The sequence below is a fragment of the Pistacia vera genome, unplaced genomic scaffold, assembly GCF_008641045.1.
Source record: "Pistacia vera cultivar Batoury unplaced genomic scaffold, PisVer_v2 Contig52, whole genome shotgun sequence".
Classification (NCBI taxonomy): domain Eukaryota; kingdom Viridiplantae; phylum Streptophyta; class Magnoliopsida; order Sapindales; family Anacardiaceae; genus Pistacia; species Pistacia vera.
Genome location: NW_022196357.1, coordinates 1195361 through 1267419, shown reverse-complemented (window position 1 = coordinate 1267419; position 72059 = coordinate 1195361). Strand labels below are relative to the sequence as shown.

At 39.8% G+C, this 72059-nt stretch overlaps 1 protein-coding gene and 1 pseudogene across 1 annotated transcript; both read right to left on the bottom strand.

The window, feature by feature from the left end:
• Positions 1-20873: 20873 nt before the first annotated feature.
• Positions 20874-24408, bottom strand: LOC116106632. Its single transcript, XM_031392988.1, has 9 exons — positions 24298-24408; positions 24054-24148; positions 23860-23955; positions 23280-23631; positions 22678-23185; positions 21995-22509; positions 21267-21895; positions 21086-21152; positions 20874-20999 (listed from the first exon to the last, which is right to left on the bottom strand). The coding sequence occupies exons 1-9, from the start codon at positions 24406-24408 to the stop codon at positions 20874-20876; spliced, it is 2499 nt and encodes an 832-aa protein (XP_031248848.1).
• An 8154-nt stretch (positions 24409-32562) lies between these two features.
• Positions 32563-49497, bottom strand: LOC116106630 (annotated as a pseudogene).
• Positions 49498-72059: the final 22562 nt, after the last annotated feature.

The window sequence follows — 72059 nt, the reverse complement described above, 5'->3', positions numbered from 1 at the left end:
TTTTATTCTATATCGCGTAAATCATTATTATTGCAATATGTATTGATATATGTCCTTAGAATGGTAGAGCCGTGACGAGGGTATCAAGTGTTTCAAATCTTGATAGTGAGAACCCTATGAGCACATATGGTGGCCATTCTAGAAACGTCCGTAGCCCCAGTATTATTCTGAACTAAGGGCACAGATAATACGGTAAGGCTATCATAGTGTTGAACGACCCTGTCGAAAGGCAGTGACTGATCTCACTTGTCAAGGTTGTTTGGTGACAACCTGGTGCAACACATGGGTGTTTGTTGTAGGCGATTACACCACAGCAAGTTCACTGGACTGACCCACCAGAGGATTCCATATGGATGGTAACCCCAGTGTCTATGGAACAAATCCTCTAACGAATGGTGGTGCATGTGATCTTTAGACTTGAGATCACCGGAGCGCCTTGTGCACCGATTGGTGTAGTTTGACACTAGCCTAACGCAGTTCTTTTCAGAGCTGTCAATACGGTGGTGATTGGCTGTATCAAGGAGTGTATCAAGACTATGGTGGATTAACAGAGGATTCATCACTCCCGGGTACGGGAGAAAGTTATCTCACGACGTAATTCAATATATGGCAATGACACTAAAACTATGGTCATAGTGGGATTCAGCCTTCTGGAAGCTAGTAACTATCTAACTCTTACCCTGAGCCATAGTTGCAGTAGGTCCTTCTAGTTGATGACAAACATGGCCAAAAACACAGTACGTGGGCACCTCTTGGGGGTCCACTCATATTTCACTGTAATCTGAATGGGTTCAGCAGATAACCGACATTGAAATTCAAAATGGCGCTTTAGAGGCTTTGCTGCATCTATCTCAACACATACCCGAGCATAATCTAAACGGGTCCGTTCAGAAGTTGTCTTATCACTCGACAACGGCCGACCCAACATAAAAGAAACCATGTAGAGTCCTTTGTGAGACCACAAAGGATAAGGCAACCCATGCAAACGAGCCCATACTGGAACCTTGGAGATGCGACTTTTATCAAAAGAAAATTGAGCATGCCATTGTTGCAGAACAATAGACTTGCCCCCAAACATCCATGACCCTCTCTCTAGGATTGAATGCACCGCATCCTCATCCTTAAATCTGAAGATGAAAAAACTAGTACCAGTGGACATAACATCTTCCAACCCCGCAGCTTCCCATGCACAGAAAGCAATTAAGCTGGCAGTTGATAATCCATGGATTATACTGTTTTTATTAGACTTTTTAGTCGGATTTTAGATACTTCTTAATTCATTTTGACCTGAATTGCTATTTAATTCCTTGTATTTTATGTTTCCGGCTAGAATGGACATTTTATGAAAATAATGAGCGAAATTGGAGTTTTTGGACTCAGAAATGAGCGGATCTCAGAAGTTGGGAAAGTTCTAAAGCAGAGTAGAGCACTATGAAGCTTGTTTCCATGAGGAGAGCGTCGAAGATTGAAGATTCAAGTAGAGAAGCAAGCAGAGGGAAATTCTGTAAATTCAGAATTCCACATGAAGGTTCGCCACGGTGAAGAGAGTTGCGCACGAGAGTTTTATTTCACTTCGTCGCCGCGGCGAAGTCTGCAAATTCCAAACTGCACAGTTTCATTTTTTAGGCATTTTCTTAGGCTTTTGGACGAGGTATAAAAGAAAAACTTAGTCATTTTTGTAAAGGGTCGTTCGTTTTTAGAGAGGGAGCAGCTATTTTCATTTTCTTAGGTTGATTTTAGGCGAACTTTGATTAAAAATGGTGAAGATTCAAAATTAAAACCAGTGGATTCGTCATTTGGGGAGATCTCTTGTCCTTTCTCTTATTTTCATTATGTAGAACATTAGGTTTTTCGTTTCTTTTGTTTGTGTTGTTGATTTAGCTATGAACTAACCCATTTTGGGTTAGGGTTTTGATGTATTTCGGAATTCCATGGGTTAAGTAATTGATTGTTATTATTTTCATATGATTTTGCTTTGATTGTGTGATTATTCTGAATTTATTGTTTTTATGTGATGAACATGATGAGATTGAGAAATAATTCATATTAAGCTTCTTAGGTAATCACCATTGTAGTATTAAACGCTAGAGATAGATTTAAGAATCAATGAAATCAATCTAGGATTCTTTGTGCTTAATGAGCTTTAAACTATTAGTCTTCATTTTGTTGGGTGCGGAAGTTTAATAGGGAAGAGTAAGGAAATATAGCCTGAGAAGGTATATTTTACACTATAGAGAGCTCGATTTACAATCAATGCATGTGAATATGGAATTAGTATAATCCTTAAGTTTAACCCATAGATTTCGAATGAAGTCAAAACCCTACCCGTTTGTTTGAATTGATTTTATCCTTGTTTTAGTTCTTGCTTTCATAATTTAGTTTCGAATATTCAGAAATTTTGTTTTAGTCTTAAGTTTAATTTTCTCCCTTCAATCCAAACAACTCGATTGCTCCAACTTGAAAACAGTAGAAAAACTTAGTGCTTAGCAACCAATCCTCGTGGGAACGATACTCAATCATCACTCTATTACTTGTGCGACTAGTACACTTGCTACATTTGCATGTTTATGAAATCAAGCATCAGCAGCATGAAATGGCATAGAATACCCCAGGAAATAACCCACAATATAGCGAAGCCATTCAACATCATTGTCATCGATAACAACATCTGGGATATGTAAAATGTCATCATTAATATCAAGGTCCACAGCTTCAAGGGTGAAGTGGGACTCGGCCTCTGTCACTCTAACCTTATCCGCCCAAGAGGAGGACACTTTTGATGTGCTCTTACCCATACTTTTCTTCTCTAAAACTAGCTTAGAGACTGGCTTTTTTTCATGGGGCTCAGAAGACACCCAATTGAGCTTGAAAAGCTGCTTAGACTTTGGCATTTTTAAGCCATTAAAAGATTTCAATGACAAACCTGCAATATCATTAGATTCAAACTCAAGAAAACCAAAGGAAGAGTTTTTGTGATGAAAAACCTTGGCTCCTTAAATTGCCACATTTGAGAAAGCGAATAACAAATACTTGTCATCCATCCATGGCTCCAAATCTCCAATCCATAAAGATTTCCCCAAATTTCCAGAAGTTTGTGGCTGCTGGGAGCTGATGGAGGTAGTGTTTAAAGTTTTGGGTTGGGTTGGGTGCGGCACAGGGTTATTTGGGAGTGAGGGATTTGGTTCCGACATTTTGTCGAACACTTGGTGGTAGGAAAAAAATGTGTGATTTAGCTAAGTTTAAAAGTTCAACTGCTGGGATTTGTGAAAAAATGCCAGGGGTGGAGAGGTTTTGGTATTCGAAAGGGGAAGGTGGTCGGGAGGGCCAAGAAGTGGGAAGGCAGCAGCAGACGCGTGTGCGCGTGTGCTGGGCACGGGCGCACGCATGTGCGCTCTAGGCTTGCGCGCAAGGCCTACAAAGGACTTTTATCAAACCAAATGACACCACGTTCACCAGGAATCTGCAACAATCAAAACCAGCATGAAACCACAAAAAAACTGCAAAAAATCAAACCAAAAACAGGTCCACGAATGGGCAAAGAAACCCAACCAAAACAGCACGTTCTTAGGAAAAAACAGTGAGTTTTTCTGGGAACCAGAGGTCAACAAGGTGTAAACAGCTATAGGGATTGTAGATCCTGCCCAGAAGAGTCAGTCATGGCACTCCATTGCAATTCCCGTTCGACAAACCCATTGCGAAAGCAACTTCAGATCTACAAATTCTGTAAACTTTCACGGCCAAATCCTAGCTAACAAAGAACCTAACATAGGCAGTGATGCAACAAGAAGATAGCCTGTTAAAAACTCTTTCCAACGGTGGGTGGATCGTCTGATTCCGACACCAGACGCTCTCGAAATAAGCTGTCAAAGTTCTGACAGCGAGAATGAACAGATTTACAGATTCCTTGAACTTTCGTGGCCAAATACCAGTGAAAGAAGAAGCGATCACAAGCAATGATTACACAACCAGATATATCATTCAATACTCTTTCCAACGGTGGGTGGATCGTCCGATTTCGACACCGGACGCTCTCGAAACAAGCCAGCAAAGTTCTGGCAGCGAGAACGAATAGACATACAGATTCCATGAACTTTCACAGCCAAATTCCAGTGATCGAAGCCACGAACACAGCAAGTTATGGCACAACCAGATAGCTCATTAAATAATCTTTCCAACGGTGGGTGGATCTTCCGATTCTGACATCAGATGCACCCAAAAGAAGCCGACGAAGTTCCAGCAGTGAGAATGAGTTGAGAGCAAAACACTTAGAAAAAATTCCAGTTTCCCTAAACCCTAAACCCTGAACCTCTAAACCGTGAACCCCTAAACCCTAAACCCTAAACCCTAAACCCTAAATTACTTAGCAGGGTTTGGTGTCAGGGTCTTATTATGACTTGTATCGGTGATGGTAGGGACACCATGTTATGGGGAGATCACTGGCTGTCGCTAACCTTTGTATGACTTACTCCCTTTTAGAACTTTGACTTCCACTAGTTTGCCATGGGATGCTCGGGTTTTAGATATTATTTGAGATGGTTTGTGGGATTTTCCTACAAGCAGTGCAAATCTTCAGCATATCTGGGACTCTATTATAGTGCAGCCTTTAGCGAGTCTTCCTGACCATCTTGTATGGAAGGGCTACCCGTCTAGATGTTTCTCCATTGATTCAGCCTGGAATGTGTTGCGAGACAAATGGGATGTGAACTCAATTCATAATCTCTTGTAGTTTCCAGGGCATATTCCACGCCACTCTTTCATTCTCTTGCTCGCTTCTCTTGGTCGGCTTCACACCATGGATCGGCTCAACTCTCATGGTGTCATTATGTCCTCCTTATGTCTTTTGTGTAGTTCAGCTACAAAGACCCATGACCATTTATTTTTCAGTTGTGACTTCTCAAGTTATGTTTGGTAGGAGGTCACTACTAGGACGCCCACTACATGGCCTACTCTCTCTTGGCTCCCTCTGTTCTAGTGGGCTAGCTTGCATCTTAGACGTAAGGGTGACTTCAGACACCTTCTTTCCTGGTTGGTCCTCTCAGCCACTGTTTATTTCCTATGGTTTGAACGGAATAATCGAGTGTTTCGTCAGCACTATGGCTCTCGCAGAGATACTATCATAACTATTTGTGAACTAGTCCAGGCAAAGATTTTGGGTTTAGCACCTAAGTACGAGATCTCGACCCAGCTCTGTGCGATATGGCATCTTCTTGTTTAGCTTTGCAAAGAGCCTGCGTGCTCTTTTATGTCGGTTTGTGGCTTTGTGATTTATGGCATCTTCTTGTTTTGTTTTGTGGGGAGCGTGCGTGCTCTTTTTATGTGGTTTGTGGCTTTGTGGGTTTTCCCATGTGGTCTAGGGTTTAGGGTTTAGGTTTAGGTTTTAGGGTTTAGAGTTTAGGGTTTAGGGTTTAGAGTTTGGCATTTTGGATTTGGCATTTGGGATTTGGGGTTTAGGGTTTGGGGTTTCGGGTTTGGGGTTTAGGGTTTTGGGGTTAGGGTTTAAAGATTTAAGGTTTAGGGTTTAGGGTATGGGGTTTGGGGTTTAGGGTTTAGGATTTAAGGTTTTTAGGGTTTAGGGTTTAGGGTTTAGGGAGGGTTTAGGATGAAGCATAGAGGCTAAGTGTTTTGTTCTCAACTCGTTCTCGCTACCGAAACTTCGCCGGCCTCTTCCAGGCGCGTCCGGTGTTAGAATCAGATGATCCACCCACTGTTGGAAAGAGTATTGAATGAGCTATTTGGTCGTGCCATCACTGCCTGTGTTCGTTGCTTTGTTAGCTAGGATTTGACTGTGAAAATTCACAGAATCTATAAATCTAGAGTTGCTTTCGTAGTGGGTTTCTCGATCGAGAATTGCAATTGAGTGCCACGATTGACTCTTCTAGGCAGGATCTAAAATCCCCACAGCTGTTCGAACCTTGTTGACCTCTGGTTCCTAGGAATACTCACTGTTTTTTCCTGGGAACGTGCTGTTTTGGTTGGGTTTCTTTGCCCATTCGTGGACCTATTTTTGGTGAGATTTTCTGCAATTTTTTCTGGTTTCTTGCTAGTTTTGATTGTTGCAGATTCCTGGAAAATGTGGTTGCATTTGGTCACGTTTAGGATGCTTTTTTCGTGCACGCAAACTGCTCGATAAAAGTCTTCTACATGCCTTGCGCGCTTGCTCGCTCCCCGGCACCCGGCACACGCACCTGCTGCTGCCTTCCCACTCCTTGGCCCTCCCGACCACCTTCCCCTTTCCAACACCAAAACCTCTTCACCCCTAGCATTTTTTCACAAATCCCCACTGCTGAACTTTTAAACTCACCTAAATCATGTTAGTAAACGGTCCCGTATACGCAGCGGAAACAAAAAAATAATATAACAGGATCGTTTACATGAGCCAAGATCAAGGGTATGATTTTACAATTTATATTAAATAAAATCTGCATAAATATTCAACATGAGTTAAGAGAAACAAACGCACGTTGAAGGCTCCTCCAAATTTGTCGACGAACGTTTTGCTACCGATCCAAGTGTAGGATCGAACCTGCGTAGTCCACACGAAGACAATCTTAAAAGAACCAAAGAGGGATTTGCTAGATCCTCTTTGGCTTCAAGATTAAGAAGAAAACAAAATCAATTGAATGTTTCATGCCAAGATGTTACTCGCCGTGGAGAAGCAAAAGGGCTGCTGTTGTGGATTTTGGTTTTACAAAGAAAAACACCTTTAATTAAAAATCACATACTTTTCCTTTTATATTTAAAAAAACATTTGCCCTAATCCCATACGGAATAGGCTTGGGCTCTAACCCAAACGCCCATGTCGCCAAACACTCCCAATTTGATTTATTTTATTTTCCATCATTATCTCAATTAAAATCAATTAATATATATTAACATTTAACAATAATGATAATATATTTAAATATGTGCGAACACACATTTAAAAGTAATTTCACTTATTTATTTTTCTAACAAATTAAATAAGGCTACGACCTCAGCAAATTTAATTACATTGTGAAATTACCAAAATACCCTTCACCTTAAAAGATGAAAACGCCCTTCTTTCTTCTTGCATCTTAAATGTCTTCTATGTGTGTGACCCTTAAGCTCCTCATCATATCGGCAGTGTATAGTATGCGATTAACACCAATTAATCGCTCACTAATACACAGACCAAGATTGGCCCCTAGCAAGGCATCATGGCCACCCTAGATTCGGATTCAGCAAAGTAGCTACCTGTCAACGATATGGTTACCGGTCAATTCGATCCTTTCATCATACGTTATCTCGACAAGACGAAGGCATAGAAATAGTGTCAACCTTCGGTTACTCTCGATATTATTATTCAGTTTCTGGACCAATGACCCGTATTATAAACTGGATAGAGCAACAACTCAATCCCACTGTGGCCACAGTTTTAGTGTCATTGCCATATACTGAATTGCGCCGTGAGATAACTTTCTCCCGTACCCGGGAGTGATAAATCCTCTGTCAATCCACCATAGTCTTGATACACTCCTTGATGCAGCCAATCACCACCATATTGACAGCTCTGAAAAGAACTGCGTTGGCTAGTGTCAAACTACACCAATCGGTGCACAAGGCGCTCCGGTGATCTCAAGTCTAAGGATCACATGCCACCACTCGTTAGAGGATTTGTTCCATAGACACTGGGGTTACCATCCATATGGAATCCTCTGGTGGGTCAGTCCAGTGAACTTGCTGTGGTGTAATTGTAAACCCCACCGATGCATCCAAGGGTAAAATAGTCTTTTCCTTTTTATGTGTGAAGTTAACTACCATGCACATGCCTAGGGTAAAGTGGTAAAAGAATAATGATATTTTGTTGGCTTGACAAGATAAAGATGATGAAGGATTAAGGAGTAATTATGACAATTTTGAGGGCAAAAGGGAAATAATGTTTAACATTAAATGCAAAAGACAATGTCAAATGAATAATTTTTAGCAAAAAAAAAAAAAAAAAAAAAAGGGGAGGTATAGTGATAAGAGTCGGCTAACATGTTTTCTACCACTTTTCTTTCTCTCTTCAAGTTTCTACAATCTTCCATATTTTCTCACTTCCCATTAAAGTTTCAAGTCTCTTAGTTGCAAATCTCTCAAGTGTCTTAATTTCTCCCTCTATTAAGGATATTAGGAGGTAGTTCAACTCCTTATCTTATATAATATTGTGTATTGCAAGTTATTGAAGTTTCCTTATAATTTATGTTAGGATAAGGGTCAATTGGAGATAAGGAGGAGGAATTTGCAAAGGGTGTGGTTTCTTGACATAAGGTAAGGGACACCTCCCTTTACTTTAATAGGAAATAAGAATTAAGTTTTAGGGTTAGTATTAGGGAACCTTAATCTTGTCACACAATAGCAATTGAGCTTAGTTTGATGCTATAATTGATGGATTTATATGTGAATTGTAAAAACAATGAACTTTGATGACAATCAAGGAATTAGTTGTGACATGAATTTTTTACATAGTACAAGGGAGGTTATTATTGATCATTTAACATGTTTTCACAGGGGAGAATGGTTAGGAAAGGTTAGGAAGTAAGTGGAAGTAGATAGGTAAGGAAAAGCCCTAAAATAGGCATGTTACCCTGGTTGCCCTGTCACAGCCGTGACCTTCTAAGTGATTTTTGGGCATCTTAACGATTGAACTGGGTTGAAACCTAACATAAAAGTTGTAGCCCTGTCTCTAAGCTTTAAAACGAGACCAGGATCATATCAATCCGATGTGTGTAACTCAAGTTATGCCTTTTTGAATCTGACCTTGCAGAATGATTGATTCCAGGTATGGAAATGATGCTTAAAGAGTTTTGAAGTGTATTTGAATGAGCGATCCTTATGATTTTTTAGTGATTGTATGAGCATATTAATTGATGTAATGATACTATGGAGGTTATGTGTAATAGTTATGTATTACCTAATTATGAGCTTGTGTGTGTATATCAAGCCTAAGTATGATATGTTTGATGAATATCTTATGCATCCACAAAATGGCCATGATGAAATGATATGTTCATATATGGAAAGTGTATGTTTTTTTTTGAATAAAGCTGTCAAGCATATTAATGATGAAAAATGGGACTTGATCCCAAGTTTAAGCAAAATACTTCCAAGTATATAGACATGCATTTTTGTGAAGGAAAATGATTTGTAAATGTTATGGAAAATGTTGGCATGTTATGGGGAACCTGAGCTCACTCATGCACATGTCTAGACCGAAAGAAATGAACAGTCCATAGCGTGCATGACCATGGGGACTGTGTTATAAGTTAAGCTTAGCTCATTGCCAAAGGTTCCGTAATCCATGCCTCAGCTTAGTCCGATCGGTAAACAGTAAAGGTTTTCAAAGAAAAATTATTTATACATGCATGACATTGAGGTGCATTATTCATGAACATTAAAGGAAACATTACGTGAATTATATATGCATTATGATATGGATTGAATTGCTATGTTATATTACTTTATGTTATAAATGTTGGTTCATGTACAAGTAAATAAGATGCTCCTAAGTTTAAGAATGTTACATAGGGTTAAATGATCGATACCCTTACTGAGTGATTAGCACTCATCCCCCTAATTTCCATGTTTGCAGGTAATGGTTAAAGCGGTAACGGCGAGTGGCGGTCAAGGAGGCTTGGGGCATGCATGTTTTTGTTCTAGCTAACTTATGATGTTATATAAAGAGTGGTTGTTTTTGAATTTAATGTATATAGTTTAATGGTTATAATCTAAGTTTTATGAAATGGTAAATATATTTTGCTTATAAATGATGGGAGATATTTTATATTTGCTTCCGCTATTAAAACAATTGATGTTGTTGTTTCTTTAAACCATATTTTTCATATATAGTCATGTCTTGATAGGTTGATTAAGAAAGTAATATAAATGCGAGGAGAAGTTTTTATTTATTTATTTCCATATGGGACATGTTTGTAACCAGGATTTACGTTTTAAATTACATAACCTTCCAGGCGTGAATTCTCTAATTTTCCATCCTAATGGAATACTTAGAGGGTACCCGGCTGGAGGGGAGTGTTACAGTAATCGCCTACAACAAACACCCATGTGTTGCACCAGGTCGTCACCAAAAAACCTTGACAAGTGAGATCAGTCACTGCCTTTCGACAAGGTCGTTCAACACTATGATAGCCTTACCGTATTATCTATGCCCTTAGTTCAGAATAATACTGGGGCTACGGACGTTTCTAGAATGGCCACCATATGTGCTCATAGGGTTCTCACTATCAAAATTTGAAACACTTGATACCCTCGTCACGGCTCTACCATTCTAAGGACACATATCAATACATATTGCAATAATAATGATTTACGCGATATAGAATAAAATGCCTTTTATTGATTAATGAACATTATTACAAAGAGTCAATTCTACAATAATTGATTGGCTCTAGGGCATCTACTCTAACAAATCACACATTTTTTTCCTACCACCAAGTGTTCGACAAAATGTCCAAACCAAATCCCTCACTCCTAAATAACACCGTGCCACACCCAACCCAAGCCAAAACTTTAAACACTGCCTCCATCAGCTCCCGATAGCCACAAACTTCTAGAAATTTGGGGAAATCTTTATGGATTGGAGATTTGGAGCCATTGATGGATGACAAGTATTTGTTATCCACTTTCTCAAATTTGGCGATTCAAGGAGCCAAGGTTTTTAATCACAAAAACTCTTACTTTGGTTTTCTGGAGTTTGAATCTAGTGATATTGCAGGTTCGTCATTGCAATCTTTTAATGGCTTAAAAATGCCAAAGTCTAAGCAGTTTTTAAAGCTCAATTGCGCGTTTTTTGAGCCCTGTGAAAAAAAAAGCTAGTCTCTAAGCCAGTTTCAAGGAAGAAAAGTATAGGTAAGAGCACATCAGAAGTGTGCTCCTCTTGGGTGGATAAAGTTAGAGTGACAGAGGTCGGGTCCCACTTCACCCTTGAAGCTGTGGACCTTGATATTAAGGATGGCATTTTACATATCCCGGATGATGTTATTGATGACAATGATGTTGAATGGCTTTGCTGTATTATGGGTTATTTCCCGGGGTATTCTATGCCACTTCTTACTGCCCGCTCAATTGCTTTCCATGCATAGGAAGCTGCAGGGCTGGAAGATGTTATGTCCATTGGTACTGGTTTTTTCATCTTCAGATTTAGGGATGAGGATGCAGTGCATTCAATCCTAGAGAGAGGGCCGTGGATGTTTGAGGGCAAGTATATTGTTCTACAACAATGGCATGCTCAATTTTCTTTTGATAAAATCCGCATCTCCAAAGTTCTAGTATGGGCTCGTTTGCATGGGTTGCCTTATCCTTTGTGGTCGCACAAAGGACTTTGCATGGTTTCTTCTATGTTGGGTCGGCCGTTGTCGAGTGATAAGACAACTTCTAAACAGACCAATTTAGATTATGCTCGGGTATGTGTTGAGATAAATGCTGCAAAGCCTCCAAAGCGCCATTTTGAATTTCAATGAGTAACCCTGCAAGTAATCTCTTGAAAAGAGCAATGAAGGCTATTTACAGAGTAAAGAGAAGGATCCCAACATACCAAAACTCGGCGGGTAATAGAATCCGTCGCATTTGACAAAAACTGCCATGAAGGACAAACTATCGAAACCACCGACTGTAGATGAGACTGCTCAACCTTAGTCTCCAACAAACCAATCAAACCCAAAGAAGAGGTAGAAATCCAATTCCTCACTGCGCGTTGTTTCGAGAAGCCTTTAAGGCCTCTAATATTCCAACTCCCTATCATTAGAATTGGGACAGAAACAAGCTAAAAAATCACTTGAGCCTAAGCCCTTGTTTTCCCTGACCTTTCCCCTTTACTAGGGGTGGCAAGGAAACTGATCCAGATAAGGTAGCATCTGGTATCTGGAGATCATCACTATATAGAACAAGCAAGGCAAACCTCTTGCCATAGTTGTAGTAGGTACCTCTGGTTGGTGACAAACATGGCCAAAAACACAGTACTTAGGCACCTTTTGGGGGTCCACTTATATTCCATTGTAATCTGAATGGGTTCAGTAGATAACCGGTATTATAATTCAAACTAGTGCTTTAGAGGCTTTGCTGCATCTATCTCAACACATACCCGAGCATAATCTAGAAGGGTCTGCTTAGAAGTTGTCTTATCACTCGACAACAGCTGACCCAACATAGAAGAAACCATGCAGAGTCCTTTGTGAGACCACAAAGGATAAGGCAACCCATGCAAACGAGCCCATACCGGAACCTTAGAGATGCGGCTTTTATCAAAAAAAAAAAATTGAGCATCCCATTGTTGCAGAACAATAGACTTGCCCTCAAACATCCACGACCCTCTCTCTAGGATTGAATGCACCGCATCCTCATCCCTAAATCTGAAGATGAAAAAACCAGTACCAGTGGACATAACATCTTCCAACCCTGCAACTTCCCATGCACGGAAAGTAATTGAGCGGGCAGCATGAAATGGCATAAAATACCCCGGGAAATGACCCACAATATAGCAAAGCCATTCAACATCATTGTCATCAATAAGATCATCTAGGATATGTAAAATGTCATCCTTAATATCAAGGTCCACAGCTTCAAGGGTGAAGTGGGACCCGACCTTTGTCACTCTAACCTTATCTGCCTAAGAGGAGGACACTTTTGATGTGCTCTTACCCATACTTTTCTTCTCTAAAATTGGCTTAGAGACTGGCTTTTTTTCATGGGGCTCAGAAGACGCCCAATTAAGCTTGAAAAGCTGCTTAGACTTTGGCATTTTTAAGCCATTAAAAGATTGCAATGACGAACCTGCAATATCATTAGATTCAAACTCAAGAAAACCAAAGGAAGAGTTTTTGTGATGAAAAACCTTGGCTCCTTAGATCGCCACATTTGAGAAAGTGGATAACAAATACTTGACATCCATCCATGGCTCCAAATCTCCAATCCATAAAGATTTCCCAAATTTCTGAAAGTTTGTGGCTGCTGGGAGCTGATGGAGGCAGTGTTTAAAGTTTTGGCTTGGGTTAGGTGCGGCACGGTGTTATTTGGGAGTGAGGGATTTGGTTTGGACATTTTGTCGAACACTTGGTAGAAGGAAAAAAAATGTGTGATTTAAGTGAGTTTAAAAGTTCAAAATAGCGGGGATTTGTTGAAAAATGCCAGGGGTGAAGAGGTTTTGGTGTAGGAAAGGGGAAGGCGGTTAGAAGGGCCAAGGAGTGGGAAGGCAGCAACAGGCGCGTGTGCTGGTATGCTGGGCGCTCGGGCGCGCGCGCAAGGCTTTCGCATAAGGCCTGCTGAGGACTTTTATCAAGCAATTTGCGTGCATGATAAAAGCATCCTAAACCTAACCAAATGTAACCACATTTTCCAGGAATCTGTAACAATCAAAACCAGCATGAAACCACAAAAAAAACTGCAGAAAATCACACAAAAAACAGGTCCACGAATGGGCAAAGAAACCCAACCAAAACATCACGTTCTTGGGAAAAAACAGTGAGTATTTCTGGGAACCATAGGTTAACAAGGTACAACCAGCTATAGGGATTGTAGATCATGCCCAAAAGAGTCAGTCGTGGCACTCCATTGTAATTCCCGATCGAGAAACCCACTGCGAAAGCAACTCCAGATCTGTAGATTCTGTGAACTTTCATGGCCAAGTCCTATTGAACAAAGTAGCAAACATAGGAAATGATGGAACAACTAGATAACTCGTTCAATACTCTTTCCAACGGTGGGTGGATCGTCTGATTTCGAATCCAGACTCGCTTAAAACAAGCCACCGAAGTTCCGACAGCAAGAACTAACAGATCTGTAGATTTCATGAAATTTCACGGCCAAAAACTAGTGAACGAAGCAGCGACCACAGGCAGCGATGGAACGACCAAATAGCCCATTCAATACTCTTTCCAATGGTTGGTGGATCGTCTAATATAGAGACCAGATGCGCTTGAAATAAGCCGACGAAGTTCTAGCGGCTAGAATGAACAAATCTACAGATTCCATGAAATTTCTCGGCCAAATCCCAACAAACGAAGCTGTGAATAACTGCAGTTATGGCACGACCAAATAGCTCGTTCAATACGCTTTCCAATAGTGGGTGGATCATCCGATTTTGACACTGGACGCACCTGGAAGAAGCCAGAGAAGTTCCGACAGCGAGAACGAGTTGAGAGCAAAATACTTAGCTTCTACGCTTCATCCTAAACCTTCCCTCAACCCTAAACCCTAAAAACCCTAAACCCTAAACCCAAAAACCCTAAACCCAAAAACCCTAAACCCCTAAACCCTAAACCCTAAACCCCAAATCCCAAACCCTAAAACCCTGAACCCTAAAACCCTAAACCCTAAAACCGTAAACCCTAAACCTAAACCTTAAACCTAAAACCTAAACCCTAAACCCTAAACCACATAGGAAAACCTATAAAGCCACAAACTGCGTAAAAAGAGTACACAGGCTCCCCACAAAACAAAGCAAGAAGATGCCATAAATCACAAACCCACAAACCGGCATAAAAGAGCACGCAACCTCTTTGCAAAGCTAAACAGGAAGATGCCATATCGCACGGAGCTAGGTCGAGATCTTGTACTTAGGTGCTAAACCCAAAATCTTTGCCTAGACTAGATCATAAATAGTTAAGACAGTATCTCTGTGATAGCTACAATGCTGACGAAACACTCGATTATTCCCTTCAAACCATAGGAAATAAATAGTGGCTGAGAGGACCAACTGGGAAAGAAGGTGTCTGAAGTCACCCTTCCGTCTAAGATGCAAGCTAGCCCACTGGAGCAAAGGGAGCCAACAAAGAGTAGGCCATGGAATGGGCGTCCTAGTAGTGACCTCCCGCCAAACATAACTTGAGAAGTCACAGCTGAAAAACAAATGGTCATGGGTCTCTATAGCTGAACTGCACAAAACAAATACGGAAGACGTGATGACACCATGAGAGCTGAGCTGATCCGATCCATGGTGTGAAGCCGACCAAGAGAAGCAAGCTAGAGAATGAAAGAGTGGCGTGGAATATACCCTGGAAACCACAAGAGATTATGAATCGAATTCACATCTGTTTGTCTCGTAACACATTCTAGGCTGAATCAATAGAGAAACGTCCAGATGGGTGGCCTTTCCACATAAGATGGTCAAGAAGACTCACTGAAGGCTAAACTGTAATGAAGTCCCAAATATGCTGAAGATCTGCACTGCCTAAAGGAAAATCCCACAAACCATCTCGAATAATGTCTGAAACCCAAACATCCCATGGCAAACCAGTGGAAGTCAAAGTTCTAAAAGGGAGCAAGTAACACAAAGGTCTCTACGACAGCCAGTGATCTCGCCATAACATGGTGTCCCTACCATCACCGATACAAGTCACAATAAGACCCCGGCACCAAACCCTGCTAAGTAAGATCTTCCTCCAAGCCTATGAAGCCCTAGACATACCGCGAATATGCCAAAAGGATTGACCGTGGAGGAGAACCAAATGGGCCCAAGAGGACCATATAGAAGACTTATCATTAAGTAGTCTCTACATGTGTTTAAGAATAGCTGCTCTATTCCAATCTTAGATCCTCTTAATCCCTAGCCCACCCTCTCTCAATGGGTAGCAAACAGAAGACCATGCAACCTTAGCACCAGAAGGGGACAAAGAAGTACCCTTCCAAAGAAATGATGCCAAAATACTCTCAATCCGTTAAACTATAGCTACCGATAAAAGAAACATGGATGACCAATATACTTGTATGGAGAAAAGCACTAACTTGATGAGCTGTAGTCAGCCTACATAGGTCAAAGATACTGATGTCCATAGCCTAATCCGAGATAATTCGCTCTAACAGAGGCCTATAATCAGAATGTCAAAGCCAAGTAGAGATCAGAGGAACCCCAAGCCATCTGACCGGTAACTGGCCCAACTGGAAACCCATGATAGACTGTAACCCAATCTGCTCCTCATCTGTAACTCCAGAAAGAAACAACTAGCTTTTCTCTGCATTAGTCACCAACCCAAAAACCTTGGCAAAATAATCCAAAGCCGATTTGATCAGGCTAACAAAGGAAGCATCTGCTCGACAAAACACCATCAAATCATCCGAAAAACACAAATGAGTAATAGCTGGCTACCTACACCTCCAATGATAATGAAAACCAGGGCTTTGAGAGGTTTCCCAAAAGATACCAGCTAACCCCTCCATAGCCAACACAAAAAGGTAAGGAGAAAGAGGGTCACCCAGCCGAACACCCCGAGAAGACCTAAAAAAATCGTGAAGCTTCCGTTCAGGGCAACAAAGAAATACGACATAGAGATACATGTCATGATCCACCTCACCATACGCTCAGGAAACCCCAAAGTACGCAGTCCCAAAAGGATGAAATCCCAACTCACAGTATCAAAAGCTTTCCAAATATCAACTTTAAGGGCACATTGAGGTGAAGTAGCCCCAAGATGATAATTCCACAAAAGCTCTTGAGTCAGCAGAATATTATCAGAAATCCTTCGACCCGGGACAAAAGCCGACTGGGAACTCCCAATAACATCTGAAAGCACTACTTTAAACCGATTCATTATCACCTTAGAAATGCACTTGTATAGCACATTACAACAAGATATCGATCTAAAGTCCGTCATACAACTCGGGCTCTCCACCTTAGGAACCAAAGCAATCTTGGTCGCATTAACACATCTTAGCATCTCATTAGTACCAAAAAAATGTCTCACTACGTCTCTAAACTCTATACTAATAATATCTCATGCCCACTTAAAAAACAAAGAAGTGTATCCATTCGGACCAGGGGCTTTATCATCCGGGATAAAGAATAAAGCAATCCTAATCTCTTCATCAGTGATAGGAGCAGTCAAGGGAGAAATCATATCAGGAGAAATGCGCCCAGAAAAATACTTGGAAGCCTCTGCAATCGGAGGTTGAGTAAGGGCAGCAAGAAGATCCTGAAAAAAACCCACCGCCAAACGCCCCAAACCCTGTCTGTTAGTAATATGGGTACTATTCCTATCAGTCAAACCATGGATGCGGTTCCAAACCTGCCTATGGATCAACGACTTATGAAAGAACTTAGTATTCTGATCCCTTAAGTTTAGCCACTGAACACGAGACCGCTGCTTAAAAAAAGCCTCCTCATCTTGACAAAGACTGAAATACTAGTTAGCAAGGTTCCTCTCCTGAGAGATACACTCAATAGAAATGGGGTCCCGATCCAAATTTTCTTGGGCTATTGCCCGCTGAGTACGGGCCTCAATTACCCTACTGGAGATATGGTTGGAGACCCTAATATGTAAAGATTTGAGCTTCTGTTTCAATAACCCTAATTTTTGTGTAAGACTGAACATAGGATGCCTACAACATGCTCGTCCCAAACTATCTAAACAATATCCATAAAATTTGCATGATTAGCCCAAAAATTTAGAAATTTGAAATGGGATGGTACCTTGCCACGGCGGGGACCAAACCGGACAACCATAGAGCTATGATCTGAGATATCCCGAGGTCGAAACTCTAAAACTGTGGTCAGTCGATCAAGGAACCAAGAAAGAGATGCAAAGACCCAATCGAGTTTCCATAAGATAATCTCATTGCCCTATTGACTGTTATGCCAAGTATACCGAAGCCCAGTAAAAGGAATCCCAATCAACTCAGCATCATGGATACATTGGCCAAAATAATCCATATAACCATACCATGCAGGATCACCACCCACTCTGTCAAAGACTCCCAATATGGCATTAAAATCACCCAACACAAGCCACGGTAGCCCCTCCGAATCAAACTCTACTGACTGATCCCTAAGGAAATCCCACAGATTGCGGCGAGTCCCAGGGTCATTAGAACCATACACAAAAGTAATCCTAAAGGAGAACCCCTCGAAAACATGAGTAACCCTGCAAGTAATCTCTTGAAAAGAGCAATGAAGGCTATTCACAGAGTAAAGAGAAGGATCCCAACATACCAGAACTCGGCAAGCAATAGAATCTGTCGCATTTGACAAAAACTGCCATGAAGGACAAACTGTCAAAACCACGACTGTAGATGAGACTGCTTAACCTTAGTCTCCAACAAACCAATCAAACCCAAAGAAGAGGCAGAAATCCAATTCCTCACTGCATGTTGTTTCGAGAAGCTGTTAAGGCCTCTAATATTCCAAATCACTTTAGCCTAAGCCCCCGCTTTCCCCGACCTTTCCCTTTTACCAAGGGTGGCAAGGAAACTGATCAAGATAAGGTAGCATCTGGTGTTTGGAGATCATCACTATGCAGAACAAGCGAGGCAAACCTGTTGGAGAAAGTAGATTGCCTACTCCCAGAACTCATAAAGGAAACCTAAGTGTTTAGCGTGCAATTTGTGAAACCCATAATGCGGTCCTGCTCATCCTCAATAGGAAAAGGTGAATCATGTTCTAACCCCGATTCAAAGCCAAAAAATTCACCTCTGCTAGCACGAACAGTTTGCTGATACAGGACCAGAGCCAAAGAAGCATCCCCATCTCTAACTGTACTCGAAACTGAAACTCTAGCTGGTGCGAGAACATCCCTCTCCCGCTCCCTCTCGCTAATGGGATCAGTAGTGGCTAGCTGCCTCAAAGGCTTGCAGTCCTCAAATCACATTGTAATAACTTTCCCCGGTGCCTTCTGGAAGCTAGTAACTATCTTACTCTTACCCCGAGCCATAGTTGTAGTAGGTACCTCTGGTTGATGACAAACATGGCCAAAAACACAGCATTTAGGGCACCTCTTGTGGGTCCACTCATATTCCATTGTAATCTGAATGGGTTCAGTAGATAACCAGCATTGAAATTCAAAATGGCACTTTAGAGGCTTTGCTGCATCTATCTCAACACATACCCGAGCATAATCTAAACGGGTCCACTCAGAAGTTGTCTTATCACTCGACAATGGCCAACCCAACATAGAAGAAACCATGCAGAGTCCTTTGTGAGACCACAAAGGATAAGGCAACCCATGCAAATGAGCCAATACCGGAACCTTGGAGATGCGACTTTTATCAAAAAAAAATTGAGCATCCCATTGTTGCAGAACAATAAACTTGCCCCCAAACATCCACGGCCCTCTCTCTAGGATTAAATGCACCGCATCCTTATCCCTAAATCTGAAGATGAAAAAACCAGTACCAGTGGACATAACATCTTCCAACCCCGCAGCTTCCCATGCACGGAAAGCAATTGAGCGGGCAACATGAAATGGCATAGAATACCCCGGGAAATAACCCACAATACAGCGAAGTCATTCAACATCATTGTCATCAATAACATCATCTGGGATATGTAAGATGCCATCCTTAATATCAAGGTCCACAGCTTCAAGTGTGAAGTGGGACCCAACCTCTGTCACTCTAACCTTATCTACCCAAGAGCATTTCCTAACAGTGGTATTAGAGCCTAGGGTACTAAATTTTATAGTTTTTATGTGTATGGTTGATAATATGTATTTGATGATAATATGTTGTCATATTGAATCTGCGTAAGATCTGTATTAAAACATGTTTTAAGAAATTATTAATCGATTAATTTTAATTTGTTGATGATCTGCTGGTTTGGTATAATGGTTGATGGATTTTTGTTGAGATCAATGTGTTTGATTGATTGCAAAATCCGTTTAAAGTGTATATGGTTACTGTATGAAAAGATCCAGAACTACAGATCTGTGTATGCTCGTCGCGGTGATATAACCCATCACCGTAGTGAGCGTTGTTCACGCTCACGCTGGTGATGAAACCAACGCTCCCCGCAGTGATAAAAAGCATCGTCGCGGCGATCGTCTTCTGGACAAGCGCTATACGAAAACAGCGCTCGCCGCGGCGATATAAGCCATCGCCATGGCGACCGTCCTTAGAACAGGCACTGTACCAAATCGAACATTAAGCGTGTATGTCAAGTTGCCAATGCACGCCACAATGAGCGCACTTTCGAGTACATAGGGGCCAGAATGTAAATTTTCAAAACTTTTAGACCAAATTACAGATTTGTAAATTGTCAGGGGGCAAATGTAATTAACCCATAAATTTCAAAAATTGATTGTTTTTTAAATGTATGCTATGTACTTGTTTGTATATTGCATGGTGCCCGGTACATGAGCCTTAGACCTAAGGGTGAATGTTTTAAAATATTTTATTCAGCCAAGTCTTCACCGCGGCGAAGCTATTTCTTCGCCCCGGCGAAAACTTACAGCAGCTACACCGTGGGTTGTAGCACCTCTTCGCGGCGGCGAAGCTTCTTCTTCGCCCCGACGAAGACTGTAACATCAAGATTTTGCCAAGTCTTTACAATTTTCAGGGCAACCACTCAACCAAACCAAACAATTAACAACATACAAACTCAAATGAGGGTAAATCAATAAACATTCAAGTCATTCATCAAGTCTTAACTACGTACCTCAAGTGGGACGTTACATAAACTCCTAAACCCTAACCCCTAAACCCTAAACCCTAACCCCTAACCCCTAAACCCCTAAAACCCTAGACCCTAAACCCCAAAACCCTAAACCCTAAACCCTAAATCCTAACCCCTAAGCCCTAAACATTAACCCTTAAACCCTAAACACTAAACCCTAAACTTTTTTTTAGATAAGGTAAGTATGTATAAAAAACCAAAAATGTACAAATACGAGGGGCATACCCCAAGAGGATGACTGATAACTCTCAGTCAAAAACCCGTGGGAAAACCCGCAAAGTCACGAACAGCATAAAGAGAGCACGCAGGCTCCCCATAAAGCAAGAAGATGCCATAAACAAAGCCACAAACCGGCGTAAAAAAGCACGCAGGCTCACCACAAACACAAAGCCACAAACCGACACAAAAGAGCATGCAGGCTCCCTACAAACACAAAGCCACAAACCGGCACAAAAGAGCACACAAGCTCTTTACAAAGCTAATCAGGAAGATGCCATATCACACGGAGCTGAGTTGAGATCTCGTACTTAGGTGCCAGACCCAAAATCTTAGCCCGAACTAGATCACAAATAGCTAGGACAATATCTCTGCAAGAGCTACAATGCTGACGAAACACACGATTATTCCGTTCAAACCATAGAAAATAAACTGTGGCTGAAAGGACCAACAGGGAAAGAAGGTGGTAGTGACCTCCCGCCAAACATAACTAGAAAAGTCACAGCTGAAAAACAAATGGTCATGGGTCTCTGTAGCTGATCTGTACAGAACACACCAGGAGGACGTAATGACACCATGAGAGCTGAGCCGGTCCATGGTGTGAAGCCGACCAAGAGAAGCGAGCCAGAGAATGAAAGAGTGACTTGCAATATGCCCGAGAAACAACAAGAGATGATGAATTGAGTTCGCATCCCGTTTGTCTCGTAACACATTCCAGGCTAAATCAATAGAGAAACGTCCAGATGGATGGCCCTTCCACACAAGATGGTCAGGATGACTCGCTGAAGGCTGCATTGTAATAGAGTCCCAGATATGTTGAAGGTCTGTATTGCCCAAAGGAAAGTCCCACAAACCATCCCGAATAATGTCTGAAACCCGAGCATCCCACGGCAAACCAGTGGAAGTCAAGGTTCTAAAAGGGAGCAAGTCACACAGAGGACCCTGCGGAAGCCAGTGATCTCGCCATAACATGATGTCCCTACCATCTCTAATACAAGTCACAATAAGACCCCGGCACCAAACCCTGCTAAGTAAAATCTTCCTCCAAGCCCATGAAGCCCTAGAAGTAACTCGGATATGCCAAAAGGACCGACCATAGAGGAGAACCAAACGGGCCCAAGAAGACCATATAAAAGATCTATCAGTAAGTAGCCTCCAAACGTGTTTAAGAATAGCCGCCCTATTCCAATCTTGGATCCTTTTAATCCCCAGGCCACCCTTCGTCAATGGATAGCAAACAGAAGACCATGCAACCTTAGCACCAGAAGGGGACAAAGAAGTACCCTTCCAAAGAAACTAGGCCAAAATACTCTCAATCCGTCTAATTGTACCTGCCGGCAAAAGAAACATGGAGGACCAATAAACCTATATGGAGAAACGTACCGGCTTTATCAACTGTAGTTGGCCTGCATAAGTCAAAGATGCCAACGTCCATAGCCTAATCCGAGAGAGAATTCGCTCCAACAGAGGCCTACAATCAGAATGTCGAAGGCGGGTACAGATTAGAGGAACCCCTAGATATCTTACCGGTAACTGGCCCAACTGGAAACCCATGATAGACTTTAACCCAATCTGCTCCTCATCTGTAACTCCAGAAAGAAACAACTGGCTCTTCTCTGCATTAGTCACTAATCCAGAAACCTTAGCAAAATAATCCAAGGCCGATTTGATCAAGCTAACAGAGGAACCATCTACTCTACAAAACACCATCAAATCATCCGCAAAACACAAATGAGTAATAGCTGTCTGCCTACATCTCCAATGATAATGAAAACCAGGGCTGTGAGAGGTTTCCCGAAAAATACCAGCTAACCCCTCCATAGCCAACACAAAAAGGTAAGGAGAAAGAAGGTCCCCCTGCCGCACACCCCGGGAGGACTTAAAAAAACTATGAAGCTCTACGTTCAAGGCAACAAAGAAATACGGTGTATAGATACATGTCATGATCCACCTCACCGTATGCTCAGAAAAACCAATAGTATGCAATCCCAAAAGGATGAAATCCCAACTCACAGTATCAAAAGCTTTCCGAATATCAACTTTAAAGGCACATTGAGGTGAAGTACCCCCAAGATGATAATTCCGCAAAAGCTTCTGAGTCAGCAGAATATAATCAGAAATTCTTCGACCCGAGACAAAAGCTGACTGGGAAACCCCAATAATATCTGGAAGCACTACTTTAAACCGATTCACAATCACCTTAGAAATGCACTTGCAAAGTACATTACAACAAGATATTGGCCTAAAGTCCGTCATACGACTCGGGCTCTCCACCTTAGGAACCAAAGCAATCCTGGTGGCATTAACACATCTTGGCATTTCATTAGTAGCAAAAAAATGTCTCACCGCATCTCTGAAATCTTTACCAATAATATCCCATGCCCGCTTAAAAAACAAAGATATGAATCCATTCGAGCCCGAGGCTTTATCATCCGGGATAGAGAATAAAGCAATCCTAATCTGATCATCAGTGATAGGAGCAGTCAATGGAGAAATCATATCAGGAGAAATGCGGCCAGAAAAATACCTGGAAGCCTCTGCAATCTGAGGTTGACTAGGGGCAACAAGAAGATCCTGAAAAAAAACCCACTGCCAAACGCCCTAAACCCTAACTGTCAACAATATGAGTACCATTCTCATCAGTCAAACCATGGATGCGGTTTCGAACCTGCCTATGGATCAGCATCTTATGAAAGAACTTAGTATTCTGATCCCCTAAGTGCAGCCACTGAACAAGAGACCGCTGCTTAAAGAAAGTCTCCTCATCTCGACAAAGACTGAAATACTGGTTGGCAAGGTTCCTCTCCTCAGAGATATACTTAGTAGAAAACGGGTCCCGATCCAAATTTCCTTGAGCTGTTGCCCACTTAGCCCGAGCCTCAATTACCTTGCTGGAGATATAACTGGAAACCTTAATATGTAAAGCTTTGAGCTTCCGTTTTACCAACCCTAATTTTTGCGTAAGACGGAACATAGGATTGCCTACAATAGGCTCGTCCCAAATTGCCTGAACAATATCCCTAAAATTTGCATGATTAGCCCAAAAATTTAGAAATTTAAAAGGGGATGGTACCTTGCTACGGCGGGGACCAAACCGGATAACAATAGAGCTATGATCTGAAACATCCTGAGGTCGAACCTCTGAAACTGTGTTTGGTCGATCAAGGAGCCAAGAAAGTGATGCAAAGACCCAATCAAGCTTCCGTAAAATAATCCCATCGCCCTATTGACCGTTATACCAAGTATACCGAAGCCCAGTAAAAGGAATCCCAATCAACTCAGCATCATGGATACATTGGCCAAAATCATCCATATAACCATACCACGCATGATCACCACCCACTCTGTTAGAGGCTCCCAGATGGCATTAAAATCACCCAACACAAGCCACGGGAGCCCCTCTGAACCAAACACTGTCGATTAATCCCTAAGGAAATCCCACAGATTGCGGCAATTCCCAGGGTCATTAGAACCATGCACAAAAGTAATCCCAAATGAGAACCTCTTAGAAACATGAGTAACCCTGAAAGTAATCTCCTGAAGAGAGCAATGAAGACTATGCATAGAGTAAAGAGAAGAGTCCCAACATACTAGAACACGGCAAGCAATAGAATCTGTCGCATTGACAAAAACTGCCACGAAAAACAAATAGACGAGGCCATCGACTGTAAATGAGATTGCTCAACCTTAGTCTCCAAGAAACCAATCAAACCCAAAGAAGCGTCAAAAATCCAATTCCGCACAGCGCGTTGTTTCGAGAAGCCATCAAGGCCTCTAATATTCCAACTCCCTATCATTGGAATTGGGATAGAAACAAGCTAGGAAATCACTTGAGCCGACACCCCTGCTTTCCCCGACCTATCCCCTTTACCAAGGATGGCAAGGAAACTGATTCAGATAAGGTGGCATCTGGTGTCTAGAGATCGTCATTATGCAGAACAAGCGAGGCAAACCTGTTGGAAGAGGTAGATTTCCTACTCCCAGAACTCATAAAGGACTGAGTGTTTTCTGTGCAATTTGTAAATCCCATAATACAATCCTGCTCATCCTCAATAGGAAAAGGGGAATCAGGTTTTGATCCCAATTCAGAGCTAGAAAATTCACCTCTATTAGCACGAACAGTCTGCTGATATGGGACCAGAGCCAAAGAAGCATCCCCAACTCTAACTGTACTCGGAACTGAAACTGGAGATGGCACTAAAACATCCCTCTCCGTCCCCCGCTCCCTCTCCCTAATGGGATCAATAGTGGCTGGCTGCCTCAAAGGCTCGCAGTTCTCAGATTGCACTGGTTTCCCTAGTGCCTTCTGGAAACTAGTAACTATCTTATTCTTACCCTGAGCTATAGCCGCAGTAGGTACCTCTAGTTGGTGACAAACATGACCAAAAACACAGCACTTAGGGTACCTCTTGGGGGTCCACTCATATTCCACTGCAATCTGAATAGGTTCCGCAGATAATCGGCACTGAAATTCAAAATGACGTCTCAGAGGCTTTGCTGCATCTAGCTCAACACATACCCGAGCATAATCCAAACGGGTCCGCTCTGATGTTGTCTTATCACTAGACAACGGTCGACCCAACATAGAGGAAACCATGCAGAGTCCTTTGTGGGACCACAAAGGATAAGGCAACCCATGCAAATGAGCCCATACCGGAACCTTAAAGATGCGGCTTTTATCAAAAATAAACTGAGCATGCCATTGTTGCAAAATAATAGACTTACCCCCAAACATCCACGGCCCTCTCTCAAGGATCGAATGCACCGCATCCTCATCCTTAAATCTGAACATGTAGAAACTAGTGCCTGTGGACATAACATCTTCCAACCCCGTAGCTTCCCATGCACGGAAAGCAATTGAGCGAACAATATGAAAAGGCATAGAGTACCCCGAGAAATAACCCACAATGCAGGGAAGCCATTCAACATCATTGTCATCAATGACATCATCCTGTATAAGTAAGATGTCATCCTTAATATCAAGGTCCACAGCTTCAAGGGTGAAATAGGACCCGACCTCTGTCACTCTAACCTTATCCGCCCAAGAGGAGGACACTCCTGAGGTGCTCTTACCCATACTTTTCTTCTCTACAACTGGCTTAGGGACTGGCCTTTGTACACGAGCCCCAGAAGACACCCAATTAAGCTTGAAAAGCTTCGTGGACTTCAGCATTTTTAAGCCATGAAAAGATTGTAATGTCATACCTGCAATATCATTAGATTCAAACTCAAGAAAACCAAAGGAAGAGTTTTTGTGATGAAAAACCTTGGCTCCTTGAATCGCCACCTTTAAGAAAACGGATAACAAATACTTGTCATCCATGCATGGCTCTAAATCACCAATCCATAAAGATTTCCCCGAATTCCCGAAAGCTTCCTAAACCCTAAACCCTAAACTCTAAACTTTTTTTTTGGATAAGGTAAGTATGTATAAAAGACCAAAAATGTACAAATACGAGGGGCATACCCCAAGAGGATGACTGATAATTCTCAGTCAAGAACCCGTGGGAAAACCCACAAAGTCACGAACAGCATAAAGAGAGCACGCAGGCTCCCCACAAAGCAAGAAGATGCACAAATAACAAAGCCAAAAACCGGCATAAAAGAGCACGCAGGCTCACCAAAAACGCAAAGCCACAAACCAGCACAAAAAAGCACGCAAGCTCCTTACAAAGCTAATCAGGAAGATGCCATATCACACGGAGCTAAGTTGAGATCTCGTACTTAGGTTCTAGACCTAAAATCTTGGCCCAAACTAGATCACAAATACCTAAACCCTAAACCCTAAACTTTTTTTTTGGATAAGGTAAGTGTAACGCCCCACTTGAGGTACGTAGTTAAATTATAGTTAAATTACTTGAATGTTTATTGATTTATTCTCAATTGAGCTTGTATATTGATAATATTGGTTGGTTGGCCCTTAGTTGAATTTTGTTGAAGTTATTTTGAGAAAAATGTGAAGAAAATCCCTTAAACTTGCATTAAGGGTAAAATGGTCTTTTCACTCAAAATTAGTTGAAATTGTGGGTATTGAAAAGAGATAAAATTTCATGGAGAATGCATAAAAATGAGGGCATTATGGTAATTGACTAAGGGACATAGTTGGAATTTTAGCAAATTGCAAGGGCAAAATGGGAAAGTGTGGTTATAATTAAAGTATTAAGGTTTGAAACCCTTATTTTCGTTCATTCCACCCCCCACACTCCTCCTCCTTTTTTCTCTCAAATTTTCATTCACTTCTCCAAGGAATTTGAGGGCTTTTGAGTAGATTTTCATAGGGTTTTGATTCAAGAACAAAGTAAGGATTCAAGCTCTTTATCTATGATTTATTTGTGTAAAGGTTAGTCTTTTAAGTTTATGATTAGGGTTAAGAGAAGATTGAATCCAACAAGAGTAGAGAGCTTAGGAGAGACACTCAAGCACAAGGTAAGTAAATCCAACCAAGTTGAGATTTGAGAAATCTTTTGAGCAGAGATTTAGTAAGATTTATATATGCATGAGTATGTTATGCTTGCTGAGAAATTGAGTTGAGATAGAATTTATTCTAGTGTTGTTGGATATACTTTAATTTGAGAAGTGTTTGATGTGTGAAGAGAGATTGAAATTGAGTTGAAGTTGGAGGAGTTTTGTATGAATATTTTTGGGAGTGTTTTCCTTGGCAGGAATTATGACTATATGAGGGAGTTTTCCCCATTTTGGATGGTTAAGAGAAGAGTAGATTTATAGAAAGTAGAGCTTGGTATGCACATGAGTTGTTTGATAAAATGCCTAAGTGAAAACTGGTTACCAAACTGCCCTGTCATAGTCGTGACTTTCTAAGTGATTTTTGGGCATCTTACGAATTTAACGGGTTTAGACCAAAACATAAAAGTTGTAGCCCTGTCTCTAGCTTTTAAAAAGAGACCAAAACCATAGCAATCCGAGGTGTATAACTCAAGTTATGGCTTCTTGAGTGTGACCTGCATAGAATGACTATTTTGATGTAATATGGTATTTGGCATTTCATAAGTGCATTAAGGAGCATGAACCATCCATATGCATTAATTGTGCATTGAGAAGTAGCTTGAAAAAGAGTAGAGAATGTTGAGTATGAGCTACATTATGAGTAATAGCTTGAGTAGAGTGGAAAACTTTGTAAAAAATACTCTAGAGTATAGCTTGAGAAAGAGTAGGGAACTTTGTGAATGAACTACTCTAAAAGTAAAGAGAAAAACAAAAGAAGAGAATAGAGTAGGTTGTGCGATGGGGAACCCGTGAGTAATGAGTAAAATCACGAGAGTGGGTGCTTTGTTCCCCAGCCATGTCTCCGTAAGATGGGGCCGTGACCGTCACGAGAGTGGGTGCTTTGTGATCCCCAGCCTGCCCCCGTAAAAGGGGCCGTGACATTCGAGAGTAGAGAGAAAGAATATACACTCACATGGCCAAGGGTTCCGATCCATGCATACCAAGTCCGATCGGTAAAGAAATGAGTAAAAGTCACGTAGAGTGGTAGCGCCCAACCGTCCTCCGGTCAGATGAGGCCGTGACATTCAAATGAGTAAGAATGAGAAAACAGAGCAAAATGAGAAAATAAAGAAAGACAATGAGTAGGGTTACGAAGAGTGGATGAGTACCCAGTCGTGCCTCCATAAGATGAGATCGTGACCTACAACAGAAAGTTAACAGAAAAGAGTTATGAGAAGAGAGACGAAAGAGAATCAGTAGAAGTCACATACAGCAGGACAAGTCTCGGCCGTGCCTCCGGTAAGATGGGGCTGTCATTCAAAGGGCGAGTTAGTAAAATGAATTATAAGAAATGAGAATGAGATAATAAAGAGAATGAGAAAGAATGGAAAGCTTGAGAAAGCTTGAGAAGAATGAGATAGAAAAAGAGAGAGTATGAGAAGAATAGAAGTTTGAGTTAGTAAGATAGAGAGTAGAAGAAAGAAACATCAGTTCTTTTGCATTAATTGCATGTACTCTCATACATGCATGCACCATGAGTTTCTTCCATTGTAGTGAGAGTATAATGAGAATAAGAGAGAGAACCATGATTTTCCTTCATGGTGAATATGAGAGAAATAGAGAGAACCATGAGTTTCCTTCATGGTGAGTAAGAATAAGAAAAGGAGAAAAGAGAATGAGAACAGAGAGAAAGAAAGAATAAAAAGAGTAGAACAAGTTGAAGGAGAAAAAGAAATGGAACAGAGAAAGAAAGATAAAAAGAGTAGAACAGAGTTAAAGGAGAATAAAAGTATTAGCAAGAAGAGAAAAACAGTGAGAATTAGAAATAAAGAACTGTAGACCAAGGAAAGAACCAAAGAGTGAGTTGTGGGGATAGGTAGTAGAGGATTTACTTACTGAGCATTGTTGTGCTCACCCCACGTTCTTCCTTGTTTTGCAAGAATTAGGAGCAGCGGTCGGATGGACGTCGAGAAGCAGAGGTATTGGCACTACTGTCCACCGTTATGATATTTTGTATTAAGGAGAAAGTTTTTTAATACATAGTATTTTGTATATGTAAAATATTATATTTTATGAGTAAGAAAAGTTCGACCCCACTATCTTCCATACGCTATGTATATCTATAATTTGCATAGTACATTATATGAATAGTAGTAGAAAGCAGGTGTTACAGTAAGTATGTATAAAAGACCAAAAATGTACAAATACGAGGGGCATACCCCAAGAGGATGACTAATAACTCCATAAGAACCCGTGGGAAAACCCACAAAGTCATGAACAGCATAAGAGAGCACACGGCTCCCCACAAGCAAGAAGATGCCATAAATATCAAAGACACAACCGCATAAAGAGCACGCAGCTCACCACAAACCAAAGCCACAAACCGGCACAAAGAGCACGCAGGCTCCTTACAAACTAATCAGGAAGATGCCATATCACACAGAGTTGAGTCAAGATCTCATACTTAGTGCTAGACCCAAAATCTTAGCCCGAACTAGATCACAAATAGCTAAGACAATATCTCTGCGAGAGCTAGTGCTGACGAAACACGCGATTATTCCGTTCAAACCTAGGAAATAAACTGTGGCTGAAAGGACCAACCGAAGAAGGTGGCTGAAGTCACCTTTTCGTCAAAGATCAAGCTAGCCCATTGGAGCAGAGGGAGCCAGGAGAGAGTAGGCCATGTAGAGACGTCCTGGTAGTGCCCTCCCGCCAAACATAACAGAAAAGTCACAGCTGAAAAACAAATGGTCATAGGTCTCTGTAGCTGATCTGCACAAAACACACTGAGGACGTAATGACACCATGAGAGCTGAGCCGGTCCATGGTGTGAAGCCGACCAAGAGAAGAGCGAGCCAGAGAATGAAAGAGTGACGTGGAATATGCCCGGGAAACCACAGGAGATGATGAATCGAGTTCACATCTCGTTTGTCTCGCAACACATTCCAGGCTGAATCAATAGAGAACCGTCCAGATGGATGGCCCTTCCACACAATATGGTCAGGATGACTCGCTGAAGGTTGCACTGTAATAGAGTCCCAGATATGCTGAAGGTCTGAACTGCCCGAAGGAAAGTCCCACAAACCATCCCGAATAATGTCTGAAACCCGAGCATCCCATGGCAAACCAGTGGAAGTCAAGGTTCTAAAAGGGAGCAAGTCACACAGAGAACCCTGCGGAAGCCAGTGATCTCGCCATAACATGGTGTCCCTACCATCTCCAATACAAGTCACAATAAGACCCCGGCACCAAACCCTGCTAAGAAAAATCTTCCTCCAAGCCCATGAAGCCCCAGAAGTAACTCGGATATGCCAAAAGGACCGACCACGGAGGAGAACCAAACGGGCCCAAGAAGACCATATAGAAGATCTATCAATAAGTAGTCTCCAAACGTGTTTAAGAATAGCCGCCCTATTCCAATCTTGGATCCTCTTAATCTCCAGGCCGCCCTCCGTCAATAGATAGCAAACAGAAGACCATGCAACCTTAGCACCAGAAGGGGACAAAGAAGTACCCTTCCAAAGAAACGAGGCCAAAATACTCTCAATCCGTCTAACTGCAGCTGCCAGCAAAAGAAACATGGAGGACCAATAAACCTGTATGGAGAAAAGTATCGACTTTATCAACTGTAGTCGGCCTACATAGGTCAAAGATGCCTAATCCGAGAGAGAATTCGCTCCAACAGAGGCCTACAATCAGAATGTCAAAGGCGGGTAGAGATTAGAGAAACCCCTAGATATCTTACCAGTAACTGGCCCAATTGGAAACCCATGATAGACTGTGACCCAATCTGCTCCTCATCTGTAACTCCAAAAAGAAACAATTGGCTCTTCTCTGCATTAGTCACTAATCCAAAAACCTTAGCAAAATAACTCAAGGCCGATTTGATCAAGCTAACAGAGGAAGCATCTACTCTACAAAACACCATCAAATCATCCGCAAAACAAAAATGAGTAATAGCTGCCCGCCTACATCTCCAATGATAATGAAAACCAGGGCTATGAGAGGTTTCCCAAAAAATACCAGCTAACCCCTCCATAGCTAACACAAAAAGGTAAGGAGAAAGAAGGTCCCCCTGCCGAACACCTCGGGAGGACCTAAAAAAATCGTGAAGCTCTCCATTCAGGGCAACAGAGAAATACAGTGTATAGATACATGTCATGATCCACCTCACCATACGCTCAAGAAACCACACAGTACACAATCCCAAAACGATGAAATCCCAACTCACAGTATCAAAAGTTTTCTGAATATCAACTTTAAGGGCACATCGAGGTGAAGTACCCCCAAGATGATAATTTCGCAAAAGCTCCTGAGTCAGTAGAATATTATTAGAAATCCTTCGACCCGGGACAAAAGCTGACTGGGAAACCCCAATAATATCCAGAAGGACTACTTTAAACTAATTCAGAATCACCTTAGAAATGCACTTGTAAAGTACGTTACAACAAGATATCGGCCTAAAGTCCGTCATACGACTCAGGCTCTCCACCTTAGGAACCAAAGCAATCCTGCTGGCATTAACACATCTTGGCATTTCATTAGTAGCAAAAAAATGTCTCACTGTATCTCTGAAATCTGTACCAATAATATCCCATGCCCGCTTAAAAAACAAAGATGTGAATCCATCTGGGCCCGGGGCTTTATCATCCGGGATAGAGAATAAAGCAATCCTAATCTCATCATCAGTGATAGGAGCAGTCAATGGGGAAATCATATCAGGAGAAATGTGGCTAGAAAAATACCTGGAAGCCTCTGCAATCTGAGGTTGACTAGGGGCAGCAAGAAGATCCTGAAAAAAAACCCACTGCCAAAACCTGAAATGGCTTTTGGTTTTTCACCAAAGCAAGGTTTAAAAAGAAAAGGTCCTCAGTTGGTGGCTAAAATGAAACCCTTAATACAGTGGGGTTTTGTTGCTCATGGTTGTCAAACTCAATTACGGTTGGGAAAGTTTTTGCCTTCCATTTGCTAAAAGTACTTCCGAGTAAACGTGTGATTACTTTTTCTATATCAAACTATCATATTCTAATTGATGCTGCTACTTGCTATAGGGACTTTCCTATGTGCTGAAATGTGATTGCGGAGAGGAATACAAGGTGGAAGTGAATCTTTAATTTTAGAAAAGTATAATAGCAATGAAACTTAGACAACTCAAAAGGCTGAAGAAACAAATTCGTAGTTGACAAGTAATCAAATGCGAAACAAAACTAGGAATTGATCCTTAGAACTTATACTGCGAAGGGATTATATGATAAATGACTTTAGTTGTTAGCTCGGATCTAGTTCAATTGTTTTGAGTAGCATTTTACAATTATGGCATCTTTTGCTTATAGAGTATTTCCGAAATGTTATTTTAGATTGTTTTTAAGATTTTAATAAGGAAATTATGCCATGTATACAAATTTACATTCCACATTATTCTATATTTAGTATTTTGTTGTACTTGTACAATTGAAATATCTCAAAAGTTAAGATATATATTCTTGTATGTATAGTATTTATATCCGTGCTTTTGCATTAACGATGAGAATATAAACACTTAAAGGAAAATATAGTAAAGATCATAATCACTTGATCTCAAGAACCTTCAGAGCTGCAAAGATATTGTGGGCTTCATAATTTCCCTCCACATGGCAATGTTTGGGCTATCTTGTGGAACTGAATCTTCTGTTTTAGAACTCTCTTCACCATGAAGAAGTTTCTCACTGCTAAAGTCCATAGTGCCTCTTACAATTACAGTCTTTTGGAGGCCAGCCAGCAGTTTTTCATAGTCTGTGTCTCCTCTATCTCACACAAACACTACTGTTTTTGAAAGATCAATTCCCCACCTAATTGATAGATACCTGCACAGAACATGGTAGCAACACAAACGTATTAGAGATTTCAATTTTCACTTTACTACAACTGATTGATCTTGGTCTTATTTGATGATTCTGTACAATATTATGATATGCAATGAAAAGAAGTCAAACCTTAGAGCTTGTTTTCTTGATACAAATAGTGGTACCACGTTTAACCTTGATGCTGCATGTGTGTAGACAAGGTTGCATCGGAATCCTCTCATCTGCAGCCTTCGGCAAAGGTCATCTACTACTCTTCGAGTATGCCATTTGTATGTTAAATTCGTCCTTGGTTTTGTTACCAAAAATGCATCTGTCGAGGTATTACCTGCAATTTATATCAGTATTTTTGAACATTGTCATAAAAATCTTACATTGGCTCCTAGTTTTTTACTGCAAGACTAGCATCTGGAACTGCACGCATCCACGTTCTTTGCAATGTCATCAACCTGAGCTCCATGTTCTGCCCTTGCAAGCCTAATCACCATTGATCTCTCATTCTCACTAGGCCATTTGTATTCTATATGGGCTTCGTAGTCCAAATCAGCCACCGTATCTCTCCACAGGTAATATAGTTCACTTCCACTGTTGCATATTATAGCATCAAAATCTTCTATATTTACTGGGCAGCTTTTGATTGCTTCTTGTCTCCTGTAAACTCGAACTGGTTACCAATGTTAAGAATCGTACAGTAATACAACCAATTGCCCTGATACCATGTTAAGAATCTAAATCTGTTCTGATACTATGTTGAAAATCGGAGGAGTAAAACATAAAAATAAGGAACAACAATAACAACATAAAATAGGCACACGATATTTTACGTGGTTCGGCATAACTCGCCTACATCCAGAGATGAGAGAGTTTTTACCATAATAATATGAATACGATACAAGTGTTTCATCACACCATCAACCTAGTACCTTTACTTAGGCAGACATCTCGTTCCTATGGTGTTTAATACCCTTTGATAGTTACTCGATACACGTAGTACCCTTACATCAAAATCCCTTGTATCCTCACATTCTCTCTTTCTTTCCTTTCCTCTCTCATAACCTTGAATTGGTTCTAACTCACTTATTTATAGGTAAAATAAGACATTCTTATTCTACTAGGATTCATATTCCTATTCCTAATAGAACTCTTCTAATTTAAATTATTCTCCTATTTTAACTTAAATAAAGTCCTAAATCAATTCTTTTTTTCTAGTAAAACTCAAAGTAAAAGGAAAACAAATATTCTTCAATTACAAATTCCTAAACTAGAAATTTGCTTAAAACTTAAATTCCTTTTCTTCTTGTTTGCTTTTCTTCTTACTTGCCTTTCCTTCTTGATTGCCTTTTCTTCATGAATTACCAAAAAGTGTTCACATTCCAACACTCCTCCTTGAACCTTTTTGGTAATTCATCTTCTCAGCTTGTTCTTCATTCTCTTACTCCTCTTTTCTTCTACAACTTTAGCCTTCCACCCTTAGTGTTGGCTTTTTCTTCTTCAGCCTACCATCCTTAGTGTTGGCTTCTTCTCTCCAACCCATGTTAGAGTCTCTCCTTTTCTTCCTCAGGTTCATCTTCTCAAGAACCTCCTTCCTGCCCAATGTGAGAATTTTGGAGTTGACCACCCTACCTACCTTCTTCTGCTTCGGGCGCTCGACGTGACACTCTTTCCTACCCAAATTCGATGACACCTTTGTCATCATGGTCATCCTGTCGACCTCTCCCTTGAGGTGCTTGGCATGAGTCGGGACGAGGATAGTTTGGCTTTGATAGGCCCCAAGTTTCACCTCCACCTTTGGTTGGAGTCTCGATGGCTTTCTCTCGTCAATCCTATCGCTGACATTCTTGTAGACCATCACCCTGCAATTTTTGCTTCATCTTCCTTAGGCCTCTTCTCCCGTAGGTCCCTTAAGAAAATAAGCTCTGATACCATGTTAAAATTGGAGGAGTAAAACATAAAAATAAGAAACAACAATAACAACATAAAATAGGCACACGATATTTTACGTGGTTCGGCATAACTCGCCTACATCCACGAATGAGAGGGTTTTCACTATAATAATAAGAATACGATACAAATGTTTCATCACACCATCAACCTAGTACCTTTACTTAGGCAGACATCCTGTTCCTATAGTGTTTAATATCCTTTGATATTTACTCGATACACGTAGTACCCTTGCATCAAAATCTCTTGTATCCTCACATTTTCTCTTTCTTTACTTTCCTCTCTCATAACCTTGAATTGGTTCTAACTCACTTATTTATAGGTAAAATAAAACATTCTTATTCTACTAGGATTCATATTCCTATTCCTAATAGAACTCTTCTAATTTAAATTATTCTCCTATTTTAACTTAAATAAAGTCTTAAACCAATTCTTCTTTTCTAGTAAAACTCAAAGTAAAAGGAAAACAAAAAATAATAAAATTACAAATTCCTAAACTAGAAATTTGCCTAAAACTTAAATTCCTTTTCTTCTTGTTTGCCTTTTCTTCTTACTTGCCTTTCCTTCTTGATTGCCTTTTCTTCTTACTTGCCTTTCCTTCTTGATTGCCTTTTCTTCATCAATTAACAAAAAGTGTTCATATTCCAACAACCAATATGAAGCCTACTTTTGCCAAGCCTATACTTAATCCTGCTGCTTTCATCACATTCTGGATTGCTTTTTGTAACTTCTCTGTGATATTGCCGTTGCTGTCATAGCAATCGACATCTATTACAAATATCATCTGCCTTCTACTAGGAGTGTGAGTGACATTTGGCCCTGCCATTTAAGGAAGCCTTCTGGGTGTTGGTTTTAATGAGTTTTTTCTGTCGTGTTGCTGCATCAAGCTCCCCATTAAGCTTGAAGTCTCCTTCTATGGAGAACTTTAAAGAAAGATCTTCCACATCCTTTAGAGTCACTCATTGGTTCTTCAAGAACTTTCATGATCTCAAGACATGTGGTGGGGTGACGGTTCTTGCACTATTCTACATGTGAGAGGTAGTTACGATAGTGTTCTATCCATGAAAAGTGGTGGATATTCTTGAGTCTATTTTTTAGACAATCAGACCACATGTTTTTGTCAGCACTAGCTTTAGGAGGACATCTGCTATGGCTTTTTGATCATGCAGGTCAATTAGGAGACCATTGTTAAGCACTTGGTAAAACAGAGTCCTCTGTTACTATCAGTCTGAGTCATAAGGTGATACTATCATTAATTCATTAGGTGGCCAAAATTTCCTATCAAAGCTATTTCTGTCATAATTTCATAGTTTGGAGTCTTATACAATGAGGTATTTTTTTTTATTCTGCATAATTTTAGTCTAGGCATGCATTTCTTCCACCACAACTTTTTATGAAGGATGAGAAATTTGGAACCTTCACAATGTCCATAGGTCCCCCGTTCTCTATGGCAACAATAGGAAAACCATAGGCAGCTGCCTGCAAGATATAAGTGAAATATATCAAGATTTTTTTTGATATATTTAGGCTTAAATGTTTATAATGCTTCAGAATTTTTTCTCGTCTATCAAGTGCTCCTTTTATAAGATTCAGAATGTTACTAAGAATTGAAGGATTCAGTCAATACAACATTTTAGAATGGAACATAGAGATACCTCGATGAGTGTGAGACCGAACGGTTCCACAAGAGCTGGATTGATGAAATCTCCCTTCAAGAGACAAAGCCGTCATAGAAGTACTGTTAGCAAATTTATCATTGCAAGGAAGAGGAAAGAGTTAAAGTATGTCAACTTCCAGACATTAATCTAAGCTAATATGTTTTGAAAATATGGAGTTGCATAGATTGATTCGGCAATACAAACATAACGAGCCTAAAGTACGCTGTTGATGAGTGTTTTCTTATATATTTGATCATCATTTCTTAAGTACCAAAGGTAGTTGTAGGTGTCCTTTTGATGCAATGACTAGTAAAATTCTAACCAACCAGGCAACACGGATTTCGTGTTTTTGTAGAGCATTGGATAAAATGATGAACAATTAACCTTTGTTTTCGCAGCGAAACGATAAATTTCAAGAACTTCGGATTGCTTATGATGCTTTGGATAAGCCATATGATCGTACTAGTCGTACTTGTTGATGATCTTTAGAACAGTGGTAAGAACAGCTGAACTGCTATTAGACATCTCTTCAATATCATCTCTAGTTCCTTGTATTAGTGTCGGCAATATTAATCCCTCAGTAAATTAGCTTGAAGTTTACCAATTCTGTCAGAGCCCTATTTATATGATAAGTCATTGAAGTGAAACACAATTTTTACCATGTTGGCTAGCTCTTGGAGGGGCCGGCACTCCCCAGAAGCCTTGAGCAATGTGGTGACATTTGTCTTAGGATCAGGACGAGACAGTGCAAGTATAGTTGGCTTGTGAGGATTTGTGAAAAATCTCATTATCTGCAAAGGAAAATCATATTAAACAAATAAATGGTATTAAAACACATCTACGAATCGGAATCACTTCGATGCATCAAGTTTAGTAATGAAGATTCAAGTTTGAGAAGAGAGAATGATTGACCTTGGACCATATTAGAGGTAGATGCCTTCTGTTATTTCTATCAGAGGTAAGCAATGATTTGAGATTAGCATCACCTTCCAATGAATCTTGTGATCTTACATAGCTGAAGTCCATCCCTGGTGGTATAACCTGATGCAACAAAAGTGATCAGCAAAGGAATTACGAGCAAAGTGCGGATCAAGGTCATTCTCCATACATAAAAAAATTTAGGACATTCTTATGTTAGTTAAGTTGGAGGTTAAACATACCACCATCCTTGTCTGGTGCTAGTCACCACCATTTCAGTAGCATCCAGCCCCATCTCTTTAGCTTCAATCCTCTTCATTATCTTGTGTGTTGCATTTATGTCCTCATGCAGCCTCCCTCGCTCAAGCAATTGTTCAAACTTGTTATGCCCCAATGAGTGCCCTGTCAGCACCATTGGCATGTTCAAGGCGCTAGAGACGTGAGCTACCACCTTTCCTGGATCAGTGTAGTGGCCATGGATCACATGGGGCCATGTTGGCTTTCCTCCATTCACTTGTTCACCTAGAGCCCTTGCCATGTTAACAATGTGGTTTATTGCACCATCAAAAAATTCAGGTATGTGTTGCCAAAGTGACCCTTTTGCCATATACCTATAACACAAACATTAAAGCAATTCTTCCAAAAATATTCAAAGTAAAAGCTTGGATCAGGCCAAGATTATTACTTATTGCGAGCACCACAGGGGATGCGAATGATATAGGCTCCGCAACTGCCACTATCGTCAACAAGGCAAGACAACATCTCAATGGTAAGGCAATTTGCCTTGTCAAGAGATCCACACGATGATCTCCTTTAGTGTTGGCCAAGGCTCTTGCAAGTTCAACGGCATAGGAAAAATGTATCCAAGAATTAGACTAGAAATGTAGCATGACCTTGTACCAGCTCAGTCAGGTTACCGTGCCAGTACAATCTAAATGTTCAAAATTTTAAAAATATAAATAGACATTATGAAAATTAAAGAGATTAATGGTATTACGGTATTACCCAAAAATAATAAATAAAGAAAATGCGAAATTGTGAATAAATACTTGACCACCATTATTAGAATCTCTTCTAACCTTCATATTTTCTTCTCGTACCAACCCAAGCATACTACAAACAAAAAATTAAACATAATATAAATTTCTTAATAGTAATTCTCACCATAAGAAACTCTTTATTAATTCTCTCTATTTTAGGTTGTTGTACAACATAGAGGTAATGTTACTCTCATATGAAACTTTAGATTATGATTGGAAGGCATTCAATATGGCCCAGATGAATAGCAATGTTACTCGAACATATCCCCTTCTCCCAAATTAATGTTATATAAATATTGCTCATTTCTCTTTTAAGTTCAGCACTTAGAAACATTGAGCTTAGATGAGAAATGTGAACATATCTTATCAAGGCAATGTAGAGGTTCTTTTCCCAAAGTAATGTTATATAAATATTGCTCATTTCTCTTTCGCACTTGAGACATCTCTTTGCTGGCCTTTGTGTATCCTCCCAAGCAATCTACAAACATAAATATAATTTGTATGTATATATGATAATCTAATGTTCAATGTTGATAATAAAATGATAGATTTGCAACATTGAAAGATAAACTTATAACGTAGTGATATAATTTTGCAATGTGATTTATTGCCATATGCAAATTATGAATCGGCAAAGTTAGCATAGTATGTAATTTATTTATTTTGGGTTCAATTTATCAATCTGAATCTCAATATTTGGCTGATTGTGATCAAGATTCAAGAGTGAACCTTGTATCTATGGGTCGGTAAGTGGGGAAAGAAGCACTTGTTTATTTGAGCCCATTATTGAATGTGTACTCAGGAATCTTACTTATGGGCATAGTGTACTGAGCTAAAAATTGGTCTAGGTTTTGAGAAAATTTGTTAAAATTGGACTGGACATGCTGGTATCAAAACCCAAGCATGGTTAAGGTGCATGATGTTTTCCATGTTTCGATGCTGCGGAAGTATGTAAGCGATCCCTCCCATATACTGAGTATACAGGATGTTGACTTAAAAGAAAACCTTGAGTATGAGGAATGTCTAGTACAGATCTTAGACCAAAGGATTAAAGAGCTTCGAAATAAGAGTATTCCATTACTGAAGGTCCTTTGGAGGAATCACAAGGTAGAAGAGGCCACATGGGAGGTAGAGCAAGATATGCAAAATCGTTACCCGGAGTTGTTCGTGTGAATTTCAGGGACGAAATTCTTTTAAGCAGGGGAGAATTGTAACGCCCCACTTGAGGTACATAGCTAATTTATGTTGCATTGTTTGAATAATGTTTATTGTTTTGCTCTCAATTGAGTTTGTATGTTGTTATTTTTGGTTGGTTGGCCCTTGGTTGGAATTATGTGTTGGTTTGGTTGAGTGTTTACCCTGAATTTGGTGACGTCTTGCAGAATTTTGGAAGTGCAGACTTCGCCGCGACGAAGAAGGATTGTCGCCGCGGCGACGTAGCCCTTGTATTTCTTCGCTGGGGCGAAGAAAGAAGCTTCGCCGCAGCGAAGAGCCGGCTAAAAAATTGGGTGAAGTTTCTAGAGAATTTTCCATAGGGGCAAAGTGACCATTCTACCCCTAATTAGCAGGAAAAGTGGGGAGTGAAATGCAAGAAAATTTCATGGAGATGTGTTAGAGTTGGGGGTGTGAGTGCAAGGAATTAAAGGACAAAATTGGAATTTTCAAGATAGAGCAAGGGCAAAATGGGAATGCATGTGTAAATTATGAGCTAAAAGGGATTAAGCTGGGTAAACCCTTCATTCATTCTTCTTCCACCGCCATACCCTTTCACCATTTCTCTCAACTTTTCACTTAATCTTTTAAGGTTTTAAGAGGGCTTTTTGAGTAGTTTTGCTAGAGAATTAATCTAAAGCATCCTAAGGTAAGGATTCTTGCTTTAGATGTGAAATTTATCTATAGATGTGTTGAAGTCTTATAGTATGTTGTTTGAAGTTGTAGAGAAAAGACCATCTACCAAAGGAAAAGAGAAGTGCTAGTGGAATCACTCCACCACAAGATAAGTAAATCAAAGAAATATATGAGTAGAGATTTTCTTTATGCATGTATGTATTATGCTTGTTGAGAATTGAGATGAGATGAGTAGATAATTGATGATTGGTTGGATATATGTAAATGATGAAAAGTATTTTGATGTGTGAAGAGAAAGTGAAGTTGAGTTGAAGTTGGAGAGGTTTGTGTAAACCTTTTTGAGAGTGTTTTCCTTGACATGAATTATGGCTATATGAAGGAGTTTTCTCCCATTTTGGATAGTTAAAGAAAAGAGTAGAGTTACAGATAAAGTAGAGTTTTCGCATGCACATGAGTTGTTTGATGAAATGCTTAACAGAAGCATCAGTGAGAATAGAGAACCTTAATTATTGCAACATTGGCATTTCATGAGTGCATTAATGAGCATGAGCATAACAAATGCATTAGTTGTGCCTTTGAGAAGTAGCTTGAGAAAGAGTAGAGAATTTTGAGTATAAGCTACTTTAAAAGTAAAGAGATAGAGATAATGAGCACTAGAGCACAAAAAAAGAGTAGTGCTAAAGAAGAGAAAAGAGTAGATTGTACGATGGGAAACCCGTGAGTGAGGAGTAGAAGTCATGAAGAGTGGAACACTAGGGTCCAGTCGTGCCTCCTATAAGACAAGGTCGTGACAGTCACGAAGAGTGGAACAAGAGGTTTCGACCGTGCCTCCAGTAAGATGGGGCCGTGACATTCAAGAGAGAGAGAGAGAATATGTACTCACGTGGCCAAGGGTTTCGAATCCATGCATAACCGAGTCTGATCGACAGAGAATGAGTAAAAGTTACGAAGAGTGGGATAAGTTCCTGGTCGTGCCTCCTATAAGATGGGGCTATGACATCCGATGAGAGAGTAGTAGAAAAGAAATGTGAGAAGAGAAACAAACAGAAAAATGAAAGAGTAATGTAAGGAAAGAATTAAGAGAAAGAGTTATTGGGATAGGCGAGTAGAGGATTTACTTATTGAGCCTTTTTGTGCTCACCCCGTTGTTTTCTGTGTGTCTTACAGGATCTAGGTGAGGACGTGGTCGAATGGACTTCGGCAAGTGATGAGTAATAGCTACACTGTCCACCACATTTTTGATGACTTTTGTATAGCATATTGTACTTGGTATAAAGAATGTATATATTTAATAAAAGAAAAATTTAGGCCCAAATACTTTTGCTAATGTACATGGATTTTATTATATGTATTTCTATAAGTATTTTAGTATAAAGCAGTTGTTACACGAGGGACTGGTCGAGTTAAGGGAGGAGAATACGCGGCTTAAGCAGGAACTAGAGGCCGCTTGAGCAGACAGAGACTTGTCCATCGTTCAGACAAGCCAACATTTGTCTGAGAGGGATACTGCCCTTTGCACGGTGGACTTTCAGAAGGCCGAGCTGGACAAGCGCAGTGAGAAGGTAAAGGAGCTCCCGAGGACCATGGCCAGACTTACCAAGGAGGCTAGCAAGAAAGACCAGGCGCTGCAAACGACATCTGAGAGGGCCTTACGAACAGAGCGGGAAAGGGACGAGCTATGGGAGACTACTGAGAAGCAACGATGGGCACTTGAGGTCGAGCTCCAATATTAAGGGTAGGATTTGTCTTTGTATGCCACTCTTTGTATGCATCTTTGTAAGGCTAACATAAAGGTGTATTTAGAATTTATAATGTTGGTTTTAATAATTTTTAGGAAGACTGATAATGTGGATTTCAAATTCATTATTGAAATCTCAATTTTAATTTTGAATTCATAAATTTAATTTAAATTTCTATTTCTATTATTGTTCTTGTTCTATTTATTATTCAGATTCTAATTCTAATTCCAATTCCAATTCCTATTCCAATTCTTATTTTATTTTATATTCATATTTTAATTCTCATTCTTATTTCAATTTTAATTCCTTTTTCGATTCTCATTTTTATTCCAATTCCTACTCTTATGCAGATTTATATTCTCATTTTCATTGACATCACTGATCCTATTCCCATATCCCCTTTTTTCCTATTCTACTCTCCTTCCCAGATTTTATTCATATTCCAGTTTTTATTGTTGTTTCTATTTCTATTCCGATTTGTAATTGTATATCAGTTTCTATTTCTATTTTCATTTCTATTATTGTTCTTATTTTATTCCTATTTCCATTTTTATTTTTATTCTATCTTAGTCTCTATTCGTATTCCAAAACTTATTTTTATTCCGATATCTATTTCTCTTCCCTTTGTTATTTCTGTTCGAGTTTCCATTTCTACTCTCATTCCAGTTCCCTTCCTATACTTATTCCTGTTTCTATTGCTATTCTTAGTTCTTATTCTTATCCCAAATTCTATTTGTATTCGTATTCCAATTTCTATTGCTATTGCTATTTTTCAATTTCAATTTAAAAAAGCAACCGTTAGTAGTGTTCTTAATTATATTTTAACCTAAACACGTGATTTATACATTTTATGGGTCTTTGTTAAATCAAATTCAAAGGATTACTGTATTTTTGTTCAAAATCAAAACGGTAACAATCATTTCCATGAAATCATCTTAACAAATAATTNGAAGCATCCGGTATGCCTACTGTGCAATATAGTTGCCCAAATTATATTGCTTCCGTAGGGAACCCTTTTCGATAATTCATTTACCGATTAAATGAATCATTTGGACAATTCATATACATACTTTATTTTAAATGCATGATTGAGTAAAGGAAGCAATTTACATATATGAATTGAAGAACTCTTTCTTCTATTATTTATGATATATATATAGATACAAGACAAAATGCTCTGAAACCGACAATACGAATGGTTTCTAGGGCATACACTAATATACACTAACACGTGACATTCGATGAGAGAGTAGTAGAAAATAAATGTGAGAAGAGAAACAAACATAAAAATGAAAGAGTAATGTAAGAAAAGAATTAAGAGAAAGAGTTATGGGGATAGGCGACTAGAGGATTTACTTATTGAGCCTTTTTGTGCTCACCCTGTTATTTTCTGTGTATCTTATAGGATCTAGGTGAGGACGCGGTCGGATGGACGTCGGCAAGCGAGGAGTAATAGCTACACTGTCCACCACATTTTTTTATGACTTTTGTATAGCATACTGTACTTGGTATAAAGAATGTATATATATTTAATAAAAGAAAAATTTGGGCCCAACTACTTTTGCTAATGTACATGGATTTTATTATATGTATTTCTATAAGTATTTTAGTATAAAACAGTTGTTACACGAGGGACTGGTCGAGTTGAGGGAGGAGAATGTGTGGCTTAAGCAGGAACGAGAGGCCGCTTGAGCAGACAAAGACTCGTCCATCGTTCAGACAAGCCAGCATTTGTCTGAGAGGGATTTTGCATGTTGCACGGTAGACTTTCAGAAGGCCGACCTGGACAAGCACAGTGAGAAGGTAAATGAGCTCTGAAGGACCGTGGCCAGACTCACCAAGGAGGCTAGCGAGAAAGACCAGGCGCTGCAAACGACCTCTGAGAGGGCCTTACAAGCAGAGCGGGAAAGGGACGAGCTATGGGAGACTACTGAGAAGCAGCGATGGGCACTTGAGGCCGAGCTTCAATATTAAGGATAGGATTTATCTTTGTATGCCACTCTTTGTATGCATCTTTGTAAGGCTAGCATTTCTCATCATTTAAACATTTTTAGAATTAAGATTAGTAAAGATAACTATACTTNGTTCTCTGTGGCAACAATAGGAAGACCATAGGCAGGTACCTACAAGATACAAGTGGAATATATCAAGATTTTTTTTTTGATATATTTAGGCTTAAATGTTTATAATGCTTCAGAATTTTTTCTCGTCTATCAAGTGCTCCTTTTATAAGATTCAGAGTGTTACTAAGAATTGAAGGATTCAGTCAATACAACATTTTAGAATGGAACACAGAGATACCTCGATGAGTGTAAGACTGAACAGTTCCATAAGAGCTGGATTAATGAAATCTCCTTTCAAGAGACAAAGCCATCATAGAAGTACTGTTAGCAAATTTATCATTGCAAGGAAGAGGAAAGAGTTAAAGTATGTCAACTTCTAGACATTAATCTAAGCTAATATGTTCTGAAAATATGGAGTTGCATAGATTGATCCGGCAATACAAGCATAACAAGCCTAAAGTACGCCGTTGATGAGTGTTATATATTTGATCATCATTTCTTAAGTACCAAAAGTAGTCGTAGGTGTCCACTGCTATTAGACATCTCTTCAATGTCATCTTTGTTTCCTAGTATTAGTGTCGGCAATATTAATCCCTCAAAAAATTAGCTTGAAGTTTACCAATTCTGTCAAAGCCCTATTTATACGATAAGTCATTGAAGTGAAACACAATTTTTACCATGTTGGCTGGCTCTTGGAGGGGCCGGCACTCCCCAGAAGCCTTGAGCAATGTGTTGACATTTGTCTTAGGGTCAGGACGAGACAGTGCAAGTATAGTTGGCTTGTGAGGATTTGTGAAAAATCTCATTATCTGCAAAGGAAAATCATATTAAACAAATAGATGGTATTAAAACACATCTACGAATCGGAATCACTTCGATACATCAAGTTTAGTAATGAAGATTCAAGTTTGAGAAGAGAGAATGTTTGACCTTGGACCATATTGGAGGTAGATGCCTTCTGTTATTTCTATCAGAGGTAAGCAATAATTTGAGATTAGCATCACCTTCCAATGAATCTTGTGTTCTTACATAGTTGAAGTCCATCCCTGGTGGTATAACCTGATGCAACAAAAGTGATCAGTGCGGGAATTACGAGCAAAGTGCGGATCAAGGTCATTCTTCATACATTAAAAATTTCAGGACATTCTTATATTAGTTAAGTTTGAGGTTAAACATACCACCATCCTTGTCTGGTGCTAGTCACCACCATTTCAATAGCATCCAGCCTCATCTCTTCAGCGTCAATCCTCTTCATTATCTTGTGTGTTGCATTTATGTCCTCGAGCAGCCTCCCTCGCTCAAGCAATTGTTCGAACTTGTTCTGCCCCAATGAGTGCCCGGTCAGCACCATTGGCACGTTCAAGGTGCTAGAGACGTGAGCTACCACCTCTCTTGGATCGGTGTAATGGCCATGGATCACATGGGGCCATGTTGGCTTTCCTCCATTCACTTGTTCACCTAGAGCCCTTGCCATGTTAACAATGTGGTTTATTGCACCATCAACAAATTTAGGTATGTGTTGCCAAAGTGACACTTTTGATATATACCTGTAACACAAACATTAAAGCAATTCTTCCGAAAATATTCAAAGTAAAAGCTTGGATCAGGCCAAGATTATTACTTATTGCGAGCACCACAGGGGATGCGGATGATATAGGCTCCGCAACTGCCATTATCTTCGACGGGGCAAGACAACGTCTCAATGGTGAGGCAATTTGCCTTGTCAAGAGATCCACACGATGATCTCTTTTAGTGTTGGCCAAGGCTCTTGCAAGTTCAATGACATGGGAAAAATGTATCCAAGAATTAGACTAGAAATGTAGTGTGACCTTGTACCAGCTCAGTCAGGTTACCGTGCCAGTACAATCTAAATGTTCAAAATTTTAAAAATATAAATACACATTATGAAAATTAAAGAGATTAATGGTATTACAGTATTACCCAAAAATAATAAATAAAGAAAATGTGAAATTGTGAATTTATACCTGACCACCAGTATTAGAATCTCTTCTGAGCTTCATATTTTCTTCTCGCACCAACCCAAGCATACTACAAACAAAAAATTAAACATAATATAAATTTCTTAATAGTAATTCTCACCATAAGAAACTCTTTATTAATTCTCTCTATTTTAGGTTGTTGTACAACATAGAGGTAATGTTACTCTCATATGAAACTTTAGATTATGACTGGCAGGCATTCAATATGGCCCAGATGAAGAGTAATGTTACTCGAACATATCCCCTTCTCCCAAATTAATGTTATATAAATATTGCTCATTTCTCTTTTAAGTTCAGCACCTTAGAAACATTGAGCTTAGATGAGAAATGTGAACATATCTTATCAAGGCAATGTAGAGGTTCTTTTCCCAAAGTAATGTTATATAAATATTGCTCATTTCTCTTTCGCGCTCGAGACGTCTCTTTGCTAGCCTTTGTGTATCCTCCCAAGCAATCTACAAACATAAATATAATTTGTATGTATATATGATAATCCACTGTTCGATGTCGATAATAAAATGACAGATTTGCAACATTGAAAGATAAACTTATAACGTAGTGATATAATTTTGCAATGTGATTTATTGCCATATGCAAATTATGAATCGACATAGTTAGCATAGTATGTAATTTATTTATTTTGGGTTCAATTTATCAATCTGAATCTCAATGTTGGCTGATTGTGATCAAGATTCGAGAGTAAACCTTGTATCTATGGGTCGGTAAGTGGGTAAAGAAGTACTTGTTTATTTGAGCCCATATTGAATGTGTACTCAGGAATCTTATGTATGGACTTAGTGTACTGGGCTAAAAATTGGTCTAGGGTTTGAGAAAATTTGTTAAAATTGGGCATTCCTCATAATCTATAATATAATATAAAATAATTTAGCTGGAATTTTAATATATATATATTTTTTATACCTAAAAGTAAGGGTTTAAAGAAGTTGTTACTCCAATATTGTTTAATAGAACAAATATCATAACTAAATGGGTTTATAACAAAAATCCCCCCCAGGTATAATCAAATAGAAAAATCTCCTTTAGTTGTAATAATAACAAAAATCCATTTGGTTAAGTTTTTTGAGTTGAATGAATGGTAGAGTAGTAATTTCATAAATATTAATTAACTCCTCATGCTGTAAATCCCTCGCGAAATCCACTAACTAAAACCCATTTAATTATTAAAGTAATTTCATAATAACTCCTTTAAAAAAGGTTACTAGCTATTATTATGATTTAAGGTACCCTTTTCAACCAAATTCAAAACGATATTGGATGTCAATTAATTAAAAAAAAAAAAAAGATAGATAAATGTTGATGCTTGATTTTGACACAAACTAAACGCACGTGTGAAATGCTGAGTTTGCTCAGAAGACACACGTGAATGGGGGTACAGAAATGAGTAAAAGATGGAGAAATGATGTTTTAAAGTGGTTCGGATGCTTAAACAAATGATTCCTACGTTCACTGATATTGTATTAATATGAGGGGTTAGGTCGCGTTCAACGAGCTGACTTACAAGTGATTACAAGAGAGAGAGAGAGAAAGAAGAGTATATGTGATATTTTAGAGAGAAATTAGCTAATTTGGAGTAAAAATGAGCCAATCCCACAAACGAGAGAGGAGCTCTCTATTTATAGTGGGATGAATTGGGGTAATGATTACTGAATCTGGGAGTGGGTCAGGTTGTCATGAATATCCTTCCTTGTGTCTCGTTGTTCACCTGCTCAAGTGATTCACGTTATGTGTTTAGGGATCAGAGACGTGGAGCGCCTCTAGCCTCTCGTTTTCCTGGCACGCACCCATTGAACTAGCAGGAGCATGCTGCTCACGTTAGCATGCGACATGGTTGCGTCTGAATGATTGCAGAACCTACCTAAACTCTTCCCACTTGTGCTAACAAGGCGTCGCGTCAGCCCTACTTTTCCAGGCATAACAGAAGTCCCCTAGTTTTTAAGATTTGAGAAAACTACATAATTATGCCTCGATTTGATGCGTTTGAAGAGATGCTGGTCGATTCGACCTGGTTGTGAAAGGGGGCGAGAGAACATTTCTTTGTGGGTGACTTGGGATGATTTTTACCTTTTGGGTCAGCGACTTATCTTTAGGTACCCAGTGCCATAATAATGTTCCTGACCTGGACTGAATTTCATGACCTGATCACACTTAAACTTTTATTGAGGGTGAAGAGTCAGGTCACTCCGTGACTGATGCTTATCAAGGTCAAAACGTCATGTCGCCTCATTATTGTCATGAGATGAACTTGACTAACCATGTCGCTTCGCGATTGACGGGATGAGCTTGAAACGTCACGTCACTTCATGACTGACATAAGGTGAAGAGTGTTTTATGTAACGACTTCCTCAGATGTTATTCGTTGCATTTTTTTAGCTGGTGCAATGATGGAACACCTTTTGTTCTGACAGACGTGTCTTTTGCACAGTAAGTGCCAACCATGCGCATTAAATGCGAGCCATGTTTTAATGACATTCCTTATCAAAGCATTAAATGCGAATGTGGGTGCATTAAATGTGGTAGAGGGAAACGAGCCGTTGCTTGAGTGTTTCAATGGAAGGGAATGACGATCTGGTTTCTCGAGGCGTGATGGTAACTCTTCCTTGTTGATTCTCGACACATGGTCGCGATCAATGATCAAATGTGTTTTTCCTCCCAAACATCGTTTGACTTCGCAAAACCAAAGCGCCACTTCCCTCACTATAAAACCCCAAGCTCTCTTTAGGAAAAGTCACAATATTTTCATTTTCAGAGAGAGCGAGAAGCTTTTGTGAGCCTTGGTTCTTTGCCTTCTAGACTAGTGTTCGCTTGACATTCAGAGTAGAAGGATTAGTCTTCATATCTCAAGAGGTAGGGATGGTTCATTCCTGCCACTTTTGTTATTTTTTGTTCTCAATGGTTGTCATGCGATAACAGTCTGCCAAGAAATGATCGGAGATGAAATACTCTCCTTTGGGTCAGAGCCATGGTGGCTCTTAAATATTCTTTTAGGGTTTTACTAGGGTTCAAGGGAGGAAATATTTACTTTTTCCTCCACATCATCGTACGAAACAGTGTACGAAGACTGAGTGATTCTCTGTATGTTGCTTTTCTTTTCAGACCGTAGAAGAATGGATTCCCCTACGACCAGAGCTGAGGAAGGGGCCAGCTCGCCCCCGCAAGATGCCCCTACGGGTCCCCCTCAAGAGATTCTATCAGTAATTACTACCGAGGAGCTTCAAAGGGTGGTAGACCAATATGCTCTCAACGTGGAGGTCTTTCGAGATAGGACACACACAGCACGGAGTCCGCCATGAGGGATGGTTGCGATCTCTGAGAACATCTTCAAGAGTGGCAGGTTGATCCCTTTCCACCCTTTTGTCAGGTCGGTCCTTGATCATTTCGTGATCACACCATTGCAGCTCACGCGAATGCATACGTGATAGCCGTGGTCATGTACATCGCGTGTGGCAGAAAATGGATTGGGCAAGCTAACCGCGCTAGAGCTCGGTTGCTCGTACATTCTAAAAAAGAGCAAGGACAAGGATTCCTATTACCTTTCCAGGCAAACTACCATTGAAGCAGGAATACATAGTTACCCAAGCAACATAGAGGCATATGAGACGAAGTTATTTTTCTTTCGTCATGATGGCATTTGCCATTTTCAGGAGCTGAGTAGGTTTTGTCTTTCCTTTGAGTTTGCGAGCTTAATTTTTGTTCTTTGCTAACGAGCTCTTTGTTTCTTCGCAGTTAACAAAACGACCAGGTTAAAGCTCCTCAAGGATCTGGACAGGATCACTACCCTCGGCTTTCTACCGAAAAAGTGTCACAACGTGAGACTGCTCGTGACAATTGTAAATTTACGGAAGTACGGTTTCTTCAACTCTAAAGCGACCCTAGAGACCACATCGAGTAAACTTCGTAACCTTAGCTTATTTTCAGATTCTGCATGCAGCGAACTATTTGACTAACGATGTTCGCATGCAGTGACCATGCCTCCAAAGGTCCCCAAATCACTGCGACTGAGGCAATTTACCTTCCCCTGGTTAGGTGCCACTAGACCAGTCGGAGCGGCTCCCAATGGTCCCCTTGCTAGAGGGGTGTTGGCAGGTGCTCCTATCTAGCCTGCAGGCGCTCCTAACCTACGGTTGCTTGCCCGACGCAGAGAGCGACGACCTAGAGGCCCAAGAGAAGGAGGCAACTTCGTACCGAGGAGTCAGAGTCTGAAATGGAAGGCTTGGGTTTTCAGCCCGAGAGGTCGTAGCCCTACTAGTCGTTCTGCTCGGGAAGGCCACCTAGAGGTGTGACCGGTGTCTCCATTGCTCCTGGGGGTCCACAAATAAGATAAGAGACGGCTGCAGTCCTCAAGAGGAGGTTGGGCAAAGAGCCTGTGGGGGAGACTCTACATGCTAAGTGTACTGGCATACCCGTGCTAGACTCGATGGGCTAACTCCTAGACCATTTGCAGTTGGTAGTTCTAACTCTGTTGGAATGCGGGCTCGTGGAGGCGTTCGAGTAGTTCATGGCCTCTAACCCCATGGACCTGATGTCCATGTCTTTCCAGAACTTGAGCCAGGTAAACGAGCTGTCTTTGACAAGGACTTTTATATTTGTTTTTGTAGTAGAAACGGACTAACTTTATTCTCTTTGTTATGTAGGCCTTGCTTTCCTTGCGCATGTCCCTGTAAAAGGTACAGTTGGGGGCTGCCGAGGGACTGGTCGAGCTAAGGGAGGAGTATGTGTGGCTTAAGCAAGAACTGGAGGTCGCGCCAGCAAACAGAGACTCGTTTATCGTTCAGACAAGCCAGCATTTGTTTGAGAAGGATGCTGCCCATCGCACAGTGGACTTTCAGAAGGTCGAGCTGGACAAGCGCAGCGAGAAGGTAAAGGAGCTTCAGAAAACCATGACCAGACTCACCAAGGAGGCTAGTGATAAAGACCAGGCACTACAAACGACCTCTGAGAGGGCCTTACGAGGAGAGCGGGAAAGGGACGAGCTATGGGAGACTACCAAGAAGCAGCGATGGGCACTTGAGGCCAAGCTCCAATACACCCAAGGTCGTGTTACTTCGATTACTGCGGAGATGCAGCAGCAAGAGTCAGAGCTTGAAAGTAGGGCTACTGAATGGACGATCCAGTCCATCTACGCCTTTCAACCAAAGAAACCTGAGATGGACCTAACTGACCTCCCTGACTAGTACCGGGAAGCTCTTGCCGCCATGGCGTGGACTGAGAATGAGGAAGTGGCTCGGGGCCCTAACTAGAGTAGGAGCATCCGGAGTATGTCCCGAAGGAACCTGCACCCGAACAGGAGGTCGGTGACCAGCCTGGGGATGTTGAGGTCACCCCCTCGGGGCCTGGGGACGAGGATCAATGATCTGCTCTTGTTGTCTCTTTTGCTTGTTTATGTACTTTCCCTTTTATTACAAATAAATAAAGACATTGCTTTTTTTGATCTTTCATGAGTACTTATAACTTTCATACCCTGTATTACATATGAAATCGCATGCTAACTGTTTACAATTACATTGGAACAAGTCTATGCGAACAAAATTATACATGTAAAAATGATTGCAAAAGAACAGAAGTACACCTGTTATTTACATTTGCAAGGACTAAGAAAAGTAAAATCTTTACAAGGAAAAAATGAGTTCGGAATTACTGATAATATGGTCGAAGATGTTTAGCATTCCAAGCTCATGGTACTTCGGAACCATTTAGCCTTTTGAGATGATAAGTCTCCAGTCTTATCACTTTGGCGATGCGATATGGGCCTTCCCAGTTCAGCCCCAAAACTCCCACACTTTCTCAATCTCATCATGTTCAACAAGTAAAATCAATAAAAATCAGAATAACCACACAATCTGTGCAATAACATATGAAAGCAACAACAATCAATTGATTAATCCATGGAAATCTGAATTACATCAAAACCCTAACCCAAAATGGGTTAGTTCATAGTTAAATCAACACAAATAGAAAGAAAAACAATAAACACAACAATCAACATATTGTAACAAAGAGAAAATAATAAAGATCTCCCCTGGTTGAAGAATCCACAAGATTAAATCTCAAATCTTCTCACTTTCTCCACAAAAATGTCAAATCTACTCTAAAGAAAACGAAAACCAGGCGGCCTAGATGAACCTTCTCAAAGTGGCAAAGTTTTCCTTAAATAGTTCACCCAAAAACCTAAAACTTTCCTAAAATAAAACTGTGCATTCTGGAGAAAACAAAATTTTGCAGACTTTGCCGCGGCGAAGAAGGAATTTCGCCGCGGCGATGAACTAAAGCTAAATCTTGTGCTTGGCTTCTTTCGTTGCGGCAAACCTTCCTGGAAAATTTTGAATTTATAGAATTGCCCTCCACTTGCTTCTTTGCTTGAATCTTTGATCCTCGATGCTTTCCCATTGGAACAAGCTTCATAGTGCTTTAACTTTGCTTCAGAACTTTCCCAAATTCTGAGATTCACCGACTTCTGGGTCCAAAAACTCCAATTCACTCATTATTTGCTCAAATTATCCGTTTTGGTATGAAATAAAAAAATATATGGAATTAAGTAGCAATTCAGGCATAAACGAGCTAAGAAGTATCCAAAATCCAGCCAAAAAACCTAAATAAAATAGTATAATCCTTGGATTATCAAATACCCCCAAACTAAAGACATGCTTATCCCCGAGCATCAAGTACAAAACACGACAACAAGAAAAACGACTAACAAACAAAAACACAAAACAACAAAATTGAAAATGAAATAAGAACATTAGACTCAACTTCACAGAACAAGCTTCCTAGAATTTATACAAGTCTCAAAGGTTGTTGAAAAATTATTACTAGAAAATGTTCAACACTCCAAGAAGTTATAAGCTGCATTGACTATCTTTCTCTATTGGTCCACCGAGTAGGTGATCCCCACTTCAATCCACATTCCGAATTCCCGGACTATTTTATGCAGAAAAACAAAGTTTATCAAATGGCGACAGACTCCATAGGCCTAAATATTGAACTACTCTCCACTAATGAGGATTAGACATTACTAAAGATCAAAAGGTCTTTACAGGCTTGTAATGTTAGACTCGGTTAGTGGGCTTCAAAGAAAAGGAAAGGATAAACAAGACAAGAGAACTCGGTTTCCTTTATGCAGACACGAAGACTTAAATCAATTTCAACTTTCTTCCTCATCCACCAGTTAAGATGTCAATCATTTTATAACCCTCAAACATGTGCAATTCTCATTTTTGCTACTGCAATGCAGTTCTTGAAATAATATTTTTTTTTTTTTTTTGAAAGCAACCATAATCAATTTAAGGTTAATTACCTCTCTTATTCTTCTTGCCCTTTTCACAACCCCCAAACTATTCTTTTAGTACATTCACACAACTCTCCAAGCTCTTTGTGTTTGCATTAGGTTTAGAATTCTCTTAATGGTTACGGGCGTGTTTAGGGTGAAAGGTTTTGGACATTATTGGTTTCACAAGAAAAAAAAAGGCAACGATGGTTTCATAAGGCTCAAATGGGTCACTAGGGATAAAATTTATGGTCGGCTGGAAAGGCTCAAACATTCCAAAAAATTGCCTAAATCACTTCCTCAATAATGTCTATTCCTAGAATTTCGCCTCAAGCACTTCTCGACTAGATTCTAGAGTCCACCAACATTATCAAGACCTTACCTAACCACATAAAATGAATGTAAGCATGCCGAAATAATGAAAATGGTGGTTGAACCACTCAACAAACCTCAAGCGAAATTCAGTCAACCCAACAAAAACTTGAAGCAAAGATTAACATTTTTCAACAATAAAATCCCAACAATCCTATTCTCATCATAGACTTATGTAATTCATCATTGGCATAACACAACAAAACATGAAAATAACTAAACATCTAAACAAAAAATCAAAAATTTTCTCAAATTTTTCCTACCTCTAAACTGAAGATGACATTGTCCCTAATGTCACATCATGCACAAATTAGGAATGGAAAAACAAAATTTACAAAGGTACGAGATAGTTCCTTGATTAATCCGTGAAGTTGGAGTTTTGCTCAACAGCATGCACACCCGGTCCTTGGCTTTCTCATCACCATAATCTGTAAAAAAATTGAAATATTGTAATGTCTACTACGTTAGAAAATTTCACTAACTAATATGAAAATATTACAATCCTAATCTCGCCTTTACAACTACTAGGAAGTTAAAACAAAATTTAAACAATCTAAAACGAAAAGCAAATTAGCTTAATGTTCAAAATAAAAAAAGATGACAACTAAAATAAAGAAAAATAAACTACAAAACAGGTGCTCAGGTTTCATTCTTCGGCCTCCTCCTCTCCATCGGTGTCGTCATCTTCTGAGTCGGAGCCCATTCATTCCTCTGAATCGCAGTCTTCCCATTGGAAGTTCGAAGTATCAATGTCAAACTTGGTGCAGCAGCTCTATTGCAAATTATATATTATCATGGTCTGCTCTGCTAGCTAATCTTGATGTCGTTCCATCTGTTTCATCGTATCCATCATCTTCTGCAGCAACTCATTCATTGTGGCTGTTGAACTGGATGATGTGGCAGCTGCTGTGGTTCTTCGTCTTTTTGTTCTAGATCTGGGTCCTTCACTAGTTGGATGTTCAAGATGCTTGTGAAAGTAGTTGGTATCGAGGACTGGGGCAGGATGGATAAGTGGTTCATCATCAGCCGCCTTGACCCCTGCTCGAGTGCACAGCTCTGTAATGAGATGTGGGAAAGGGAAGCTCCCTTGACTTGGTTCTGTTGCATGCTGGATACTAGTCAGGATAATGTTTCCCACATCAATGCTCTTCCTTGTGGTAATAGAATAAAGCAACAATGCCTTCTCATAAGTCACTGTACTATAGTGCATCTTCGGCATCATCCTCGTACACACAAAGTACTGCCATAACCTAGCCATTGGTGTCAAATTAGTTCCCTTATTACTCTTCCTGCCCTTCTTCAAAATCTCCTAAGAGGTATCCGATTTTGCTATAAACTTAAGTATCATCTCATCCTTAAACTGTCTCTTCCTAAATTCCCCATACTCGTCATGGTCAATTTGAGGCAAGTTATAAAAATCATTGATGTCCTTCGCATCAAATGGCACATCGGTACCCCTCACAAACACATGACCAAGATCACAATCAGGGAGGGTGGCATAAAACTCTCTTACTATCGGCTCTATGGCCGCGTGTGCAGGTTCACTCATAAATAACCCCTAATTTCTCCCTCAACTCCACTCAACAGCATGGCTCGTGGTCAATCCGCGCTTGGCAACAAATCCCTTATCTTTCCTTTGGATTGCTCCTTCATATCGTTGCCGAGCTTTGTTATTAACAAATCGGTTGTCAACCTTTTTCCCTTTTCCTTTACCTCGGGACGGTGCTTTGAGCGACATTTTCCCCAAACTACAAATCTAACTCGATAATTCAATGCTAAGCACCCTATTATTAACCACAATCACTCCTGCAAAAGCACCAAAGTTTCAAAAAATTACACCTAGACCCCCAAACTACAAATCTTCTAAACTCCACAAAACACTCCCAAATTTGAAAACCCAACCTTCTCATCACCACACAATTCAATATCCACACCTCTTCAATAAAAATCAAAGCACAAATAACACTAAAAATCCACAACTCACTCAAACAATCAAAATCTCAGATTCAAAACTCTAATAATCGAAATTGATCAATTAAAAGTTTGGAGAACTCGAAATCTTACCAAACCCAAGATGTATTCACCACCAATTTAATCAGATTCGGCCTAGATCACAAAATCCCCAAATTCTTAAACCCAAGGGTTCCCAACAAATTTCTTCAAATTTTCATAGAGATCCTTGTTAAAATGAGTTGTTTTGCTGTTTGTGAAGGTTAAGGAGTGAGGAAAAGTGAGGGGAATTCACTGGAGAAACTCTGGATTGAAGATGGAAAAGTTAAGCTCTCGGATGTGTTTGAAGCTTTTCGCGAAAATGAAGAGTCACGGCTCACTATTTATAAAAAGCAGTTTTTGCCATGGTGAAGAACAATTTTCTCCGTGGCGAAGTTCTTCATTTAGTTAAAAATTCAACCCAGTCGATGCCGCAGTGAAGAAACATTCTTTGTTGCGGTGTAATTTTCCAAAGAGTACTTCGCCCCGGCGAATAAAGTGCTTCGTCACGGTGAAAGTTCCTTAGTTAAAATTCGCTTAACCCTTTCTGCCACGGCGAAGAAAATTGTGTCACTGTGGTGAAAAATTCCAGGGAGTACGTTGCCCCTGTGAAGAACAAATTTCATCGCGGTGAAGTCTAGCACTTTTTTGCTTCCGTTTTGTACAAAATGTGCTTCAGCATGGCGAAGAAAATATGTCGCTGCTGCGAAAACTGGAAAATTTTCCCTTTTTCGCCTTAGTTTGAAAATTCACCTGAAACACCCAGAACACACAAAATCAAAATCATTCTAAATCATAAGAAAACTAAACAAATTCAAATAACAAAACAAATGAAAAAACTTGGGTTGCTCCCAAGAAGCGCTTGTTTATAGTCGGAAGCTCGACTTTCTCAAGTCTTCATGTTGGGATGTCAAGTCAAATGGAGAATGACTTGCCCTATCAATGTATGGCTTCAATCCCTATCCATTGACCGTAAATGTGCCCTTTTCTTCATGTGACACCTCCACCACCTCGTACGGGTAAATTCTTGTAACTATGAAGGGTCTGGACCATCTAGACTCAAGTTTTCTAGAGAAGAGCCTAAGTCTAGAATTATACAACAATACTTTCTGACCCACTTCAAAGTTCTTCTTCCTGATATGCTTGTCATGCCACCTTTTTGTCTTTTCTTTGTAAATCTGAGCATTCTCATACGCTTCATGACGGAACTCATCGAGTTCATTCAAAGTCAGCATCCTTTCCTCTACAGCAGCTCGTAAGTCCATGTTTAGCTGCTTGACTGCCCAATACGCCTTATGCTCTAGTTCCATCGGCAAGTGACATACCTTCCCATAGACCATCCTAAATGGGGACATACCAATTGGAGTCTTAAATGCTGTGCAGTAGGCCCATAATACATCATCTGATTTCCATGACCAGTCCTTTCTAGATGCATTAACTATCTTCTCTAGAATTCCCTTAAGTTCTCTGTTCTATAGTTCCACTTGCCTGCTAGTCTGTGGATGGTATGGTGTCACTACTCTATGTTACACTCCATATTTTCCCAACAACGCATCTAATTGCCTATTGCAAAAATGTGATCCTCCATCACTGATGATTGCCCGTGGTACCCCAAATCTTGAGAAAATGTTCTTTCTCACAAAATTAACCACCACCCTGACATCATTCGACGGCAATGCAACTGCTTCCACCCATTTTGATACATAATCCACTGCTACCAAAATGTATATGTTCCCATAAGACTTTAGGAAAGGATCCATGAAGTCAATTCCCCATACATCAAACAGCTCAACAACTAGGATACTATTTAACGGCATCTCATCGCTCTTTGAAATATTTCCATTCCATTGATATTGATCAAATTCCTGAACCATCCGGAAGGCATCCTTGAAAAAGGGTTGGCCAATAAAATCTAGATTGAAGGACATTGGCCACTGTCCTAGTTCCTCCAAAATGACCACCCACTTCTCTCTCATGGCAATATCGTAGAATACTCTCCATCTCCTCTTCCAGTACACACCTACGTATCATCTGATCAACATAATGTTTATACAGAAATGGTTCTTCCCAGAAGTAGTACTTTAAGTCAGAGAAAAACTTCCTCTTTTGCTGAAAGGTCATGCCATTCGGAAGCACTCTCGATGACAAGTAGTTTGCAAAATCTGCATACCACGGTGCTTCTTCCACTCTCATCAATTTCTCATCAGGGAAAGTGTCTTTGATATGGGGTTCCTTTTCACTTCCCTGAATTGGTCTTTCAATCCTTGAGAAATGATCCACCACTACATTTTCTGACTCCTTTTTATATCGAATCTCCAGCTCAAACTCTTGTAGTAATAGGATCCATCTTATCAGCCTCTGTTTTGCTTCTTACTTTGCCAAAAGATGCTTGAGTGTCGAATGGTCCGTGTAGATTATCACCTTAGCACCTAGCAAATACGAACAAAATTTGTCATTGCAAAAACCACAGCTAATAGCTCTTTTTCAGTAGTGGTGTAATTTAACTATGCATCAGTGAGTGTCTTGCTAGCATATTGAATTACATGCAACACTATGTTCTTCCTCTATCCTAAAACTACTCTTAGTGCAAAATCACTAGCATCACACATCAATTCAAACGGTAGTCCCCAATCGAGAACTGCACTGATAGGTGCAAACATTAATAATTTTTTTAGAGTTTGAAAGACATGCATGCATTCATTGTCAAAATTAAAAGCAACATCTTTAATCAATAAATTGCAAAGGGGTTTAGAGATTTTAAAAAAATCCTTGATAAACTGTCTATAAAACCCCGCATGCCCCAAGAAACTCTGAATTGCCTTAACATTTGCAAGTGGTGGTAGCTTCTCGATCACTTCTGTTTTTCCTCGATCTACGTACTTTGATGCCATCCTTTGAGATTATGTGACCGAATACTATTCCTTCCTGTACCATGAAGTGGCAATTCTCCTAGTTGAGCACCAAGTTCATCTCCTGATATCGCTACAAAACAAATGAGAGATTAGATAAGAAATTGTCAAAAGATGAACCAAAAACAAAGAAGTCATCCATGAAGACTTCTATGAACCATTCCACCATGTCACCAAAGATAGACGACATGCATCCTTGAAATATGTTCGGTGCATTGCATAATCTAAAAGGCATCCTTCTGTAAGCAAAGGTGTCATAGGGACAAGTAAAAGTTGTCTTCTCTTGATCTTCAGGAGTAATGGCAATTTGATTATATCTTGAAAAACCATCCAGGAAACAATAGTAAGCATGCCCTGCCAATCTCTCCAACATTTGATCGATGAAAGGAAGTGGAAAATGATCCTTCCTTGTCGCTTCATTCAATTTTTGGTAGTCAATGCACACTCTCCAACCAATGACTATCCTAGTTGGTAGCAATTCATTGCTCTCATTTTTTATCATTATGATACCTCCTTTCTTCGGAACCACTTGCACCGAACTCACCCATGGACTGTTTGAAATCGGATAAATTATGCCCGCATCTAGAAGTTTCACCACCTCCTTTCTCACCACTTCCTTCATCGAAGGATTCAATCTTCACCACTTCCTTCATCGAAGGATTCAATCTCCATTGTGGTTGTACCCTAGGCTTGACATCATCTTCCATAAGTATCTTATGCATGCAAAAAGATGCAGAGATGCTTCTAATATCCGAAATAGTCTAACCAATTGTTGATCTATGTTCCCTTAAAACCCGAATCAACCATTCTTCTTCCAATTTGCTCAACCTTGCATTGATGATTATTGGGAAGGTTTGGATTCACCAAGATACACATACTTAAGGTGAGAAGGTAAAGGTTTCAATTCAAGTTTTGGAGGTTCTTCCTTTCTTTCCTATTCCTTCTCTTTCTCATCAAAATCAAATTCCTCAAATTCTAGATCTTGGCTCTCAACCATCGGCTAAAGTGCTTCCAACAATCTGGCACATTCATTCTTTGCTGGCTCACCTACCTCTATTGTTTTCAGTTTGGCAATACATGCTTCTAGAGGTAGTTACAGAGTGTTTTCTTCAATAGCCTCTGCTACTAGTTTATCTACCATGTCTACACTAAAGCACGAATCAAACTCAGATGGAAATTTCATAGCCTCAAAAACATTAAACGTTACTGTTTCATCTTGGACTCTTAATAGTAACTTTCCTTCTTGCACATCAATGAGAGCTCTTCCGGTGGCCAGAAATGGTCTTCCCAAAATGAGAGGCATTTCCTTATCCTCTTCCATGTCCAATACAACAAAGTCCGCCGGAAAGATAATCTTGTCCTCACCAACACATCTTCAATGATACCCTTCAGATGTTTGATGGATCTATCTGCAAGCTGTAACGACATGGTCGTTGGCTTCAATTCACCAATTCCTAATCTCTTGAAAACAGAAAAAAGCATTAGATTGATGCTTGCACCTAAATCACATAAAACTCTATCAAAATAATGTCTCCTATAATACAAGGGATAGTAAAACTCCCTGGATCTTTGAGTTTTGGCAGCAGCTTCTTCTGGAGAATGGCACTGCACTCCTCCGTGAGCATCATTGTTTCCTCATCTTCTAACTTCCTTTTGTTTGATAAGATCTCCTCGAGAAATTTTGCGTAGCTTGGCATCTGTTGCAATGCATCTGCAAAAGGAATGTTGATGTGCAGTTTTTTAAATATTTCAATGAATTTGGAAAACTACTTATCTTGATTCTTCTTTTTGAGTCTTTGAGGAAAAGGCACAAGAGGAGTGTGATGTGCTAACTCTGGTGGTATCTCAGGGAATGGCAATTTCTCTTTCTTTTGTCTTTGCCGCTCTTCCTGCTTTTGTTCATCTTCCCTAGAATTGGTTAGTTTCTCTTCAGAAACTATTTCTTCGTCAACTTCCTCATCGGACTCTTCTTTTTCCCTTGATGGCATTTCTTATTTCCCTGATTGTTCCACCTTTTCCAAGACTATCCCACTCCTCAGAATTATTGCATTTGCTTGCTCACGTGGGTTAGTCACTGTGTTGCTTGGTAGGGAACCCTGTGGTCTCTTATTTAGCTTATCAGCCAATTGACCCACCTGTACTTAAGTTTTGAATGGACGCCCATGGTTCCTAAATTTTGCCTGGTCTTGTTCATGCGCTTGTGGTCTCCTACATAAACTTCCCAAACATGTCCCCATTTTTGTCACTCTTTGCTCTCTTGGTTGATTGTTCAACCCCTGCTTGGTTCTTTGCATGCTCTTGGTTCCATTGTGGTTCTGCTGATTCTGTTGGTTCTGATTGCCCCAAACTGGTTTGGATGATTCCTCCAACCAGGATTATATGTGTTGGAGAATGGATTGTTCGGTTGCCTTTGATATCCTACAAGTAGTTTGTTAGGAAACGACGCGGTTGCTCAACGAAAACAAAATTTTTATCAACCAAGATCGTTCTTTAAAGCCCAAATCAAGGCACAAATTTTACAGTTTTATATATATCAGAATCTGTAGAAAAGTAAATCTAAAGTTTAGATTCTACCCACGTTGGAGGCTCCACCAATATTGTCTCTGAACGTGTTTGCTACCGATCCAATTGTAGGATCGAACCAAGAAGTCCACACAAAGACAACCACCAAGAACCAAGGAGGGATTTGCTAGATCCTCCTTGGCTTTAAGAATCAAGAAAAATCAAGAAAACGTTTTTGCAATGCGGGTCTTATTAACATAACACAATCTACAATGCCAGAGATATGTTTGGTTTTGATGCTATGTTTAGCTTTCTTGGTTTCAACATTGAGAATATCTTATATTTAAATCAAGAACATATAATCCATTATATAACCTTGCAATTCCAAATAGATACAATTCAAACTAAAGGACAACATCCATTAGATATCTCAAAATGATACCCCATATTATCCAAACGGATACTGAAATGATATTTCTAGAAATAGAAGGTACGTGATAACAGTTATGTAGTTCTAATAACAACCGTAGGCAAATAACAATAATGTCCCTACAGCCAATGCAGCCACATTGCTCCATTTCTAACTCATAGGTCCACATTTCCCTTGGCAAGCACTCTACTCTCCTTAGTCCCTACACATCATCGAATGTAAGTACCATATCCTTGTCAATGACCCAAGATGTTGACGGAGAGATATTATCTCATCATAAAATACCTGAAGTCGTAGCCTCTGACTTCTTCTTGCTTGCGAGGAAAGCCTTGCAGTGTTTCCTCCATTGGCTAGGCTTGCCACAAAAGAAGCAGACTACCTTTCCCTTCCCTATGCCACTCTCAGGCCCGAGAGCAACCTTCTTTGGGCTTGGTTTGGGCTTGGGCTTGGGCTTGGGCTTGGGCTTGGGCTTGGGCTTGTTGCCTTGCCGTTACCCTTTGCTTTACTGGCATAACCAAAAACAGGCTTGGCCTTTTCAATCCTGTTCTGCAATCCTCAGCATGTTCAGAAGTTCTGACAAGGTTTTCTCCATCGTGTTCATATTGAAATTCATTATGAACGGAGCATAGAGTCAGACAAGGATTGCAAAATTAAATCCATTTGTAATTATGCATCAAGCCAAATCCCAAGCTCAAGCCTCTCTATTGCTCGATCATCTTAAGCACATGAGGACCAACTTGGGCACCCTCAGTCAGACGACTCTCAACAGTGCTCTCATGTCAAGCATTTGTTTCAAATAGCTCCTTGAGGTGTAGAATAATGGAAAGAGCATCCATATTCTCATGCTGCTTTTGTGCATAGGTGTCATCGACGCTAACATCAAGCATTGAACGCTATTAAGCATCATCAAGGAACTTTTGATAAGTATCCTTAACTTCCTAAATTGACTCAGATCAGGCTCAGCCATGTATGGCTTTTCAAGGATATACATTTCTTTTCTGACTTGAGTATAATCCAAGATTCCGATACCGTTTGAGAAATTGGATCCATCCACCCTGTTTTCTTTTTCGATTATCGGTCGCAGGTTCATAATGCTCATTTGGTGAATCTGCAATTGCAGAAAAGATAAAGTTATTATAAAGTTCATTATTATCTAATATGGTCTTTTATTAAACGATGCTCCCACTATTTTACTCAAGCCAATAGCCCTCACTATTACTCAGGAAAGCCGTTGGCTTTCCTAATGGACCGAGATCCCATCCTGCCCATTTCAAACCTCGCTTTGGCGAACAAGCCAAAATGAGTTGATCAGGTAGGCCCAACACTTAATCCACACCATTAATAGCTCCTTCTATCAACCTCAAATGTGAAAAAGCCAACAAAGCCAATCACACAATTCAATGACCCCAACCATTGTCCTCAAGTGTGATTCTCGTATCTTAAGTGGACACTACATGTCACCACGTACACACAATATGTGTACTGTTCTACTATGCTATGATGCGTTTATCAACCTTCGCTTTGCGAACAAGCAAAACCGTCATTTTAAGTCGACCCATCACCATTAAGGAAAACTCCAATGTTTTCACCTCCCACTTGTAGAAGTGTACCCTTCGCTTTGGCGAACAAGGTTTCGACAAACAGTGGTTTGTTAAACCATGGTGATGAAGCTTACGTGCACTTAATATTTAGTTGAGGTTTGTTATTTAATGTCTCATCAGATTATTATCTTTGTTAGAATGACATTGTTTGGCATGTTATTCAACTTCACCCTTAGCATGCATTCTAACAACATATTAAAACGTGCCGGTACATGCCCACCTAAAACCGATCTCCTCGAGCCTAGGGAATCGGTGGGTCACCTAGGGTCCTGTAATAACATCTTGAGTCTCCAATTATGGTTGCCTCATCCTTTGCTCCGACTCCAAGTACATTACAAAAACATCATTCTAAATTTACAATAAATTAATATTAAACTAATTTACATCAACAATCAAAACCTCAATTTACATTCGAGGGAATAGATGAGAAAAGAATGTACATCAAAAGAGGAGAGAAGGCAGGACACGCAGGCCCTATTTAAAAATATTCACAACCATACATACCAAAATAATTTAAAACATTCACCCTTAGGTCTAGGCTCATGTACCGGCACCATGCAATATACAAACAGTACAAAGCAACATTTAAAAACAATCAATTTTTGAATCGTGTGGGTTATATATTAATTACCCTCTTAAATGTGCAAATGTACATTAGCTTACAGGTTATTAAAACTAGTTTGATCCCTTTGCAAAAAATACAGATTGAAAAGCTACAGACTTCGCTGCGGCGAGGTTCTATTGTATTTTTACTTCCCCACATGACTTCGTCGCGGCAAGACCTGAAATCAACAATGTCGACGTTCGCGTTTTTACAGTTTTTCATGTACAAACACGAATCCAATCAAATCAAACGCACACACGTTCAACCAGGATATAACCAACCAATATAACATCCATCAACACATTATTAACCAATTATCAATTGATTCATTCAATCAACGTAGATTTACAGATTTTTTCAGTTTTACAAAATCTAGGTTTTTCATGGCATATTCATCAAGGCAACAAGTTATCAACAAACACATGAATCACATATAAAACCGTAAAATCTAGTACCCTAGGCTCTGATACCACTGTTAGGAAAGACCCGTTGCTCAGCGGAAAACAAAAATTTATACAACCATAGATCATTCCTTAAAGCCCAAAATCAGGCACAAATTTTACAGTTTATGTATAATATCAAGAATCTGTAAAAAGTAAATCTAAAGTTTAGATTCATACCCACGTTGGAGGCTCCACCAATATTGTCTTTGAAAGTGTTTGCTACTGATCCAAGTGTAGGATCGAACCAAGAAGTCCCACACGAAGACAACCACCAAGAACCAAGGAGGGATTTGCTACATCCTCCTGGCTTTAAGAAATCGAGAAGAAAAAAATATTTGTTTTTCCAATCAAATAGTGAAAGTGCGTGGGAGAGTGTTTATAGGTTGTGTGTTTTCTTTTTTATTGAAAACGAACTATAAAATCCTTTTTTAATTTCACACCCATTTTTCTTTTATAGGCAACTAGTTGCCCTATTCCCAGATGAGGTGGGCTTGGGCTCCAACCCACACCCCATGTTGCCAAACACTCCAATTAGATATTAATTTATTTCATCATTATCTCAATTAAATCAATTAATTTAATTAACATTTAAAAATATGATTTAATTAAATATGTGAGAACACCCATTTAAACCGTAATTTCACTTATTTAATTTTTCTAACAAATTAAATAAAGCTACGCCTAGCAAATTTAATTGCACTGTGAAATTACCAAAATACCCTTTCGCCTAAAAAGACAACCTTCGTTCTTCTTGGCTCTTAAATTACTTCTATGTGTGTGACCATAGCTCTTATCATACGGCATATATAGTATCGCGATTAACACCAATTAATCGTCTCACTAATACATAGACCAAGATTGGCCCCTAGCAGGCATCATGCCACCATAGATTCGGATTCAGCAAAGTAGCTACCTTGTCAATAATATGGTTACCGTACAATTCGATCCTTTCACATCGTTTCTCTCGATGAGAGAAGGCATAGAAATATGTCAACCTGTTTACTCTCGATATTATTATTCATTTCTGACCAATGACCTATATTATAACGGATAAAGCAACACCTCAATCCCACTGTGGCCACATTTTAGTGTCATTGTCATATATTGAATTGCCCGTGAGATAACTTCTCCCACCGGGAGCGATGAATCCTCGTCAATCCACCATAGTCTTGATACACTCCTTGATGCAGCAATCACCACCGTATTGACACTCTGAAAGAACGGCTTAGGCTAGTGTCAACTAACCAATCGGTGCACAAGGCGCTCTGGTGATCTCAAGTCTAAGGATCCACTGCACCACCATTCGTTGAGGATTTGTTCCATAGACACTGGGTTACCATCATATGGATCCTCTGGTGGTTAGTCCAGTGAACTTGTGCGATAATATCCGCCTACAAAAGCACCCATGTTTGCAACCAGGTTGTCACCAAACAACCTTGACAAGTGAGATCAGTCACTGCCTTTCGACAGGGTCGTTCAACACTATGATAGCCTTACCGTATTATCTGTGCCCTTACTTTAGAATAATACTGGGGCTACGAACGTTTCTAGAATGGCCACCATATGTGCTCATAGGGTTCTCACTATCAAGATTTGAAACACTTGATACCCTCGTCACGGTTCTACCATTCTAAGGACATATATCAATACATATTGCAATCATAATGATTTACGCGATATAGAATAAAATGCCTTTTTATTGATTAATGAACATTATTATAAAGAGTCAATTCTACAATAATTGATTGGCTCTAGGGCATCTACCCTAACAGTAGTTTGAAATGAAGTTGGAGGAGATTGAATACTTTCTTTGGGAGTGTTCTTTTATGACAAAAATTATAGTTATGTGAGGGAGTTTCCTCCCATTTTGGATGGTTCAAGAGAGAGATAGAACTATAGATAAAGTAGAGTGTATGTATGCACACTAGATGTTTGATGAAATGCCATGAGTAGTAAACCTTATTCTTGTAACATTGCATGTTGGCATTTCATGAGTGTATTAGTGGAGAAGATTAATTGTGCATTGAGAAGTGACTTGAGAAAGAGTAGAGAACTTTGTGGATGAACTACTCTAAGAGTAGAGAGAATGAAAAAAAAAAAAAAAAGGGTTGGTGCTTTGTGATCTCCACCCGGTAGTTACTCAAAATGGGTTGGTGCTTTGTGATCTCCACCCATAAGTTACGAAAACGGGTTGGTGCTTTGTGATCTCCACCCGAACATCACGAAGAGTGGGTTGGTGCTGTGTGAACTCCACCCGGCTGTGCCTCCGGTAAGATGAGGCCGTGACATATAGCAGAAGTTAAGTAAGCGAGAGCTGTGTGAAAGAGAAAATAGTAAATGAGATGAGAAAAGTGTAAGGAAAGAATTAGAGAAAGTTGTAGGGACAGTCGAGTAGAGGATTTACTTAATGAGCATTATTTTGTGCTCACCCCGTTGTTTTCTTTGTGGTTGCAGGATCTAGGTGAGAACGTGGTCGGATGGGCGTCGGCACGCGAAGAGAAATGGTTACACTGTCCATCTTGTTTTTGATAATTTTTGTACATAATCCAAACGTTGTATAAAGAACGTATATGTTTAATAAAAGAAAATTTGGGGCCCAACACTTTTTACTATCTTATATGTATTTTCATTATGTATATTTTATGAGTACTTGATTAGAAAGCAATCATTACACAAAATCACTAGCATCACACATCAATTCAAACGGCAGTACCCAATCGGGAACTGCACTGATAGGTGCAAACATTAATAATTTTTTTAGAGTTTGAAAGAAATGCATGCATTCATCGTCAAAATTAAAAGCAACATCTTTAATCAGTAAATTGCAAAGGGGTTTAGAGATTTTAGAAAAATCCTTGATAAACTGTCTATAAAACCCCACATGCCCCAAGAAACTCCGAACTGCCTTAATATTTGCAGGTGGTGGCAGCTTCTCGATCACTTCTGTTTTTTGTCGATCCACTTTGATGCCATCCTTTGAGATTATGTGACTTAATACTATTCCTTCCTATACCATGAAGTGGTATTTCTCCCAGTTGAGCACCAAGTTCATCTCCTGACATCGCTGCAAAACAAATGAGAGATTAGATAAGCAATTGTCAAAAGGTGAACCAAAAACAGAGAAGTAATCCATGAAGACTTCTATGAACCGTTCCACCATGTCACTAAATATAGACAGCATGCATCTCTGAAATACGGTTGGTGCATTGCATAATCTAAAAGGCATCCTTCTGTAAGCAAAGGTGTCATAGGGACAAGTGAAAGTTGTCTTCTCTTGATCTTCAGGAGCAATGGCAATTTGATTATATCCTAAAAAACCATCCAGGAAACAATAGTAAGCATGCCCTGCCAATCTCTCCAACATTTGATCAACGAAAGGAAGTGGAAAATGATCCTTCCTTGTCGCTTCATTCAATTTTCAGTAGTCAATGCACACTCTCCAACCAATGACTGTCCTAGTTGGTATCAGTTCATTGCTCTCATTTTTTATCATTGTGATACCTCCTTTCTTCTGAACCACTTGCACCGGCCTCACCCATGGACTATTTGAAATAGGATAAATTATGCCTGCATCTAGAAGTTTCACCACCTCCTTTCTCACCACTTCCTTCATCGAAGGATTCAATCTCCGTTGTGGTTGTACCCTAGGCTTGACATCATCTTCCATAAGTATCTTATGCATGCAAAAAGATGGAGAGAAGCTTCTAATATCCGAAATAATCCAACCAATTGCTGATCTATGTTCCCTTAACACCCGAATCAACCGCTCTTCTTCCAATTTGCTCAACCTTGCATTGATGATTATTGGAAAGGTTTTGGATTCACCAAGATACACATACTTAAGGTGAGAAGGTAAAGGTTTCAATTCAAGTTTTGGAGGTTCTTCCTTTCTTTCCTTTTCCTTCTCTTTCTTAAAATCAAATTCCTCAAATTCAAGATCTTGGCTATCAACCATTGGTAAAGTGCTTCCAACAATTTGGCACATTCATTCTTTGTCGGGTCACCTACCTCTATTATTTTCAATTTGGCAATACATGCTTCTAGAGGTAGTTACGGAGTGTTTTCTTCAATAGCCTCTGCTGTTAGTTTATCTACCATGTCTACACTAAAGCACGAATCCGACTCAGATGGAAATTTCATAGCCTCAAAAACATTAAATGTTATTGTTTCATCTTGGACTCTTAACAGTAACTTTCCTTCTTCCACATCGATGAGAGCTCTTCCAGTGGCCAGAAATGGTCTTCCCAAAATAAGAGGCATTTTCATATCCTCTTCCATGTCCAATACAACAAAGTCTGCCGGAAAGATAATCTTGTCCATCTTCACCAACACATCTTCAACGATACCCCTCAGATGTTTGATGGATCTATCTGCAAGCTGTAACGACATGGTCGTTGGCTTCACTTCACCAATTCCTAATCTCTTGAAAATAGAAAAAGGCATTAGATTGATGCTTGCACCTAAATCACATAAAACTCTATCAAAATAATGTCTCCTATAATACAAGGGATAGTAAAACTCACTGGATCTTTGAGTTTTGGCAGCAGCTTCTTCTGGAGAATGGCGCTGCACTCCTCCTTGAGTATCACTGTTTCCTCATCTTCTAACTTCCTTTTGTTTGATAAAATCTCTCTGAGAAATTTAGCGTAGCTTGGCATCTGTTGCAATGCATCTGCAAAAGGAATGTTAATGTGCAGTTTTTTAAATATTTCAATGAATTTGGAAAACTACTTATCTTGATTCTTCTTTTTAGGTCTTTGAGGAAAACGCACAAGAGGAGTGTGATGTGCTAACTTTAGTGGTATCTCGGGGAATTGTAATAGCCGCTTTCTACTCAAATATTCATAAAACAAGTACATCATAAAATACATATAAAATAGCATAAAAAGGTTAGGCCCAAATTTTTCTTTTATTAAACATATACATTCTTATACAAAAAGTTGTACCATGTACAAAGGATCAAAACAAGGTGGACAGTGTAGCCATTTCCCTTCGCTTTCCGACGCCCATCCGACTGTGTCCTCACCTAGATCCTGCAAAAACATGGAAAACAATGGGGTGAGCACAACTAATGCTCAGTAAGCAAATCCTCTACTCAACTATCCCCGTAACTCTCTTTCTCTCTCTAATTCTTTCCTTACAATTCTCGTTTACTCTCTCTTTCTTATACTTCTCTCTATTTTCTCTTTCTCATAACTCTTTTCTACTAACTCTCTTTTGTAAGTCACGGCCTCATCTTACCGGAGGCATGGTCGGGACTCGCTCCTGCTTTACGTGACTTCTACTCATTCTAGCTGATCGGACTTGGTTATGCATGGATTCTGAACCCTTGGCCGTGTGAGTGTATAATCTCTCTCTTTCTCGGGTACTCTCGGGTATAGCCCTCATCCGCATGTACTCTCATGGGCTACACCACTTCTCTCTCTCATACTCATGCCGCTCTCTCAATGCGGCGTACATGCGGGACTACTCTACCCATTACTCACGGGTTCCCCATCGCACAACCTACTCTATTCTCTTTTCTCTCTTTTATTCTCTGGTGCTCAATCTCTCTTTCTCTTTACTATTAGAGTTGCTTATTCTCAACATTCTCTACTCTTTCTTAAACTACTACTCATAGTGTAGCTTATACTCAAAAGTCTCTACTCTATCTCAAGCTATTACTCAAGGCACAACTTATGCACATGGGTGAGTTAGCTCATTAATGCAATTAGGAAATGCCAATATGCAATATTGCAAGGATTAAGGTTGACTATTCTTACTCATACCTCTCTTAGGCATTTCATCAAACAACTCATATGCATACAAAAACTCTACTATAATTACTACTCTACTTCATTCTCTAGCCATCCAAAATGGAAGAAAACTCCCTCATATAACCATAATCCTTGTCAAAGAAAGCACTTCCAAATAGGTTTACACAACATCTCTCAACTTCATCTCAAGTTCCATCTCTCAATTCGCATCCAAACACTTCTCATACATGAAATGTATCCAACAATCACAAAATAGCTACTCATCTCAACTCACTTTCTTAACAAGCATACTACATACTTATACATGCATACATCTCTACTCAATCTCTACTCAAAAGCTTATTTAAATCTCAACTTGGTTGGATTTACTTACCTTGTGAAAAAGTGACTTCTCTACCACTTTTCCTTCCACTTGTTGTATTGTCTTCTCTCTTCAACTTAAAACAACAACAAGAACAATAATAACAATATAAGACTTCAATATAACCATAAGCAAAACTCACATCTAAAGCAAGAATGTAACACCCCACTTGAGATACGTAGCCATTGTTTATGGTATGGCCTAAAGGGTTACTGAATTGCCCCTAAATGAGTTTGTATATTGTTCATGTTGTTTGGTTGGCCCTTGGTTGAGTTTATGTTTTGGGTTGGTTGAGTGTTTACCCTAGAATTGATCAAGACTTAGCGTATTTTAAAGTTGCAGTCTTCGTTGGGGCGAAGAATAGTCTTCGCCGCGGCGATGTTTGCTCTGTGTTTGGCGGTGTCGGTTCTGGAATGTTTTGCCGGGGCAACAGGAAGTTCTTCGCCGCGATGACGAGATGGCAGAAAAGTTTCTTGAGGTTTCTAGAGAATTCTCCATAGGGGTAAAATGACCATTCTACCCCTAATTAGCAGGAAAAGTGGAGAGTAAAATGCAAGGAAATTTCATGGAGAATAGTGTAAAATGGGGGTGAGTTTGTAAAGAATTAAAGGATAAAGGTGGAAAATTCAAGAAAGAGTAAGGGCAAAATGGGAAAGAGTGTATATTATATGAGCTAATAAGGGTTGAGTTCTCTAAACCCATTCATTTCACCCATTTCCGCCGCCTCTTCATCTCCCATTTTCTCTTAATTCTTCACTCAATCTTCCAAGGGATTTTTGAGAGTTTTGAGTTGGGATTTGACAAAGATTTGATTCTAAGCAAGAAGAGGTAAGAATCTCTACTCTAGATATGAGTTTTACTTATGTAAGTGTTAAGTTCTTACTAAGTTTATGCTTAGGAAATGAGGGAAAGCTAAGGTCCAACAAGAGTAGAGAGTTTTAGTGGAGACTACTCAAGTATGAGGTAAGTAAATCCAACTAAATTGAGATTTAAGAATTTATTTGAGTAGAAATTGTGTATGTATATGTATGTATTATGCTTGCTGAGAAATTGAGATGTTATGAGTATGTATCTTTGTTGATATGAATTTAATTGAGTTATGAGAAGTGTTGTGATTGTATGATGATGAGTTGAGTTTGATTAAAGTTGGAGGGAATTTTGAGCAAACCCTATGGAAGTGTTTTTCCTTGACAGGAAATTAGAGTGTATGAGGGAGTTTTCCTCCCATTTTGGATGATTAAAGAGAAGAGTAGAGTTATAGATAAGTAGAGCTTTGGTATGCACATGAGTTGTTTGATGAAATGCCTAAGTGAAATCTGCCCTGTCACAGCCGTAACTTTCTAAGTGATTTTTGGGCATTTTACGGATTGAACTGGGCTGAGACCAAAACATAGAAGTTATAGCCCTGTCTCTAGGCTTTAAATCGAGACCAAGACCGTAGAATCCGAGGTGTATAACACAAGTTATGGCCTTTTTAGTGTGACCTGTGCAGAATGACTGTTTTGAGGAAATTTTGTATTTGGCATTTCATAAGTGCATTAGTGAGCATGAGCTATCCATACGCATTTTTATGCACTTAAGAAGTAGCTTGAGACATAGTAGAGAATTTGAGTATAAGTTACTTTAAGGGTAAAGAGAAAGAGAGATTAAGCATTAGAGAATAAAGAGAAAAGAGTATAGAGTAGGTTGTGCGATGGGGAACCCATGA

Coding starts and splice junctions, on each gene's coding strand:
- LOC116106632 (XM_031392988.1), bottom strand. CDS start 24,408: ATGATAGGGAGTTGGAATATTAGAGGCCTTGATGGCTTCTCGAAACAA. Junction 22,510..22,677: donor GCGGAATTATCATCTTGGGG/GTACTTCACCTC, acceptor CCTTGAACGTAG/AGCTTCATAGTTTTTTTAAG. Junction 21,153..21,266: donor CATCTCTTGTTGTTTCTCGG/GCATATTGCAAG, acceptor TGTTCTGTACAG/ATCAGCTACAGAGACCCATG.